A 72,089-nucleotide genomic window follows, 5' to 3' on the forward strand; every position below is an offset into this window, starting at 1 on the left:
AAAATCAGTTTTCAACACCATGACTACTACTTGAGAGTATTTATTACTGACAGGATTTATATTTCATTCTAAATAGATACATTGACAAAAACAACATAGTGATATCGATATCATGATCACATCATTCTTGGACAAAGGTAGTTTTGATGAAAATATTTCAAATAAAAACTAACATAAATCTTTTTTTTTTAAATTGTACCCAAATCATGGATTGTCAAGTCAATATTGATCATGTATGCATGCAAACTCGTTTTTGGGAAGACAATTTGGATTGTGTTAGGTAAAACTTTTGTTTTTTAATTTTTTAAACATAAAAATAGAAATATTATTTTTATTTTTGTTTCTTTATTTTTAAGAAATAAAAATATGTTTGGTAATTATTTTTGTTTTTTGTTTCTAAAAACAAAAAATAATAAATTTGTTTGATAACTTTTATTTTTATTTTTTGTTTAACAATATAAAATGATGTGTTGATTTGAAGAAGAGAAGAAATAAAAAGTCAAAAACAATTTTAAAAAAATTTGAAAGTGAAAAAATTTTATTTTCAAAATTTAATGAATTTTAATTAAAATTTTTAAAAATAATAAATAAAAATAGAGGGCATGTTTGGCATTGTTTTCTGTTTTTTGTTTTCAAAGTTGTATTATGAGAAATGAGAACAGAAAATAGTTTTTGTAGTTTTCAAAAAACAAAAAGTATTTGGTTAATGTTTTTTAAAAACAATTTTTTAGTTTTATTTTTTTAAATCTTAAATAAAAAAATTAACAAATATATTTACAAAGAGAAAATCTTTTAAAAGTTTGTAATAAATAATGAGATAAAATAATTTGAAATAAAAAATGATGAAAAATAAGGAGTGAGAAAGTAAGGAGAGAAATTTTTTCTTTTTTTGGTAAGCAAGCTCAGTATATATTCCTCAAAAACTGTTTTGAACAATGGAACTTACATAAAAGTATCTCAACTCAAATCACATCTATACAATACATCTATACAATACCAAATAATATCTCAAACCAATCTTTGTCTTTCTCCTCTATTTTTTTATATCTATGCTCTGTATTTTAAGAGTAACTATGTATTTGACAGACTTAATGAAATTACTCACTGTTTGAACCTCTAGATCCCAAAATGTCTTATTCCTAGTCCTCCATATTTGGTAAGTATAAGCATTAATGACCAGGATGTAAACTTATTTCCTCAGTTTGCTCCTCTTGCACCTGCGAATCCAGTTCAGCAATCCTTTGAATCGATATTGGTTTGTACCAATTCCAATCCACTGCAAAATCTACTGTAAACAAAGCTTACTGTATATACATCTAAAAAATAAATGTTCATGTGTTTCAGATTCATTTCCACAGATATAACAAAGGTTATTAATTTGTATTCCTTACCACTGGAGTCTGTCTACTATTCTTAGCCTATTCCAAGCTGCAAGCCATGCTACCATTCTATGCTTAGGGATGCTATACCTCCCCCAAATGGTGCGTGCATACCAGTTTTGTCTTCTAGGCTCTTTGAAAAGGCAATCACAGACATTCTGAATAGAGTACTGCATGTCTTCTAGTTAGCTTTTGGTGAAGCTTGTCTTCAATTGATCTCTTACTTGCATTATCTTTGCCCAATACCAGCTAGCATCTTGGTGAGACTGGTACTCCCACCAACTTTGCTCTTTGAGATACACTTCATGGATCCATTTGACCCATAGATTGTCTTTTTTTTTTCTAGCCAATGACCATACATGTTTCCCAATTGCTGCTATGTTCCAGTCCTCCAATCTTCTAAAACCAAGCCCACCTTGGCTCTTTGGTTTGCAAACCTCATTCCAAGCTACTAAACCAGGTGATTTAAACCCTGCCAATCCATTCCATAAGTAATTTCTGCAAACTTTCTCTATGTTCTTCAGCACTGTTTTAGGACGTATCATAACTTGAGCCCAATATGTGTGAATAGCCACCAATACAGAGTTGACTAGAGTAGATCTCCCTGCATAAGATAAGCTCCTAGAACTCCAGACTCGAATTCTAGCAACCATTTTTTCAATAAGAGCATCACACTCAACGCTGGAATTTTTTTTTTTTTTTTAGCATATTGATACCCCTAAGTATTTAAATGGCAGCTTGTTTTTTGTTAAACCAGATGCATCTAAAACCTGTTGAATATCTTGCTCTTCCATATTGGTACAATAAACCGCCGTCTTGCTTGCATTAGCTTGTAAGCCGGATGTCATAGAGAATCGTTTAAAAATTTGAAGCAATAAGAATATTGATTTGACATCTCCATTGCTAAATAACAACAGGTCATCAGCAAAACATAAGTGAGTCAATTTCAACCCCCCACACTTGTGATGAAACTTGAAATCACTCTGAGTGGCTACTTTGCTCAATATCCTAGATAGGTATTCCATTCCTAGAACAAATAGGAGAGGAGACATGGGATCCCCTTGTCTCAAACCCCTTTTAGCTTAAAATAATCCATGAAGTGAACTATTAAAGAAGATTGAAAATTTGGGGGTTCTAACACATACCATAACAAGATTGACAAATGGCTCTGGAAACTGTAAAGCCTTCATCTTCTCTTCCAGAAAGTTCCAATCCACCGTAGTGTATGCCTTCTTCAAGTCCATTTTGATCATACACGAGGGCTTGCAATTGCTTCTACCATATTGCTGAACTAAGTCCTGACAAACCATTATATTATATGCAATAAACCGACCGTGTACAAAGCCACCTTGGTTTTGAGATATTAGTTGAGGCAGCAAATGTCAAAATCTTAAACATATCATTTTTGTGGAAATCTTGTAGAGGACATTACAACACGCAATAGGTCGAAAATCAGCCACAGATTTAGGGCATTTGAGCTTTGGAACCAAAGTCAAGGTTGTGGCATTAATTTCTCTCAATATTTCCCTAGAATGCAAAAAGGAGAGAATAGCTTCTGCAACTTCCTTTCCAACTATATTGCATGACTTCTTGAAGAAAAAGCTATTAAAATCGTCATGCCCTGGAGCTTTTGTATTCGGTGTTGAGAATAGGGCTTGTTTCACCTCTTCTTCAATATATGGTTTCATCAAAAACTGCTTTTGAACTTCAGTAACAACCTGACCTACTAGTACAACTTTCATATTAACTTCTATTCTTGCTGTCATTCTAGAGCCTAGTAACTTCGAATAGAAATTAATAAAAGCTTGTGTAACAGAATTATCTTCATCGACCCACTCCCCATCAGCTTTTTTAATTGCATACACCATGTTTTGATTTCTTTTCATCTTCAAACTTCTATGAAAAATAGTGGTATTATCATCCCCCTCTATTATCCAATCTATTTTTGCCTTTTGCGCAAGCATAGAGCAATAATTCCTGGAAGTTTGGCGATGCCTCAGCCTTGCTTCTTTTTCTTTTTCCATCAGAAGAAAATTAAAGGGATCTTTCTGCAGATCTTCTTGGCATTGTTGCAGCTCCTGTAAGGCCCCAAATTGAGCAGCAAAGATATCTCCAATAAACAGCTTGTTAAAATCCTTCAACATGGTTTTCACCATCTTGAGTTTCTGTACAACACAGTACATTGGAGTTCCTTTTTGAGGTTCAGACCATATGGCAGCCACTTTTATATAGAACTCATTATAATTACACCAAAGGTTAAAGAACCTAAATGATATCCTTCCCCCTTGAGTAATCGGGTACACTATAAGAACACATGGACTGTGGTCGAAGTCTCCTTTAGGAAAAAAAGTCACCTCTGCACTTTCATTCTTATCTAACCAAGCTTGATTTGCTACAGCTCTATCAAGCTTAGCCTAAATTCTATCATTCCCATCTTGCTTGTTATTCCAAGTATAAAAGTTCCCGTTGTAGTGCACATCTTCAACTTGACAATCCTCCAAACATTGCTTTAGAACTTTGTAATCTTTTGATGGCCCTTTAAACCTCATTCTTTCATCCGGATTACTAATTGCTTTAAAATCCCCCATTACTATCCAAGGTCCCAAATTAGTGGCTGTTATACCTCTTAAATCATTCCCGAGCTCCTCTCTTCTTGAAGCTTCATTAAAAGCATATATAAATGTTGCACAAAATACCTCCCCTCGAATTGGAGATACACGACAATGTATCATTTGACTGGTACCTTTCACTATGTCAATAGTGGAACTCGTATCTTTCCATGCTAACACGATTCTACCATTTGAGTAATAAAACAAATTTGTTGTAAAACACCAACCCGAAAACATTTGAAGGTATAAATCTCCCAAATGAGGAAATTTAACCTTTGTTTCAAGGAGACCAACCAACCCCGCATTTTTAGATTGTAAAAACCTCTGGACTTCTTGTTGTTTCAAGTGGTTGTTGATCCCCCTGACATTCCAGCATACTATTCTATCCATTGGGGGTGGAGGTCCTCCCCCTCCATCCATATTAACCCCTAAATCACAAGGTAATTGTCTCACTTGAATCTCTCCATCTGTCATTCCTTCCAAGGCCTGAAAAGTATTCTTTGTTGGTGTTGGATAAACTTTTGGAGACATTTTGAGCTTAATGTTTGCTATTGAAGTTACATTAGCATCCTTTTTGTTGATTTCCTTCTGCACTGGAAGCATCATGTTCTTTTGTTGAGCTTTTGGCACCCACCTTTTCACCACTTCATTCTTCTTCTTGCAGACTTCCTTTGAATGCCCACATCCATCACAATTGGTGCATCTAATCAGCTTCCACTCATACAGCAAAGTAACATACGTAATCTCATCATTTTCATTTAAGAACTCTACTGTGTCAGTAAACTCTTGACCTATGGTCACCTCAATCAAAACTCTAGCATATTACAATTTATCTTGGTTCCTTGTGGCTGCATCCTGCTGTAAGTTCTCCCCACCAGGGCTCAGAATTTTTGCCAGAGCTCTATTACCCAGTATTTTAAGAACAAATCATTCACTTGCACCCAAATTGGAATTTTATAGAGTTCTTCCTTGGTGAAACTCCCATCAGCAGACCAAGCCTTCATAACAACATACAACATGCTTCCTATCAAAAAACATATATCCCCCATTCAAGACCATATCCCTCTGCTCATCAATTGTAAATCTGGCCAAAAAAACTCCATGATCAAGTAACCCAATCTTATCTAATCCTTTATTCCTCCACATACGCCTAAAGAAACCCTCAATAACAGGCACATGGGGATTAGCCCCAAGCACATAACAAACCAAAGATGAGGACCAAAATTTAATCTCCTCTTCCACATCTTCTTTCTCAATTTTCACATTCACCTTCTTAAACCCCTTGGTTCCCCTGTTCCCTCACAACACTGTTATTAACACGTAAAATATGTAAGGGTGATTTAACCGTACCTGAGCTTTCCACAACAGCTTTCCCTTTTGTATAATTTCCATCCATTCCGAAAAATCACTCTGGATCTGCTCCTGGTTGTGCTCAAAACCTTTGTCTCCATCCTTCAATTGCATGTCTCCAGTCCCAATCACCTCCGCATCCATGTCGGCAATTGCATCCTCCTTCTTTGAATCAGAGAATTCCACAGGGTCATAACTGAGAATCTCTGCCACCGCTCTTGTCTTCTTCACTAGATCCGAAGATCTCGGCCCCTTCGATTTTTTCATCTGCTTAGTCACACTCTTCCGAGGTCGCCCGCGTCCGGCCATGGCTCCAGCTACCGCTGAGACTCGCCGACCTCTTTCTTTTAAGAAGGAGAGAAAATTTGAAGAAATAGAAATTGAGAAGAGAGAAATCTTTTTGTAACTTTGTTTTTAAAAATTGTTTTTTGAAAACAATGCCAACACTCCAACTTGTTTTCAAAAAACAGTTTTTAACTTTTAAAAATAAAAAACAGTTTTTTAGTTAAGGAGTCAAACACCCTCAGAGTTATCAAACACTGTTTTATGTTTAATTGTCAAATTTTTAATTAATTAAATAAAAAAATTTAAGTGTTACCAAACAGCATCATAATTTCTTATTTAATTCCATAATAAGTTTTAGATATAGTTACATGGAATATGCATTTGAATAATCTAAAGACAAATAAAATAATCAAACGAATTGATTTGAAATACACAATTGATTGGTACATTATTATTATATAAATAGTTTAACAAAAAAAATATAAAAAAAATTATCAAAAATTAAATTTTTTGTTTTGTTATGAAAACTATTTTTTGTATCTTATACTTATTATAGATTTTTAGGTTTATACCATTTTGGGTCTCAGTGTTTTGCGTTAATACTGCGATAGACTCTATTTTAAAAAATTTATTTTTGGATCTTGTGTTCTGTAAAATAGTTAAAAATTGTCACATAAATCCAAATTTTGTCATAATATTTTTGCCCTCAGGTTTTATTTACAGGGTCATCGACTTAGAAAATTTGAGGATCTGTATCAGACATAAATATTTATGAGATTATATTTGAAAATAATTTGAATTCAGGAGGCCATTTTTAACAATCCAAAAATGTATATCTTTTTTAAAATTGAGGGTTCATCGCGGTATTAACGTAAAACATAAGGATCCAAAATGATATAAATCCTAAATTTTTTAAAACATTGTTTATTTTATTAATTTTGTATTTTTTAACACTTTGATTATAAAGTTGATCAAATATTACAATATTGATTTTTTCAACTCACAACACTTTTAAATTATAATTTACCAAACAAATAAAGAGTTGTTTTATTTTTTTCCCTCTCATTTTGTAAATAAATTTCCTATAAAATTCTAAAATTTATTTTCACATCTTTTAAATTCCCACCAAGGGAAAAATTATTCATTAAGAAAAACTTTAAGATTTTATTTCTTTACTTTGATAGGCTTGTCCTTCATTATAAATTTATTTATTATCTAATCACTCATAAAATCACAATTTTCCACTTTTATATTTTGTTTACCTAAGCTTACATTTTGTATTATTTTAATTTTTTTAAACTAATAACTTAAATTTATGCAAGTCTTAGACTAAATGTCATGAATATGGCTTACAAAATAGAATTCTATTGTTTAAAATTGTAGGATGATATTTATGTTGTTTTACTCATTACTATATTTTAAAAGTAAAATATTTAATGTGGTCATATAAATAAAACCGCACAAAAAATATTTAAACAAAATACAAAATTTATTAACTATTTACATTTTTTTAATGAATGAATAATGAATATGAGGCTGCACTAAAAAAACAATATTATGATTTAATAAAAGCAACAAAACTGTAGTAACCCGATAACATTAAAGTTATTCCTTTATTTATTAAATTTTATCAAATACAATGAGAAAACGTGCATATACACATTTTAAGATTCAAAATCCTTCCATACAATGAGAATGCTAACAATATTGTAGCATAAAATAAGATGTTAATAAGAAAAAGACCGCCAAAATTGACCGATCCAAACCAAATCATTAAGTTATCTTATATTTTCATGTCGACCAAATTAGATTCTGCATATATAAAAATTGGGAACACTCTACATATTTAGTTTAGCTTTAAAAAATTGGGTGTTAGACCATAAAAATAATCACAAATAACCCTTTCCCCTAATAAAAAAAAGCCCTTCCCCACCCCTAAAGAAAATCATGCATTCATTTAATTATTGAAATAGAGATTGTGCTTATTTTAACATAATATTTTTATATTTAACAATAGATTTTAAATATGACTTAAACTTAAATAAAATTAAATGAATAAATAATTAAACAAATTAAAATAAGATATTTTTGAGATATTTTATAATGATAATTATTTAAAAATAATAAGACCATGCATTTTATAACTTAAATAAAATTTAATTAAAATTAATATTATATTAAACATATAATATATGGTAAATATCATTGTAGACTCTGTGTTTTGCAAAAGTTAACGATCAGACATTTTGTATTGTTAAATGATAATTTGAACCTTGTGTTTTACAAAATGGAACAAAAAGAATACTATCGACCAGATTTTTGTCAAACGTATTTTAAATATGACCAAAATGCCCTCATATTTTATTAATTAATGAATTAAATAAATAATAAAAATTATATTTTAAAATAAAAAATTAAATTAAATTATTTTTAAATAAAATCTAATTAAAAAACTATTTTAAATAATAATAATTAAAATATATTTTTATTTTAAAATAAATTTTTATTATTTATTTAATTCATTAATTAATAAAATATGAGGACATTCTGGTCATATTTAAAAAAATTGACTAAAATCTTGTCCAGAGTACTCTTTTATTCCATTTTGCAAAACGCAGAGTCCAAATTGTCATTTAACAAAACACAGGATCCGATCGGTAGCTTTTGGAAAACACATGGTCCAAAATAGTATTTACTCTATAATATATAATCTTTTTTGTCACTGCACAATTCAAAAACTAGAACAAACATAAACTTAAAAAAAAAAAAATTAATTAATTAAAATATGATATTTTATAATAATTTAAATAATTAAATCATATTTATTTATTTAAAAATAATAAAGACATACATATCATTTTTTATCTTATAAATTTGTGTGTTTGTGTTGTGATTGGAACTCTTTTTATTTATCAAATTCACCAAAGGATATTGCGAGATATATATTAAAAACTAAACATAATTGATATATAAATACTACTGTCTACACTATGAGTTTTTCTATTCTTATTTTATTTCAATTATTAATTTCATTTTAAATATTATTGTATTTTTTATATATGTTATGTACCCAAGTAAATATATATTTATGTCAATATTGTGTTTAGATGTCATATATGTAGAAATTGTTAATATAAATATTTATATATATTATAAAACTATAATCTATTCTATTATATATATATATTAAAAATAATAAATTATTTTTTATTAAAATTATAAACAATGTTTATAACTTTAAAACTAAGTAAACGTGCATTTATACATTGATTCTACTTAGTATATATATATATATATAACTTTATGGTTTATTAATTCATTTATGCATATTTTGGATCATACCTTATAACTTTGATTTTTAGGTTTTGAAGATAAGTTGATTGAAATTGCTCATTGGTCTTAACATTAAAGTTTGGTCGAGCTTATTTATTAAAAGTTTCGGGGTTTTTTTAGTTATGTCAAAATGTATATGTTATGTATGAGACAATGAATTATAATTTAAATGAAATCAAATAATTTTAACTTGGTAATTCTCAAAGCCTACCAAACGAAAATGATCAAATTTTTGGTTATATGCTTTTTATGTCGATCAAATAAGACTCTACATATATAATTTGGTTTATATATTTAGATAGGTTATTGACGTTTTAGCCAAAAAAAAATAATAATAATGATATGTTTTATCACATAATATAAAATATATCTCTTCTATATAATAAGTGTGCAGATAACGGAAGTTTTTTATTTTAATAGTTGTTTATTTTTTTTAAGGTCAATTTTAACGGAGTATTCTTATATTTAACAGAATATTATTATATTTAACAGTAGTTTTTAAATACTTAAACTTAAATAAAATAAAATAAATAATAAAAAAAAAGATATTTTTGAGATATTTTGTAATGATAATTATTTTAAAATAATTAATAATTAAACAAATTAAAAATAAGATATTTTCCAGATATTTTACAATGATAATTATTTTTAAATAATAAATAATTAAACAAATTAAAATATGATATTTTTGAGATGTTTTACAATGATAATTATTTAAAAATAATAAAATCATATGTTTTATAACTTAAATAAATATTTAATTAAACTTAAACTCACTTATTAGAATAATATCATATTAAACATATAATATAATCTACTATAAATTAGCAACAAATTGTCTTTTTTTTTAAAAAAACTAGAAAGAAACTTAAATTTAAAATCCACGTATAATATTTAATATTACATTAAACATATAATATATAATCTCTTGTTGTCACTCCCAAATTCATAAACTAGAACAAACATAAATTTAAACAAAATAAATAAATTATTTAATTAAAATAGAATATTTATTTCAAAATTTATTTAACATTAATATAAATTTAATAAAAATAATTAATAAATTGTATAAATAAAACTAAATAAATGTACATATTGCAAATTGCTTGTATATGTGTGTGTGTGTGTGTGTGTGTGTGTGTGTGTTGGGGGGGTAAAAAGTGATGATACGAAACCAACCCAAATATACGAAGACCCAAAACACACATTAACGATATATCTCAAAATGTTTTACGGCTGATGGTATTTTTGAGATCTTTTAACATGTAATCGAAACCATGTATTTTTTTGTGGTTTCGATTTTTGTTTTTAAAATTATATTTTTATGGTATCAAACTACTTTTGCTTTCTAATTTCAAACAGAATTTTCGTTACCTATTATTTAAATATCTACACAACTTTCTCAAATAAAGGGAAAATGTTGTAAATGTACCAGGCAATGACGCTTTGTGCTTCCTTCGGCCCAACTTGGCCGATTGGCCCATGACCCATGTTCAAAATGGTCATTCCCTCTATTGGAGTATGATCCAATAGTTGATACCTCCTTTTGTCGGCCTCTGCTTTTGTTGCCCTTTTATAATTTTAGAATCTAAAGTTTTAGCTCAAAAGTTAACTCTTCAATCCTTGGTTCCCTTTGATAAAAGATTACAAAGTAAAGGAATTGGCAATTGGCCCCATTGTCCCTCCAAACCAGTGCCAACATTTTAGCAGGCCCAATAGCCGACCCACTTGACAACAAATAATTTGTACTAACACAATCTACAATTTTTGTTTTTTTTTTGAGATTTTTACATGGAGTACCTAAATTAGCCTAATATTTGATTTAATACGATTTAGCGGTACTTTTTTCTTTCTTAGTGTGTTGCTTTCTTCTTTTGTACAACTTACATTATTTTCAGTTTTCTTTTATACCACTATTCCCTCGACAAGCTACCATATACACTTTATAATTATCTAGTACAATTTCTATACTTTTTCATCATTTGTTCCCATTTATTATTTTGCATAGTCCCCTACGTTAGCAGCTTATTCTACATTTTCCACTCTATTTTGTCTTTTCAATTCATAAATTTATTAATTTTTTTTTCTTACATTATCACTCTACTCATTTTCCTATATACTTTACTTTCACTTCACTCATTTTTTTTTTACACTCTACTGTCACTCAATTTATTTTCTTTGTAGTTTCTACATGTTTCTCCATATTTTATTATTGGTAAGAGACAAAAAAAAAGTTTATTTTCATTTTATTATTGGTAAGTGACGAAAAAAGTTATTTTTTATTGTCTTTCTCATCCTTGCTCACTACGTGTCTATGGAGTCATTGACATAACATACATATAACATGGACACTAGTCCTTGTGCATACTCCCTTATTGATTCTCTGGTCTAATCTTCAAATTCGTACTTTTTTATAAGCCATCAATCATCTCATTCTTTCTCAAATCATATTTTTTGCAATTGAAAACTGTGGCCTTCAAGCTCTCTTTACTTGCACTATTACTCTTGTTTGTCGTAGTGTTAAGCTCAAGTGTCGACGCTTCTGTAAAGAAATACCCGGAGTTGAAGCAGTGTAGGCATTAGTGTGCACATTAGATAGGCTTTGACGAAGCACAAGAGTTAATGCGAGCAAAAGTAATTTCTTATTTGTTGTTTGGACTATTGTTTTTATGTTGTTGTTTTGTTTATGTATGATTGTCGTGTAATTTTTTTTTTTTTTATATGTTGTTGGATTGTTGCAGTCGAGTTGCTCTAAAGTTAATGTTTGTAAGCTACTCCTGACATTCAAAAGAAGAATGGAAAGTTTGGAAAAACTTTAAAGTCTTTGTTTTATGTCTGAGTTTGGATATTTCGGTTTTCCTAATGATGATCAAAATCTTGCTTTGTTTAAATTTATTTAGGAAGCACAGATGTTTCAAGAATGCAAATATCATTAAGACTACTCTTAAACTTGGGCTAGGCCATGCATGTGAGTGACAAGATGTAGTTTTTAAAAGCATTGTATCTGTGGTGAATTCCTTTTTGACTCAGGAGTTTTTCTCTAGGGTTTTAATGGCTATGTTGAGTTGTACTTGTTTATAAGTTATTTTCTACCTCCTTTCATATTTTATTTTATTTTGTTGTTGTTGTTGTTGAGTAGTTGATTTAATGTTGTTGTTTTGTTGCAGAAATGTTGTTTTAATTTTATTTATCTATTATTTGTGACAGCAACGTAAACATAACACAGCGTAAACACAACACAACGAAAACACAACATTAACATTTTGATAAATAAAAATTTCAAAATGGCCTCCCTGTTCTCATTATATTTCCTAGAATTTCAAGTCAATGTTTTCCATCAATATTTACAAAACAATTAGATAGCGACCAAAGTATCTACAAAATAAAGCTGAAATATTAGAAGGTATTTGGAATGCTTTGATAATTCAATTTTTTGAAATTCAAAGCTTGGTTCTCGTTATTTGCCTATTTCATTTGTAGTATTTTCATGAAATTGTTTTCCAATTTTTCAACCAGATCTTGTTGTGAGTTGAATTGTTGTTGCATTCTGAAGCTTCATCGCCGGCGTTCATGGAGTTTTTCAGTTGATCTTAGTTGGCTGTCATGGGTGATTAGTGTAATGCCCCAACTCCAGGGACCGTTACGGTGTGCCTTGTAAACAGTGCTAAACTCGCTAATCGAGTCATTTGGCCAAAATCGTGTAACTAAGTATGATTAGCGGTTTAGGGATTAAAATTTTTGGTTAAGATGTAACGTTTCACTAGAACGTTTAACATATACATTGGGATCCCAAAAATATAATTTCAGAGTCTATTACAGAAAAATATTTACAACAGGCCGTTCTATGCGGCAAAATAGGGTTTAACCCTAGTTCCACTTTAAACCTCGGCCGTGGCGGACGAGCAGCTGCATATGTACACGTCATCACCTAAGCTCTCAAACTCAAGGATGGTACAACTTCCTTTTGCCTTTACCTGCACCACATAGCACCCGTGAGCCGAAGCCCAGCAAGAAAACACAATATAACATGATATAATATCAACAGTAATTGTAATGATTATTCAGGACCAACAGTCTAAACAAATAGGTGACTAACACAAGAGTCACAAATGTGGGGACAACACCCTTTAGCCATGTGACGATAGGGTCACCTGGGCTTAATTGGTAGGTTGTCCTTTCATAAGTTTGATCAGGACAGGTGCATGGTGATTGGTCACCAACATAACCTTCCCCCCGACTCTAGAGTCGTAACTATGGACAGCGTCCCCTAGCCATGTGACAAACAGTCACCGGGGCCATATGCCCTGGCTATGAACATCTGGTCTTAGACCAAGCAAGCACTTATAAGTTCTTCGACCCTAGGGTCGGTCCAGCGTTAATGTCATAGAGCCATTCAATGCTGATATCGATTAGATCTAATCTTCATTTGGCTCGGCGTTCATGACGCTATGCCATCTCTGACTCTTAGGTCAGTAAAACACGACCAGTGTTCAACTCATTGTGAACTTGACTAATAAATCACAGCTTCACAGATGGATCTAACACCATTGCCGAATCTGACTAATAAGTCAGTGCCATACACAAGTAAGCCATGCCACCAAACATATATTACATGTCCAATATCCATATACAAGGTATTCAGCATGCTTACTCAACAAGTACTAGTACAATTAGGACCATGCACAAACACAGAGGCACAAGCTCTGAACAATATCATAATCAGTACTCAAAGCATGTCCTAGTCACATGTTTCTCATGCATCATATGCATTATATTCAACAATCCAACATGCACCAATAATAGCCATGCATGTCACGCTCAATAGTCAATCAACATGCATCAAGAATAGCCATGCATGTCATACTCAATAATCAACCAACATGCATCAATAATAGCCATGCGTGTCACATATACACAGGGTGCAGTTTTCTTACCTCAGAGTCGAGCTAGGATGATTAAAAGAACGACCCTTGAGAACGATCAACTTTCAGTCCTTTAGCGGTCACCTAGTCATAACCAAATATAGGATACCATCAATAAAAATGATCAACATAAGTTCCCAAACCAAAACCTAGCCTTCGAGACATCAAACACTACTCAACCGGGTAATAGGTTCGACCCCGAGGCCTAAGGCTTGAATCCCCAAGCTAAAAACACATTTCTGGCCAAAAAGCCACTAAGGGCCGCGACCCTTCCCAGCTGCGCCGCGGCGCGCCCCTCAAACAGAGGCAGCCCTCTCTGCCAGACACCATGAGCCGCAGCGCACCACAGCCATGCCGCGGCTCAATACCCAGATTTGCCAAAAAGACAGCACGCACCAGCAAACTTTCCTCTGCGTTTTCCCTTGGAACCAAGCCTTCAAACCAGCTCCAAACCTCCTCCAAACACTCAATTCAACCGCTATGCATCACCTATAATTCACCCTCATCAATACCCAAGCTAAATTTCAATCAAAACCTCCACAAATCCAAACTATCATCAAGAAATCATAGGCTGAAAAAACAAAAGGAAAACAGAGTACATACTAGAATCTTATGGCTGAACTCACCTCAAATCCGAGTTTGAACCTCCTTCAATGGCTGAACCAAGTCCACAAACCCAGCCCCTTGATTTCCTAGCTTGGAACCCCACTTTGAGCTCAAAAACTCCAAGGGAAAGATGGAGGAGAATGATGTACGGGATAGAGAAAGATAAACCCTGTTTTGCTCTGTCTTGTTCTACAGCCATCTAAAGTCATATAAATCCAAACCCAAATGACTAAAATACCCCTAAGTCACCTAAGGCTTCTAAAATCATTTCAAGGGTAAAATTGGTACTTTCCACTTATCTCGTTAATCATAATTAACGCTTTCCAATTCCCGCTATTCTCAATATTCTCAAATACCACTAAATCATATCCCATTACCCTTTTATTCCCGGTAATGTTCTAGTCATCAAAATGACCCCGAGACTCACCCCGAGCCCCGAACTTAAACCCGTTATGACTAGACCGAACACTTACATCACATGATCGTCTCATGCCGAATAGCTCGAACCAATCCACCTTATAATGTGGCTACATTAACTAATCACAACCATGCACCCAAAAGACACAATTACGCCCACAGCGGCCAAATTACCAAAATACTGTTATAATCATAAATACGCCCATATGCATACATTTACCACCATATTATAATATAATTCACATAAACATGCATATGATCATTAAATACCATAATAAATTAATTATGGCCCTCCCGGCCTCCTAATCAAGGTCCTAATCCTTATTAGGAAATTCGGGGCATTACAACTATCCCCTCCTTACAGAAATTTCGTCCTCAAAATTTACTCAACAGATCGAAACCAGAATTCCACTCACTTGACATCAATTTTCAATTCTCCGGGTCGCTTCCTCGACCTCACCATCTCTATAGCCTTACCTTAACCCAAGGTACATTCTGTTCGATAGAACCTCATCACTTATGTTACAATCTGAACTGGTTATTCCTTACCGGAATACTTAACCCTTAACCTTCAGATTCTCATAACTCAACTTATGAATTCCTTTAACCCATGTCCACTGCATGGAAGTACATAACTCACTGTATACAACTGCCAGTGCCAAAAGTAAAACCGATTCAGAGTCACCCTAATCAGACCCAATCAGGATCCAACTGCTGAAACAAACTAGGGCTTAACTTGTCTTAATTCCTCATCCCTTTTCCCATGGTGATACTTTAGAAAAGATACATTCTCCTACCTGGAATTCCACATTCCTACTTTCCAGTTCAATAACACTTTTCCATTTATTCTGAGAAGTGAGCATCCATGCTCCACTCCCTGGTAATCTCATTAATCCCCTGAACCACCTCAGGATCCAGATATATATATATATTACCTCACTCATCTTATAAGATGTTCCTCCAATAATAATTGGATAACCCTCTCTCTCTGATTTGCCACCCGTCTGAGAGTAATAATCTGTACTGAGTTCCATCTATTTAAATCATCATCTTCTAACCCTTCCAAAACTTGGAAGTCACAATAAAGTCTTCATCTAATAAGATAGACCTTGAGTTCACGAAGGCACTCTATCCTTCTCATAAAGAGACTCGAATACTGATCAGCTGCACTATTCACTTATCCTTAGTGATAACATGAACTCACTCGGACCACCGGTCCACAATGACTTAATGCCAATTCATACCGATCCATCAACCTTGGAATCCCACCGTGAAACTTATCGCGATGCCCTCTTATTCCCACTATGAAATACCCAAAGGCTGTAATGGCCTTGCTGTTTCCTGATATTCTGTCTTGACCTGTTAACAGGTTAAGAACTTTATACGCATCCCATTACGTCCCTCTTCACCTCAGGCCATCACTATAAAGCTTTCACATCCTGTTACCTTTCCACGATGCCTGAATGAAGTGAATAAAAGAATAGCATGAGATTCATCCAGAATCTCTCAGTTAATCTCAATGTCCATCGGATCCCAAGTCCGATCTCTATACCATAACAAATTCATATCTTTCGCTGTACAACTCTTAGCTAATCCAACTAAAGTTTTACATACAATCTTTCCTATCTGTGGCTCACCTAACCATCTTTCCTTTTTATCTTTCTTGAGATAATAATCTCAAACAATAAACTGGCCACCTGGCCCGCCAGAAACTCTACTCCAGTCCTGGTCAGATTCTTTAATCAACATGTTGCATAGGCAATCACTTTTCTCTACCACTAGGATGTCATAACAATCCACTAACTGATCCTGGTCTATAAAAGACCCAGCACATTTTCCTCAAGGCACCTGAAATATCTTTACCATCCATGAACACTCCTGTCACCAAGGCACTCTTCATCCTTGGCAATTCTCCGCAGAGAAAACACCACTATACCATCGTCCAAGACGATCATAAATCTCATTCAAATAAACCTTTGAATGCATCATTCATCTGATTCACAAACACTTAGCATCAACTAATTCTCAAAATATATCCAGCACTCACAGTGCTCCAACCGATGCTAACACAATCCTTTATATAACTTTCTTCTTTCTGATCTCTAACTGATCCTAACCAGATCCAAGATCCACCTTAAAGAATTCCATCTTACTCAGCAACTAAACCTTTAATTCTTATAACTCCGCTGAGCCACTCAAAGCAGTGTTTACAACTGTTTCTATTTCTGGCACTAATCCAATCACCATTCTAGTCTTTTTTTTATAACAAGAAGCCCTGACAGACCACCTGGTAACACATTCAGAACCCACAGACTAATCCAGTCTGTCCTGATCTCACTGGCATGATTCAAGTGATATCCATCACACTAGCTAAGAGTTCCATGCATCTCCCTAAAAAAATAAGAAAATCTAACTTGTCAAACTTATCAGAACTTATATTTTCACTTCTCTCTTAACACTCCTTTTATAGACTCATTTAGGTCATTTCTTTAATTAAAAAAATCAATAAAATAATAGTCAATAATCAGCCCTAGGTCGAAATTATCATGGACTTTAGGCCTGTGAAATTTCTCATTTGATTATAGGCCCATTGGACTTAAAATCAAGGTCTGTATTATTTTCTATTGATTTAATTAATTGAATAATTATTTAAATCCTTTATCAAATTAATTATTTATATTTTGAACCTTGATTTAAATTTATTTATTAATTTATATACCAATTTATCTTAATTAATAAATCTGCCATAATTTCTATTTTCTTCTCAAAATTACATAACTCTGTGAAACTATCCAAAATTGACCTGATCAACTTTGATAATTCTAATTGATAATTAAATCAATTAATTAAGACTATCTAGATGATTTTATCCAAGGTACAATGGGGACCATGGGCCTATGAAATCAAGCTCCAATAAGTTATCATAAATTTAACAAATAAATTTACTAACTTATTAATTCCTCGTGACTCCACTAAAGACTCAGAATTGTACTCTTGAATTCATAGAACACTCTATAACAAATATAGATACGCTATTAATTATCCATTGTTACAACCATAATTGTCACTCAATCCTCTATAGACGGTCTACAATGAGATAGGACTAAAATACTGTTTTACCCCTCATTGTATTTTATCCTTAAAACACTTAGTTCCTTGTAAATGATATTTCAGTAAACTAATTTAATTACTAAAATAAGATCTCTATCATTTAACACCTTGAACCAAAATAAAAGGAAACCATCGTTTCACTTCTTCATCAGAAGCTATAGATGTTCATATCTATGATTAACACTCCCACTCAATTATACTACCGAGTTCCCAAGATGTAAGTATGGGCTAGTCCGTAGGGTAAGCTGGTAACGAACAAGTCAAAGAACTCAAATAATACAATCAGTTAGAATACTAATCACTCAGAATTGAAATTGAATTGACCTATGGTCAACTATATGATAGGAATAGAATAGATAATAACGGTATGTTTACTTATCTTATCAACTGTCAATATCGGTTCTGTCCGATGTAACAAATACATCCGATCTTATCTACTTTGCTAATGCTCTGGAAAGAACATAACACTACAATGTGTAAGTAGATCATATCGTAGATTGGCAAATTAGGGTAAATCCTATGCACTGACTAATCTTAGGACTAACTTATTTTGAACATATAATCATATTTATATTCCTCTGTGATTACGTCACTATAAATATGATTAGCTATATGCTCAGGATTTAATATAAGTTTATATTAAACAAATAATCATGAAAATAAAACATGTGAGCAAAGTGATTGACCAAGTCAAAAAATGATTTCTATTCTTTTATTAATAATAAAATGAGATTACAAAGAAATTGAGTTTTAATTTTGGCATAAAACCCCAACAAACTCCCACTTGCACTAATTAAAACTAATGCATTAATTATACTAATCTCATTTCCTTGATGTGCTTATCAAATGTAGCTTCTGGTAGTGTCTTTGTAAACGGATCTGCAAGATTGTCTTCAGTTGAAATCTTCACAACCTTCACATCTCCCCTGGCCACATATTCTCGAATAATGTGATACTTCCTTTATATATGTTTATTCCTCTTGAGACTTCGAGGTTCTTTCAAGTTGGTTATCGCTCATGTATTTACACAAAACAACACAAGCGATTTATCCATTTCTGGAATAACACCAAGATCCGAATAGAACTTCTTTAGCCAGACTATTTCCTTAGCTGCTTCTGACGCGGCTATGTACTTAGCCTCCACGGTGGAATCTGAGATTGCAGAATGCTTTATGCTTCTCCATATCACAGCTCCACCTCCAAGAGTAAACACCATTCCAGAAGTAGACTTCCCGTCATCGACATCAGTCTGAAAATCTGAATCAGTGTAGCCTACAGGGTTCAGAACACCACCCTTGTAGACTAACATATAATTCCTAGTCTGCCTTAAATACTTCAAGATATGCTTAACTACTATCCAATGTTCTGGTCCTAGGTTTGACTGATACCTGCTCACTACTCCCACTGCATAGCAGATATCTGGTCTAGTACACAACATGGCATACATCAGACTTCCAACTGCAGATGCGTAAGGAACTTTTCTCATTGCATCTTCCTCTTCAGGAGTCTGAGAAGACTGCTTCTTTGAAAGATGAATTCCATGGCGGGACGGTAGACACCCTTTCTTGGAATTTGTCATTGAGAAACGTTCAAGCACTTTATCTATGTAAGCTGCTTGAGATAAAGCTAAGATTTTGTTCTTTCTATCCCTGATGATCTGGATACCTAGAACATAACTTGCTTCACCCAAATATTTCATTTGGAATTGAGTGCTTAGCCAATTCTTTGCTGGGAAACTTATATAGGATCTTTATTTATTTTCATGTATATCTAATATTAAATAAATTAATACGAGATAGCCTAAAACATGTTTCTAAAATTAAATTCAAAGAGAAACAATGAATAGAATACTTACAGTATACGCATCAGAATTAAAGAGTCATTTCTTCAGTTTCTCTAACTCTTGCATCCTCTCTATCGCAGAGTATTATCGAGAAACTGAACCGTTCTTCTATTTTCTTCACAGCCTTCCAATGTATCCTTAGAATCACCTAAACTAGTGTGGGCAATTCTCAACACATGAGATAGATATAGAGAAGAAGAAGAGAAAATAACAAAGAGGCTTAGAAAAAGAATTTGTGTTTAGAGAGAATCTAAGACTATCAGAAAACCTGTGATTAAACTTCTGTTTTGACTTCTCTCTAAGCACTCATTTTATAGACTCAATTAGGCCATTTTATTTAATTAAATAATCAATAAAATAATAGTCATTTTAAAGCCCTAGGTCGAAATTATCATGGGCTTTAGCCCCGTGAAATTTCCCATTTGATTATAAGCCCATTGGACTTAAAATCAAGGCCTGTATTATTTTCTATAGATTTAATTAATTAAATAATTATTAAATCATTTATCAAATTAATTATTTATAATTTGAACCTTGATTTAAACTTATTTATTAATTTAGATACCAATTTATCTTAATTAATAAATCTGTCATAATTTCTCTATTCTTCTCAAAATTACATAACTCTGTGAAACTATCCAAAATTGACCTAGTCAACTTTGATAATTCTAATTGATAATTAAATCAATTAATTGAGACTATCTAGATGATTTTATCCAAGGTAAAATGGGGACCATGGGCCTAAGAAATCAAGCTCCAATAAGTTATCATAAATCTAACAAATAAATTTACTAACTTATTAATTCCTCGTGACTCAACTATAGACTCGGAATTGCACTCTTGAATTCATAGAACGCTCTATAACAAATATAGATACACTATTAATTATCCATTGTTACAACCATAATTGTTACTCAATCCTCTATAGACGGTCTACAATGAGATAGGACTAAAATAATGTTTTACCCCTCATTGTATTTTATCCTTAAAACACTTAGTTCCTTGTAAATGATATTTCAGTAAACTAATTTAATTACTAAAATAAGATCTCTATCATTTAACACCTTGAACCAAAATAAAAGGAAACCATCGTTTCACTTCTTCATCAGAAGCTATAGATGTTCATATCTATGATTAACACTCCCACTCAATTATACTACCGAGTTCCCAAGATGTAAGTATGGGCTAGTCCGTAGGGTAAGCTGGTAACGAACAAGTCAAAGAACTCAAATAATACAATCAGTTAGAATACTAACCACTCAGAATTGAAATTGAATTGACCTATGGTCAACTATATGATAGGAATAGAATAGATAATAACGGTATGTTTACTTATCTTATCAACTGTCAATATCGGTCCTGTAATGCCCTACTACCTTAGAACCGTTACTAAGTGAGTTTAAAATGTGCAAATAACTCGCTAAATGAGGATTTTAGAACAAAAGTGTGATTAAGCAAAAAGTTAAGGCTGTAATCTTTGAAAATACCCTATTTCATTGAAAATTTCAAGTGTCTAACATTTGGGATCCCAAAATAAGGTTTATAAAATATTTACAACTCAAAATAACTTTATAGATAACTAACTATCAAAATCACAGTTTAATACAACCATTTCTCAAAATGCCCCCAACCAAAGCAGTCGGGCAGGCCAAACATGTACGCGCCGCTTCATGCTCTCCGTACTCATGGCTGGTTGACTTTTTCTTTGCCCTTACCTACAACACAGAGCACCCGTGAGCCGAAACCCAGCAAGAAAACTCAAACAACACATAACATATGCATATTATATAATCAACATATCAGATAATCCACAGATAAATAGATAGTCCATCAGACTAAACAAATACGGCCATGCCGTCACCAAAGCCTGGGGTCTCGATTCTCACCGCAAGGATATCCCATGTATCCATTGGGGTCTCACCCTAACAATAAGCACTCCATGTGCTAAGTGTTATTCCTGGCCCCACTGCCGATCTCGGCCCTTCGCCGTTCTTGGCTCCCTGCTGTTCCCGGCTCCTTTGCCGTTCATTCTACTATAATCACATGTAGCATAACTCAAACAACATTCAAGCATATAATAATTCAATTAAGGCTACACCCTAACATGTAATATAATCTAGGGTCGTGCCCTGCAACAACATTATGGGCCCATGCCCTGCTCTACGGGTACTACAGTTTTCTTACCTGTATCTTGAGCTCCTTAATGCACCAAAGTCACGAGCACGGTCCTTTAACTCGAGCCTCTCCGAAAACCTAGTCACAGCACATATAAAACACTCTTTAATACTAACCAATCCAAAACCACTTCCCAGGACAAATCCCGTACTCTCGGGACCTCCAATTTCCCTAAACAATGCAACGGAAACATCCCCCAAGCCCCTGGGGCTGTGACAGTCAAAATCCCGTGATCCGTAAGGGGAAAGACCGGGTAAGCTGTGCAATCCCACACCGCCTGGGGAAGGTCAAGTGTAATGATTCTAAGACTGTGTAGGTATGGGACTACACAGTTGAAGAGGGCTTAAATGGATTGATGGGTACTACCTATATCAGGAAGGTGCATCTTCTTTTCGGTAGCCCATCACTTGAGAACTCCATGGTTAAGCGTGCTTGGCCTGGAGTAATCTAGGGATGGGTGACCTCCTGAGAGGTTTTCCCAGGAAGTTTGCGAGTGAGCACAAAGCACGCTGGAAAGACTTGTCTTGGTTTGTAGGGCCAGTCGTCATTCCAGAAAGCAGCCATAGTGATGTGGGGCGTCACAGGGGAAAATGCCCAAAATTGCAAAATCTCCCTACCCAGAAATGGCCTAGCGTCGCAGCGCCCAACAAGGAGGGCCGCGGCGCCCAGAAACTTCTCTGCTGCCTGACGCAGCCTTGCGCCGCGGCGCCCCTTCGCGAACCCAGATTTCTGGGTTTTCCCCTACATTTTCCCCGAGCCAAAACACTTCCAATTCAACCCAAACATATACCTAAACCCCAAAACCAATTTAAAACCACAAATGAACCATTTAACAACCTATAAACACCAGCAACAAGCTTAATCACACAATCACACCCAAAATCCACACTTTTGTTTCAAATTCCAGAAACTTAAACCACAGCTTTTAAAACTTAAACCAAGACTTGAAAAATGTAAATCATGCTTCCATATTCTTAAACCACACCAAATACGAAAATTCAAAGATATTTAAAACTCTTACATCAATCAAGAATTCAACTTGGAGCTACTTTCCCAATCAAATTCCAAGCTCAATCACAAACTCAAGCTGAACCTAACCTCAATTCATCCCAAGAATTCACCAAACAAAACACACAACTCAATTCTCAATTCCATGATATTCTTAACTGAGTTCTACAACATATACATAGAATTTCCTTACCTCAATATGCTGAATAATCCTCTAAGTTTCCTAGCTTTAATCCCTTTCTTGATCCCAAGAGACTTGCCCTTCCTCCCTTCCTTCTTGCCCTTAGTTTTCCCTTTTCTCCTCTAGGTTTTCTTCCAATTTCAGCAAAATCAGAATATGACTAAGTATAAAACGTGAATCATCTTTTCCCTCGGCTGAAGGTTCCTATATTCTGCCAAAAGACCACTTTACCCCTCCATGTAATTCTTTTCCTAACTAAACCTCAAGGCATTTTTGACATTTCACCTTTCTTACAAATCTACCATTTTCTCATCTAAAATTGTTACTCTCAATAGTTACCAATGGTCACTCAAGTTACTCAATTACCATTAACCATTAACTCACAAACTCAAATCATAAAATTCCCAAAATACCACTAGGCTCCTCCCAAGCCGGGTATTTAATCCCTAGGACCGTCTCGGCACGTGCATCACAAAAATATCACCACTCACACGTGGTATTAATCATATAACATAATTATTACATTTATGCCATCAACGGGCTAAAATAACCATTTTACCCCTAACATACAAAGGGGCCCACACGCATATTTATTCCACCTAAACATGCTAATCACATATTCATTTAAACTCATATATTAACATGTTAATTCATTTGTTGCCCTCATGCACGCTAATCAAGGTCCTAAACCTTATTAGCAAATTGGGGTGTTACAATTATCCCCTCCTTACAGAAATTTCGTCCTCGAAATTACCTGAATAACTCGGGATGCCGCTCCCGCATATTAGACTCAAGTTCCCATGTCGCCTCTTCAACCTTGATGTTCCTCCACAGCATTTTAACCAAGGCGATGGTCTTGCTCCGCAAGACTTTCTCCTTTCTATCAAGGATCTGAACAGGCTTCTCCTCGTATGATAAATTCTGATCCAGCTCCAAATTCTCATAGCTCGACACATGAGTAGTATCTGATACATAATTTTTATACGAATTAATTTGTAAATGTTGTTTACGAATTTGTAAAAGTTGTTTACTTATTGTAATAGTTTTGTTACTACTTATCACAATTTTGTAACTGACTTTTTTACATTTTAATGATTTTTAGTTACTGTAGGTAACAATTTTGTTTTTGATTGTAATAGTTTTGTTACACCTGTTACAATCTTGTAACTTATATTTTTACTTTGTAACTATAGAATTTGTTAAAAATTTAGTTGTTCTAACATCTAGCATTTTTTGTAAATTTTAGTTACAAAAATTGAATAATTTAGCTATAAAATTAATTATGTAAATCATTGTTACAAACATGCTAACAAAAGAAAAGAGTGTGTTGCCATGTGGGCTTAAGTGTTGTATTTAACAATAGATCATTTATTGGTTGGTATTATAATTGGGTGCCGTATATTTGTAATTAGTTTCACTTGTCGTATATTTAGGCTTTTTTTGTTAACTTACAGTATATATATGCAAATTTCTCATATTTTATTTGGCAAAATTCATATATCTAACAAACATATGAGCCACTATATACATCTAAGCCCAAATGCAAAAATACCATATATAGTGCAAACAGACATGTTATAATTGGATGAGCCTAATCATGTTACTATATGAGCAATTCTATGAATTTATGCAAAAATACCATAATTTATTTTATTTGCAAAAATACCACAATTAATTATCTAGAATTTATCAAAAAATTCAAATTAATTAAATTTTTACAAAAAATAAGTCAATTTAAATGAAATTTATCAACAATTAACAATAGTTAATTTAAATTTAATTTATCAACAATCAACTTGGTTTTAGGTTAATTTGAAAAAAAATATTAATTTAATTTAAATAGGATTTATCAACAATTAACCAAAGTTAATTTAAATCTCATTTATTAAAAAAATATATTTTATTAATTTGTTGAAAAAAATGATATTTTTCAAAATTTAACCAATTTTAAAATTTAAAATCAATATCTTAACTGTTTTTCAAAAATATCTTATGTTGTTACAACTATAAGAAAATATTTTTAAAAAATAAAATATTAATAGTTATAACAATCCTAAAATATCTTAAAAACAGTTAAACAAATTCAAATATCCATGAAAATATCTAACTAACAAATTTCAAATTTAAAATAATTTAAATATTAAAAACTATAGAATAAACAGATATTTATATTTTCAAATAAAGATTTAATAAAAAAATCAAGTATTTAAAAGAAAATTTCTTAAATATTTGATATCTTAATTCTAAAATTTTAATATTTTAGAAGGTTTACAATTAAGTTGTTAGTCTATTTTTAAATTTGAATTTAAATCTTTGTAGAAAATATCTAATTATTTAAATCTCAACTAACAAAAATATCTTATTTTAAAGGGTAGGTAACTATTTGGTATCTGTGTTCTTGCAAAGTATCATTTTGGTACCCTGCATTTTAAAACTGTACATATTTAGTACCCTGTATTATAAAATCGTACATATTTGATACCCTAAACTTAAATTTAATTAATAAACTTTTACAAATTTAATCAAAATGCTCTCAATTATATGAGTTTCAAATTTATATTTAATTATTTAATTACATATAACTGATGACAGTTTTGTCATATTGACAAACTTATATCTATCAAATCCAAGTCTAGAGTACCAAATATGTATGATTTTAAAATACATGGTACCATATGAGCATTATTGAAAACAGAGGGTACCAAAACGATACTTTGCAAAAACACAGGGTACCAAAAAAGTAAATTCCCTATTTAAAAAAAAAATTTAAATACAAAAACAAATGTGATATTTTTGGCTTTGATTATAAATAATTAATTTTCATATTTTTAATTTTCTTTAATAAAAAATTTTAAAAAATCGGATGAACAGTACCCGGTACTGTTCATCGCGCGCGGGATGGCTGGTGCGCGCGGTGTGGGCACGCATGGGCAGCCAGGCCAATTTTTTTCAGAAATTTTTTTTTTTGTGCAATTTTTCAAACCAAAACCATTTTCTAATTAATTTTTAACATGTTTTACACAAAGTAAAGCATATATAAAAATTAATGGCATAGAAAACACAACAAAATAACCTAAAAATTGCTAATAATCACATAAAATCAGTATGTTTCATAAAAACATGAAAACCATCCAATTATTCAAGCACATCAAATAATCCAATTTTTAACATGTTCATGTATAAAAATAAAGATTACCAAAGGCACTAAGGCCAGTTGTTGGGAAAACTTTTACAGGATTTTTATTTATTTTCATGTAGATCTAATATTAAACAAATTAATATGAGATTACCTAGAACATGTTTCTAAAATTGAATTCAATGAGAAACAATTATAAGAATACTTACAATATACGCAACGAAATGAATGAGTCATTTCTTTAGTTTTTCTAACCCTTATATCCTTTCTGTTGCAGAGTATTATCAAGAAACTGAATCGATCTTCAATTTTCTTCACAGTCTTCCAAAGTATCATTGGAATCACCTAGACTAGAGTAGGCAATTCTCAACACATGAGATAGATACAGAGAGAAGAAGAGAAAATAACAAAGAGGCTTAGAAAATGACTTGTGTTTAGAAAGAATCTAAAAACAATCAGAAAATCTGACTTGTGACTTGTCAAACTTATCAGAACTTATGTTTTCACTTCTCTCTTAACACTCTTTTTATAGACTCATTTATGTCATTTATTTAATTAAAAAATCAATAAATTAATATCCAATAATCAGCCCTAGGTCGAAATTATCATGGGTTTTAGACCCGTGAAATTTCCCATTTGATTATAATCCCATTGGACTAAAAATCAAAGCCTGTATTATTTTCTATTGATTTAATTAATTGAATAATTATTTAAATCCTTTATCAAATTAATTATTTATATTTTGAACCTTGATTTAAGCTTATTTATTAATTTATATACTATTTTATCTTAATTAATAAATCTGTCATAATTTATCTTTTCTTATCAAAATTGCATAACTCTGTGAAACTATCCAAAATTGACATGGTAAACTTTGATAATTAAATCAATTAATTGAGACTATCTAGATGATTTTATCCAATGTACAATGGGGACCATGGGCCTAAGAAATCAAGCTCCAATAAGTTATCATAAATCTATCAAATAAATTTACTAACTTATTAATTCCTCGTGACTCCACTAAAGACTCAGAATTGCACTATTGAATTCATAGAACGCTTTATAACAAATATAGATACGCTACTAATTATCCATTGTTACAACCATAATTGTCACTCAATCCTCTATAGACGGTCTACAATGAAAAATGACTAAAATACTGTTTTACCCCTCATTGTATTTTATCCTTAAAACACTTAGTTTCTTGTAAATGATATTTCAATAAACTAATTTAATTACTGAAATGAGATCTATATTATTTAACACCTTGAACCAAACTAAAAGGAAACTATTGTTTCACTTCTTCATCAGAAGCTATAGATGTTCATATTTATGATTAACACTCCCACTCAATTATACTATCGAGTTCCCAATATGTAAGTATGGGCTAGTCCGTAGGGTAAGCTGGTAACGAACAAGTCAAAGAACTCAAATAATACAATAAGTTAAAATACTAACCACTCAGAATTGAGATTGAATTGACATATGGTCAACTATATGATATGACTAGAATAGATAATAACGGTATGTTTACTTATCTTATCAACTGTCAATATCGGTCTTGTCCGATGTAATAAATACATCCGATCTTATCTACTTTGCTAATGTTCTGGATAGAACATAGCACTACAATATGTAAGTAGATCATATCGTAGATTGACAAGTCTGAGTAAATCCTATGCAATGACTAATTTTAAGACTAACTTATTTTGAACATATAATCATATTTATATTCCACTGTAATTACATCACTATAATATGATTAGCTATATGCTAAGAATTTAATACAAGTTTATATTAAACAAATAATCATAAAAATAAAACATGTGAGCAAAGTGATTGACCAAGTCAAAAAATAATTTATATTTTTTTATTGATAATAAAATGGGATCACAAAGAAATTAAGTTTTAATTAGATGATAAAACCCCAACAATTATTGCTGTGTTTAAGTGTATATAAGAAAAAATCTCATTTTTTTATAAATATACATTTTTTTAAAAATAATTTATAAAAATATGAATTTACTATATTATTATTTTAAATTAAAATTTTAAAAAAGCATTATATGACATTTTAAATAATTAAATTTTACAACTTGTAAAAAATTATAGTTTATTTGCTAACTTAGACATTTAGAGCACTGACAACAACTTTTATTCTCTATTCTTTAAAATACATCACCAAAACCTTAATTTATTTTTACATCAACTTTTTACAAAACAGCATATAAGAGTTTTTTTTTTTAATTTCTCATTATCATTTAAATATTATATCTTTTAATATATTTTATATTTTAACTATTTTCTCTAACTATCAATAATATCATCGTATCTCTAACTATCAATAAAATAATATTTAATGCATCTACAATAATCAATAAATGAGGATCACCCACTGTAGCTTTTTGTAAAATATATAAGAGCACTAATAGTAGATTATTTAAAATAGCTAATTAGATAAAATACATTAAAATAAGGTTGAAATGGTACTCCATCAGATGCTTCATTTTACCTAATTTTTACCTATGACTACTGTGGCTTAGCTACATATAGCTAAACACTAATTGTTAGCTAAACATTATTTAATTATTAAATATTACATGTGGCTATTTTAAATGAAAGAAAAATATTTAAAATGAGTAAAATATATTAAAATATAATAGTTAAATGATATAGAGAAAAAAATAAAGAGGCTGATAAATGATGTAATGTAAAATGTTGAGGTAAAATAGAAAAAATGAAGTTTTAGTTAGGTATTTTGAGTAATAGAACAGAGAATCTGATGTGAGTGCTTTAAAAGATAAATGATGTGTTGGAACAAACTTTTATCACATATTCTCTATATTTTAGAGTTTTGAGTATTTTATCGCTGTTGTTGTGAGTGCTCTTATATAGGATTCTAAAAAGTCATACATGAGGCTCGGCTCCCAAAACATACGTAAGCTACCTCGCACAACTCTTCCTAAGAACTTGAAGCCCCCTCTCTATATCTAAATCGAAATTTCAAAATGCATTTACAAGATTTTTTTTCTCAAAAAGTCTTCTTTAAAAAATCATACAAACATTACCAAATTAAAATTTTCATATAAATAATTAAATAATAAAAAAACATAAAAAGTGTAATTTCTACTTACTCAGATTTTTTGTCTATACAAACAAAATAACCTGTAACGTCCTACTGCCTTAGAGTTATTACCGTGTGATTTATAAACGTGTCATTAGCTCGTTAATCGAGGTTTTAGGTTGAAAAGTGTGATTAAATTGAAATAAAGACTCATTGGATAACATTAATTATAAAGTTTTGGACATTCATTCAAAATCATAAAAGTTATACATTTGGGATCCCAAAATATTGTATGAAAATATTTTACAACTCAAAATGTGAATATAGTCGACCTAAGCGACAAAACCAATCATTACAACATATTCCTCAAAATAACCCTGGTCGTGGCAGCCAGGTAGGCCGAACATGTATACGTCGCTCCATGCTCTCCAACTCATAGTTGGTCGACCTTTCCCTTGCCCTTACCTGCACCAAAGAGAGCCCGTGAGCCGAAGCCCAACAAGAAAATTCAACGCATAACATATCACAATCAATCCAATAATGTTCAATTTAAACAGACAGGAGATTAAACACATAGCGACCTATGCCAACCCAGGTGCTTTACCAGGGCTTGGGTTCGCGGTCTTCACCGAGCGGGTGGATACAACACCCTTAGAGGGTCTCTCCCTAGCAGCCTGCACTCAGCGTGCTTTCGCCGTTCCCGACCTTTGCCATTTTCGGCCTTCGCTGTTCATTCATAATCATACACAACATAGCATAGTGTATACAAGTATTCACACATATATTAAACACTAATATTAGGGCCACGCCTTGAAACACAAATAATAGGGTCATGCCCTGCACTACGGGCACAAACAGTTTTCTTACCTGTGTCCCGAGATGATAGGTTAACACGATCCCCTAAACCCGAGCTTTGACGTAAAACCTAGTCATAATGCCATAATAAATAGGTATCCGTCAATCTCTAACCAATTAAGAACTTCAGATTAAAATACTAGTCTTCGGGACCTTGAATTCTACTAAACCGAGTAGTAGAATCATTCTTGAGCCTTAAGATTTGAGTTCATGAGCTTAAAACCCAACATAGGACATTTCCCCTAATTTGAGCCGCGACTGGCTGCAAGTCAGAGAGCAAGACTTTCTCATTTGGGGAACACGGGCCGCGGCGCGCCCTGCTTGTGCCGCGGCACTTGGGCAAAGTCAGAGGCTTCCCAGGCCTCTTCGCACACACGGGTCGCAATGCCTGAAGAACGGAGCTGCGATGCGAGCCCCAAAACCCACAAATCCATGCATTTTTCCTTGAGCCTAACCCACTAAATCACACCCCAAACAACATCTAAACCTAGAATTGAGTCTAGCATTCTCATCCACACACCCTAAGCATCACAACAACCCTAGAAATCATTTCATATCCTCACCAACACTCAAAACTAGTCTAAAGTCCAACCCTCAAGCAAGCATTTAGTTCGCAACATAATTAACATATAAAGATCAAGTTTGAAACTCTTACCTCACTGAGAATTCAACTTAGCTTATCTCCAAGCACTTCAAACCTCCAATTCTTCAATTCCTTAGCTAAATCCTCAAAATTCACCAAGCTTCCAAGCTCAGAGAGGGAGAGAGAAAGTGCCAAGAGAGAGAGAGAGAGTAACAAGGTTGAGGGAGTTCTGTTTTTTTTCCTCTTGGTTTCTCTTTAGTTCTAGAATTGTGTTTTGGGCTTGAGTCTATCCTCAGCTGCCTAAGTCAAAAAAATGCCTAAAATGCCCTTAAGTCTATCCTTAATCCTTTAATGCCACCAAGGGCAATCCATCATTTGTCACACCTCGCTAATTCATCGAGTGTTGTTATAATTCCCCATTTAATCCTGACATACCCAAATGATTGCTAAATCGATACCTGTTACTCGGTAAATCCCGAACACGTACTACGTTCCCCAAATACCCCTAGGCTCACCTCAAGCCGGGTATTCAACCCCGTTGTGACTATTTCGCTATCTAGGACCGTTTTCGATCACACATCACAAATATATCACCACACTCTTGTGGTATCAAGCATAACATACATATAATTTGCATTTATGCCCTCAACGGGCAAAATTACAATTATGCCCTATTAACCGAAATGGGCTCACATACATATTTGATTCACCTAAACATGCATTTCTAATCACATAATCATTTAATCCACGTAGTAACATAATTAAATCAGTTATTGCCCTCCCGACACATTAATCAAGGCACTAAGCCTTATTAGCAAATTTGAGACGTTACATAACAAGTTTGCACATAACGCAACTGTTCTTTACATGGACTTTAAATTTGGTGTAATACGCTAGTGTTTCTATTGTTCAAACACTTCCCTCCCAAAAGGCTAAAAGAAAAGGGAAATTTCAAGGTATATACCCTATAATATAGTGGAATTTTTAAAATGCCAATATAAGTTACTATCCCAAATATATGACAGTTTTAATTTTTTTGACAAAAATACCCTTGGCATTCAAATACTCCATTTCTCTCTGTCTAAATTCTCTCTCTCTCTAACGTCTCTCATTCTCTCACACTCTCTCTCATTCTAATCATGTAGATCTCGAAAAAATACCAACATTTAAAAAAAATCATGTGAAACGGATATTTGAGTGATAAGATATGAACCTCCAAAGTTTTCGTCAAAATTCTGTGCAGAACATCGAAATTGCATCGAAAAAGTATCGTTTTTGCCAAAAATCAAGTTTTTATGATTGTATCGCAAAAGCATCAAAACACCATCGATTTTGCATCGAAAAAACATCGTTTTGTCCAAAAAATAGTTTTCAGGATTGCATTACAAAAGCATCGAAACATCATCGATTATGCATTGAAACACCATCGATTTTGCATCGAAAAAAGATCGTTTTGGCCAAAAATCAAGTTTCATGATTGCATCGCAGGAGCATCGAAACACCATCGATTTTGCATCGAAAAAAATATCGTTTTGGCCAAAAAAATCAAGTTTTCATGATTGCATCGCAAGAGCATCGAAACACCATCGATGCAAAATCGATGGTGTTTCGATACTTTTGCGATGCAATCATGAAAACTTGATTTTTTTGGCCAAAACGATACTTTTTCGATGCAAAATCGATGGTGTTTCGATGCAATTTCGATGTTCTGCAATGAAATTTGACAAAAATTTGGAGGTTCATATCTTTTGACTCAAATGTTCGTTTCTGGTGATTTTTTTTTTAATTTTGGTATTTTTTTGAGATCTACAATATTAGATCATGTAAAATATTAAAATTTGTATGTAGAACATACAATTATGATAATTGCATTTTAAATCATTAAAACGTAAAAAAAAATGAAGGGAAAGATTCGATAGGATGCTTCAATGGTAATGGAAGGTGGCTGTGCCAATAGAGATGACGATGGTAATGTCGGCAACAACGTGGGGAAGTGGTGCTTTGCCGTTGCGCGGAGGTTGTATGGCCGTGAGTGATGGAGAAGGGAGAGATAAAAAAGTTTGTGTGATGTTGAATCTCATATTTTTAGGCCTATTTTTAAATGAAATGAGTATTTTTTTTTCTAAAATATGGTAGGAGACATTAATTATTTCACATATTAAAAAATTTAACAATGTTACTACGCATACAACATGAAATTTCCCAAAGAAAAGCCCATATATGTAAAAATCAAACACACACCCAGATTCTCGACTAAGGACACTTTCATAAAAGGGAGAGCCAAAGAAGATGAAAAGAGAAGTGATAGGTTTGGGTTGAAAGGTTGGATGAAGAAGCAAGGGACCCATAGATTGAGGTCTCAAAAAAAAAAAAAAAAGGGGGAATAAGAGTACTTGCAGTGCACCCTAGTTAGCCCCCTAAGCTTGCTAAATAGCCTCCTTAGATCTGGCCGTACGCTGTCTTTCACTGCCAACCCAATCAATACCCTAACCCTATAGAAAAGCGTGATTTTCTACTTGTCTTTAAATCACCACCGTCCAAATCATGGGGTCCATCCATATTGGCTCTTCTATCATCCACTTGGGCTCACTCACTCATTTAATCATCCAGTACTTCACTTCGACCACCTTCTTCTGCTCTCTCACCCCTCCTCCTCACCCCTTTAACAGTAATTTTTTAAAGTTTATGGGTTGGAACTGAACCCGCAAAAGCAATTAATAAAGATCTATCTAAATCAATTTGCCAGGGCAGGATTCTCTGACTCAGCTTTCAAAATTTTAAATTATCTACATTTTGCAAGTGTATACATATACAGAAGAACCAGTCTGGCACTTAAAAATTTTATTTCCAAAATTGGCTAAGTTGGTCTTCAGTGGGTAAACGAGCAGAACTACTCTTGTACTTAAATAAGGCAAAGGAATTGTGCTGCAATGTGAAACTGTGTAAGAAAAGGCTCTTACTCATTGTCTGGTTTAGGAAGCCAAAATAATAATAATAACAATAATAAATAAATAAAGTAGTGATTTTTAAAGAAGTTATGGCGGGGTTTATAACTTTACAGTTCACAAAAAAGAAAGCAAGCTTTATAGCTTTACAGGACAAAGAGGCAAAGAATTGGTACATATTTAAACTATTTTCTTTTCCCCTAATTTGCTTATCTTTTACAGCTTTTAACCAATCCCAATTCTATAAATTTGCAATGTTAGGCACAATGAATTTGGAAATTTTACATTGAAGATCTTTTGATTAATCACAATAATTACATTTACAATGCTTAATAAGCAAAAGAAGAGTATATAAGTAGGAAGTAAGAAATAAAAAAAAAAGTTTCGGTTTGAAAGTTAACAAACCTCATTTTCCATCTTCACTTGGGTACAAAAATTCTCTAAACATTGCTATATACACAAGGACAACAAAAATGAATCATCTTCTCTAATACATGAATTATTAAAAACATTAACACAATTAACATTTATGAACTATCAAAGAAAAAAAAACAAAAAAAAGAGGGCCATTTGTAGCCAAATTCAATTTGCCGTGTAAAAAAAAAACACATAAAAATAAATAAATTAAAAAAATCTAATTACGAACCAAAATAATAAATTATCTCATACCCTTAGAGATAGTGCTATACAGAAGAGAGCAAGGCTCAAGCTATGGAACGGGAAGCCGTTAACCGCCGCTTCCGATGTTTCTTGGCGAGAACCCGGCGGGGATGAGATATGTGACGGAGGGCCATCTAATCCAGGCGTAAACTCCGGTGAGAGAGCGATATCAGGAGGCTGAGCCCTGCCCCCGAAGGGGGTTGCTGGTTTAGTCGTTGTTATTGGGTTCTTCCCAAAAATCTCTTTGGGCAATAAAACCCCCGATACCCCAAAGATGGCGACTGGGTTTTGATCGAAAACCGTCTGGGTCACCGACACCTGAACGATCCCCGTGTTGATCGCCACCGATCCATTGACCCTCGAAATGTTGAGCGTGAAGCTACCGGCGCCCATGTCTTCCGTAGCCAATGTGGGCTGAACCGGGTTCACAATTGATTCCAGAGACCCCAAAGGGTAATAAGAATGGAGAACATGAAATTTCAATACCACTGCTTTCTTATCGGCCGGTAGTGATTGAAGCTGGACATTCGACGGAAGTTCGGCGAAAGCAGTGTCCACGGGTACAAAGAGGGTTATTCCAGCACCGCCTTCGTCGGCCTCGAACTCCTCTACGACGCCCGAAGCTGAGAGCATCGACGCCGCGACGTTGAAGTTGTGGCCGTCAATTAACGCCTTGGTGATATTCAAACCCAGCGGAGGTCGAGTCTCCGACGCCATGAGATCGAAGCCGTACGGAACCAGGAGTGAGTTCACGGCGAAGACGCTCACATTGTAAGGGAGGGTCTTGATAAGGTTGAGGATGGTGGCGTTCGAGGGCGAGTAAGGCGCCGGAGATCGTACCGAGACGACTCCCGTCGCCGGATCGCGTGTGATGTTCACAGAACCGAAGTTGCTGGTGGCGCGTCCAGTGGTCTGGAGGAGCGTGGTGACGAGTTTCCCTGAGGCAGGGATCCGGCGCAGGTCGGACGCGGAGAAGTATTCGAGGAGTATGTGGTAGCGGATGACATCAGCGCGTGAGGAAGAGGATAGGCGGCGCGTGAGATCGGATGAGGCAGAGAGGTTAGTGTTTGGGACGGCGAGGAGGGTGATGGAGGAGCGGCGGGAGAGATCGGCGGCGAGGGAAGACGATGAGGCGGAGAGGAGGGAGGCGAAGTCGGAGAAGTCGGGGAAGGAGGAGAGGAGGTCGGTGATGTTGAGGGCCACAGTGGGAGTGGTGGCAATGGAGGAAAAGAGGAGGAGAAAGCAGAGGAGTGTGGATGTGGTAGGGGCAAAATGGGAAATGAGTAAGTCTTCGTTCGCCATTTCTGATTTGAATTTGGATTTGGGGGTGTTTCTCTCTCTAACACTCTTTCTCTCTCTTCTGCAAGAGAGTGAGTGTGAGCGTTTGGGAGGTGTGTTTTTTCTGTAGAAAGGATTAGAATGGAAGAGAGGCGAGTGAGTAGGTGAGTTAGTGAGTTGGCGAGTGAACGAGTGTGATGATGGAGAATAATGATGAGGATGATGTAAATTAGAGATGTGTGGGTGGAGTGGAACAGAGATTTTTTACATTAAAAAATCCTTTTGTGGAATTTGTTGGGACCCACTCTGAGGTGGACGATTCTACTGAGTTAACCCACGAGACAAACAAAACAACGATAGTGAATTTTCTTTTTGGACAAAAAAACTAATTTCATATATAGAATGTAGTTTCGTAAAAGCTTAACATAATAGGTGTCTAATATATTTAAAAATAATATGTATTGTTAAGAATAAGTGACATCAATTATGCCTCATATTAATCGATGCTGCAATATATATTATCATAATTGACTGTATCACTATTTGTAAAACAAGATAGATTAAAAGATGAATAGAAGACATGCTTGTTCAATTATGTGCCATAACATTAAATTGCGACCAACATAAAATTAATGTATGGTTCTATATATTTTAATTTAAACTAAAATAATATATATACTATCAATAATAAATTATACTAATCACAGGCATAAAGTGATGTTTGATATTATGTAATACCCCATAACAATTATCCTATTTTTATGCTTTACAAACTCAAAAGTTGGAAGGGTGAGACTAACCCATTGGTGGTGTACTATCAAAGCCTTAAAAAAGAAAAATAAACTTAAATTAGTGACCAAAATGAATGCTAACTTTATTTTTTTAAACAAAACTAAAATAAATGAATGTTCTAATTAAAATTCCACTTTATTCTTCTTTATTAGTTATGACTTTGCCAACTAAAAGAGAAAACAAGCCAATTGCATTTTCTTCACTTTATTTATAGTTTATGGCAAATGTCAATGAACCTTTGATATTTGTCTAGATTTTAAAAAATTTAACATGTGGCAATCACATGAATTTTGTCAGTGAAGATAGAGATCAAAACACTATATAATTTGTGGAAATGCCCTTGCTGCTAAATATCAAATAAGTACTACCAAAAAATATGCGAAAGTGTTGTCAATTTTAATTTGAAAAATTATTGTTGCGAGAATTGGATGACATTGCAAATGATTTGTTAATATTATAAGGCAACGAGTACTTATTTGTTTTTTTAGCAATAGGGGATGTGCAAAATTTGACTATAATTCCATTTCATTGGTGGGTCACGGGTTTTTGGGCATTGTTAATAAAACAGAAAATGGCCCTGTGCGTACTGAGAAAGCCCAATTAAATAATAAAGTTAGTGGGCCTAGGGTGTTGATCCACTTTGTACTAGAGAGTATTTAAAAATAAAATTAGAAACTATTCCCCAAACAAACAAAAACATTCGCCGTTGCCGGGGATCGAACCCGGGTCACCCGCGTGACAGGCGGGAATACTTACCACTATACTACAACGACCTCGTTGTTATGACCAGAGCAGATATAAAATTAAACCAAATAATGAATTAATAATATTGGAAAATAAAAGTTAACCATAACACTTTAGCAGTACTTTTTTGGGGAACTACCACAAATATTCATATAGGCTCGATTTATGGACGCATTATATTCCTCCATTGGTAGCTACTACTAGTTAAGTGTATACGTATCAAAGAGGTAAAACACATAATATGGCTGTACTGTACGTATTGTCTACTTTAATTAAGTAAATAAATTATGTAATTACTACGTTTACCTTTTCACTCGTGAAAATAGGGTCTTTTGTAGAGAAGAAAACAAAAACATACAAGAGAGGAAATGTGACCTAAAATACATGGAGTAGGATTGAATTAGGCTTCTAGAGTAGTCGCTCGACAATCGGTACGACAAATTCCACCGTCGACAATAAAGTGTTTGGTTTTACATAATTAGTAAATTTGATCACGTGTGTGTGAGTTGTGACCAAATCCAAGTGTACGTAATAGGTACGTGGTATACTATAACTATATTATGTTTCTCAAGATTTGTTTGCATGCAAAATCTACGGTATCAATTTCGTACTTTATTTTTATATGTATATCTTTTTAAATTGGTTTTTTTGAGCTCTAGACTATATATTTTAGACTTTATAATACTAACTTCAGTCACAAGAGATGATTTTGTTTTATGTTTTTCAAATAGTATCATTTAGGCGCTTTAATGCTATTTTTTTTTATTTTTAAAATACATAAAACAAAATACAAAATAAATAGTGAATCTTTACAAATATGATACAAGATAAAAAAAATATTTAATATTTTTATAAATTAAATTAATGTTTCATTAAAAAAATATTCTTACGTACATTATTGTTTTATAATTAATATTAATAACTATATTATGTTTTTTATTTTGATATTATCATTTTTTTATTATGTTTATGTTTGTTTATTTTATACATTTTTTGTTAAACAATGCAACTTAATAGTGTATATAAAGTTATTTTTGTGCATATCTATCATATATAAAAATTGTGTAAATAATGAAAATTCTTGGTTTTAACGGTTTTTTATTTTTTTAATGTTAACTTTGACGGAATATTCTTATATCTAACAGAATATTTTTATATTTAACGGTAGTTTGTAAACATCTCTTAAACTTAAATAAAATAAAATAAATAATTAAAAAAATTAAGATAAGATATTTTTTAGATATTTTACAATGATAATTATTTAAAAATAATAAATAATTAAACAAATTAAAATATGATATTTTTTAGATATTTTACAATGATAACTATTTAAAAATAATAAATGATTAAACAAATTAAAATATAATATTTTTTAGATATTATACAACGATAATTATTTAAAAATAATAAAATTATACATTTTATAACTTAAATAAAATTTAATTAAACTTAAACTCACTTATTAGAATAATATCATATTAAATATATAATATAATCTAATGTGAATTAGTAACAAATTACTTTTTTTTTAAAAAACTAGCCAGAAACTTAAATTTAAAATACACGTATAATATTTAATATTACATTAAACATATAATATATAATCTCTTGTTGTCACTCCCAAATTTAAAAAATAGAACAAACATAAACTTAAACAAAAATAAATAAATTATTTAATTAAAATAAAATATTTATTTCAAAATTTATATGACATTAATATAAATTTAATAAAAATAATTAATAAATTTTATAAATAAAACTAAACAAACGTGCATATTGCATGTTGCTTGTATCTAGTATATATACTACACACAAGCAACGTGCAATGTACATTTATTTGGTTTTATTTATATAGAATTTATTAATTATATTTATTAAATTTATATCATTTACATATAAATTATTAATATTATATATAAAAGAATGACATAAACATATTTGAAATTCCGTTTTTTATGATTACCAATTTAATTATTCAAATTAAATAATTAATTGTTGAATTGTTACATAAACAGATACAAAGATTGTTTGAACAGAAACCAGATATGTTTAAACAGTTTGTGACCAGAAGATAAAAACGAACATAAAGTAAAGAACACACGAATTTTTACGTGGTATCAGCAATCTTTGCAGATTGCTACTAGTCCACGAGGCTACGCCCAGATAATGAAATTTATTAGAAGAATATCTAAACGATTACAAAACCAAATTGACTTATACAAATAAAGACTCCCTCTTGAATTTGTCGCAACTGTTGTAATCTAAACTCCTAATCAAATTTCTGAAGTACTAAGATCTTGAACTCCCTTCAAATCATAACACTTGCACTTTTCCTCCCGAAAAGTGACTCACGAACAAGACTTCTCCCGAAGCTTGATGACCAATGTCCAAGTGTGTTCAACCTGCACAATTAACACAAAGAAAACAATACAGAAGTACACTGTAATAAACCACTAAGAACTTGCTGGACTCAAGTTCTTCACATAATAAAAAGTCTCTCTAAAACTTGAAAATATTTGGAAAATAATACACCAAGAGAGATGATCAAAAACCAACGACCTAAGAATAATTATATACTTTTTAGAACCCCTTTAAGTCGTGGAAAATAAATCAGAAACCAATCAGCCAATAAATGGAAAATCTTCCAAAATAGGAAAGTCAGAATCTGTTCAAACAGACTGACAATCCGTTCAAACAGATTCATTGAACCTGGACAGTTTTTTAACCCAGTTTCCTTAAATAAATAAGGAAACAATATATACATAATCACTGCAAGCTGTACACGATTTCTGGACAAATAAATAAGATCAAAGGATAAAAATAAATACCAATAATTTCTATTTCAAGAAAGGATATTCTTTTATAGGAAATTATATATTTATTTTATTATCATAAATATAATAATCTGATTATAAAAAGACACATTTCAACAAAACAGGAAACTACCCATTTTCGAAAATTACCCCTCAATTATTACAAAACAGGAAACTACCTATTTCGAAAATACCCATTTAATTAATTTTGTCAATATTGTCAATTATTTCATTAAATGATTTTACAATATTAAATGAAAAATTAAAATAAATACACTATTTATAATTTTTTTTAATTTAATATATAATATGATGACCTTTTTAAACATAAATAATAAATTTTTTAATAAAAATTTTGATTATGTATTATATATTATTATTATAAAGATATTTTATAATATTTAAATTTATATTGATATAAGTATTGAATATTATTATAATAATATTTTATAATATTTGAAATCATATTAATATAATTAGTAAAAAATTATGATTATATATTATTATCATAATAATAATTTATAAATTTTAAATTTATATTAATATAATTATTAAATATCTAGTCTTGTATTATATATTATTATAATAATGATATTTTATAACATTTGATTTTGAATTTATATTAATATAATTATTATATATGTAATCTTATATTAAATATTATTATAATAATGATATTTTATAATATTTGAATTTATATTAATATAATTGATAAATATCTATTTTTAAGTTAGTTTTAAAGGTACATTCCGTTAAATATTTAGAATATTCTGTTAAAGTTAACAAAACAAAGAATTTCCGTTATCTACACACTTTTTATATAGAAGAGATATGAATAGTTATAAGTTACATTATAGAAAAAATTTACAAAATAAAAATAAATATTGATATTTATATGATAGTTTAGTTATTAATATTAAAAAAAATATTAGTAAGAATTTTTTTTAATGAAAAATTAATTTAATTTATAAAACTATTAAATATTTTTTTAAATGTCATAATTTTTTTTTCAAATGTCATGTTTGGTATTGTCTTAAATTAAATGGTCCAATTTTTTATATTTTCTTATGTATTTTGAAAGAAAAAATAAATAAAAATAGTATTTAAGAATCTAAACGATACGATTTTAAAATGTTGAGAACCTAATTGATACAAAATTAATTTTTGGGACATAAGTGTTACAAAGTATAAAGAATAAAAAATGCAGCTGAAAATAATTTTTTAAATTATCAATATTAATTAAAAGTTTATTTGAGATATTACGAGCTAATTACATACTAATTTCATTTAGTTTATGTTATTATAGATGCCGCATGTGTTGTCTTTAAACATAATAATAACCTAATAAAAGAATAAAAATAATTATTTTTTAATTCCATTTCTTAAGCAAACATAATCTTTGTAAATGAGTAGCTTTAAACGTATGCACGATGTCTATGCAAATCACCCAATTAAGAAAGGACAAATATAGTCCTCCCTTCCTTGTATATATCTCAATCAATTATTTATGGGCCTATTCTTTTTGAGCTGGAAATGATAAGGGCACAGCATGTGTTTTTGGTAAATATATGTTTTCTTAAACATTTCTTTTTATCATTTGTACCTTTTTTATTTTTCAAAAAAAAAAAAAAACTTCTTTCAAAGAATATGGTCTTTCTAAATTTCGATCTCCTTTTCAGTTTACTAAGAAAGAGTAGATGTTTCACAAAAATAGTTGGTGTGTCAATATTTTTAAAAACAATTGATCGATGAAGAAGAAGAGTTAGATTTAGTTATTATTTAGGTTTTGTTTTATTTTATTTACATTAATTAAGGTTTTATAAATAAATAAATTAAATTCTGTTTAATATATCTATGTTTTTATATTAAAAAGTAATTAAATTTGTTTTATATTTTTTAGAGTTTTATAAAATATAATTATTTTAAATATATTTTTATTAATTTTTTAAAAATGTTTAATAAATTAAAAATAATTTTGACCAATTAGGTGCGGTCACATGATCTTCACACATGTTCATGGTAAGCAGGCTCGACCCTGGGCATAGGCGGACCAAGCTTGTGCCTAGGGCCACCACATAATGAAGCCTAAATTTTTTGAAAAATATCATTTTTGTATATGTACAAATGCCCTCAAAAATTTGAAAAATATCATTTTATATGTAAATTTTTTTAAAATAACAAATTTTGTATAGGGCTTCCTACCGCTCAGGTCCAGTCCTGAATCCTGATGGTAAGAGTTACTGGTCAAAGACCAATACCCGCACCAAATCTTTAACGACGAAAAATTTCACTACCAATTTTTTTTCCATAAGTAGTTAACTACTACAAATGGAATTACATGAGGGGTTTTTAGCCGGCTTTTTTTCTACTTTTTTTTTGAAAAAATTACGGAATACACCATATAAACAAAAAATAATTGAAATATATGGTGCTTTACATTTATACACTTTCCTATTCAATTTTACCCTAAATTACCATTATTTTTTAATACAATTTAAAACCAAATAAAAATTAAATGTAAAAGAAACTTCTAGTGTCTCTTCTCTTTTTACGAGACCCATTAAGTTCTCTCTCTTACTTTACTCTCCCAACCTCTTCATCTTTCCCTTTTCTTATTTTGATTTTTTCCACTCATCTCTTCTAATCATCCATGGCAGTGAGGTTGATTATTGATTATCAACAAGTTTCTTCTTTCATTTTCATTTTCCTTTGTTATCCCTAAAATGGCAGTCACCCGTTCAAGTTCTGCATGTCATGCGATGAAGGAAGGGGGGGATTGGTGACTCATACGAGTCTAAGGAGGCCGACATTGGTGGTTCCAGCGAATCGAAGGAGAAACACATGCATGGGTCTATCAAATTGACTGATCAAGTGTTGAGTACTTGATAAGCTATTCAGTTACTACATATATATTTATTGTTGGGTCTATCAAATTGTATAGTCTTTTATGATTTTTGTTTGCTTTCAAATGTGATTTGATATGGCTTGTTTTGATATTATATAGGATGGGTTTGTAACAACATGTTTCAAATTTGTTAACACATATCATGGTTTGATATAAATCTGTTACAATATTGTTAATGTTTGTTATTACATTTGCTCTATATTATTTATTGCATATAATTTTGATTTTTCCATTGCATCATTTAAATATGATGGGAAGCTTTACTGTGTGTTTGCATTATTGTAATCTAGGGATGCTCATGCTGTATATTTTGTGATTTTGGATTCTTTGTGCAAGTGTTATGGCTATTTAGAGAATATGTGTTAAAACCTGTTTCAATCTTGTTAAAACATGTTATGGTTATATAGAATCTAGGCACTATTTGTTTCAAGTTTAACACACTTTAAGGCTCTGTTAAAATGTGTTACAAGTTTGTTAATGTACTGACTCAAGCTACTAGATCATGGTTCTATAGATACTAGGTACTATTAATTTCAATCTTGTTAACACATATGTTATAATTATGTAAAGATATGTAGGAAGGGGCACGGTTAGCCAATCACCTGACATTACAAGCTTGTTAACACATTTTCTAGTTCTGTAAAGATACGTTACAAGTTTGTTAATATGTTTTGTACAGTTTTGTAGTTACAGTATATTAAGTATTACTAAATCTCTTTATAATTGTTTCAATATTGTTCTGTAACAATCTGTTTCAAGTTTGTTAACACTTATTTTTAATGTGTAATGATCAATTAAATGATCAATTACAAGTTTGTTATTGTAATTGTAATTGTGTTTGTAGTTTTTATTTTTATTTTTTGAGAGATAATGTGTTTGTAGTTGCACTATTTGCAGTAGTTACATATTTGTTTAATATAAAATTTAGTTACATTTTAACAATAGCAAAGTTCTATTTTTTAAAAATTATATAATTAACAAAGTGAAAGCTATCTCAAATATTTATGAGTATAAACATTTTTTGTAAGCTTTTATAGTTTAATATCTGTACAATTAAACTGAAGCAAGACCATTACATAAATCTTGATCAAACCCAGTATACAAAACCAATTATGTAAATGATGGTTACAATATCATAATAGTTTGTTTCAAGTGAAGAACTTTGATGTAGCTTCATCAATATACAATTGTAAGTATGCCTTTTCAAACTGGTATTAGTTACTATAAATTCAGAGATTTTATTTTTTCAACTATATAATGAAAGGGATGATTCCACCGTAAAAATGTAATTAGTTGTTGATTACCGTATATTTAGATTTTTTTCTTTAATTTACTGTATATTTGAAAATTTTCTTTTTTTTTTGTTGATGAACTTGTTTTGTGGTTAGTTGAATTTCCTAACTTGATGATTTCAAAACATAATATTAGCCTTGATGATTTATCTCACCATCTTATTTTATTTTTTTATCTCTCTTCAATATCTCTTATCATTTTCCAACATTTGTATCTCCAATTTTCTATTTTTTTCAATATATTATTTTTTATTCAATCAAAAATAAATTTTAATTTTTTTTAAAACTCATAACCAAACACCATAAAAAAATTGATTGGCATAACTTTAGAAAAAGAAAAGAAAATAATAAAATAAATATTTATGGAAAATGTAGGGAATGTACTTGATTGGTACCCTATATTTTTTCCGATTACACAGTTGGTACCTTATATTACGTATAATACTCGGTAGGTACCTTGTAAAATGTAATTTGGTAAAAAAAATTCCGTTTGATTTTGGTCAACAATATTTTTTAAATAACCAGTTTGCCCTCATTTAATCTGAATTAATTTCATTTATTATTTGTAAATGAATTAAAATTATATCATAAAACAAAATAAAACACTAGAAGTAAATAAAATTGATTTGAAAAATAAAATAAAGAAAAAAATTATTTTCTCTCTCTTCATCCTTCCCATTCTCGGCTATTGACAGTCTCAAGCCATTCTCGGCTATTGACAGTCTCAAACCCAGAAATCAACATCAACAACAACAATTAAAGAAAAAAATAAATGACCAAAAGACCATCATCAATCTCACTTTCTACCTCTGAACTAGAAAAATCAAAACTCATCATCATCAATCACTGCAAAATATCAAAATAATTAGAAAAATCAAAATAATTATCAATGGCATAAACCCAGATTCATAGCAAAGTGACACAAACCCAAATCTATACCAAAGTCTGAACAAAACCCAGATTTAAAATCAAAATGTTGAATATAAAATTATAATCAAACCCTAACTCCAAATCTCACATCACAAATATACTCTGATTAATTCTTACAATCAAATCCAAATTTTGAATCTCACATAACAAATCTTTCAAAACTCAATCACCCTTGCTCATATAATTTCAAAACCCAAATTGTATCGTTGCCTACTTGTTTCTCCGATGGATCAAGCGAGAATTCAGTATTCTCAAGTTCACCAACAACTTCTTGAATCTAAAACAAAATTATATGAATGGTGTCAATGAGATAATGCAAAACATTATACCACATCTATACCATAAACAAAATTACAAAATCACTCCAAAACAAAGGAAATTCTTCACATAAAATCTTTGGTAGCTCTCACCATCCCCATCATCAAAATCAGAAAAAGAAATCAAATAATCACCTCTTGCGAATCATCCTCTACATTGTTGTCGTCAAACAGCTCATGCCTTTTGTCCTTTCTACAAACCATCCTCCACCCCAAGCCCTGACCAGCAAGCTCGACAAACCCGTAAGCGATAAGCCCTCAACTTTCAATTCATCTCCATGAACCTAGCATGACCCATGACCTTTAGACGTGTTAAAGAGTCAGTTAATAGTTAGTTGGTTCTATTAATTGTGTTTTTTTAATTTCTGTTAGAGGTTGTTTCTCAACAACCTCTCTTGTATTAATGGCTAACTCTCGTTAGCCTTAACATACATATAATACCCTGTATTTCTTTATGAGATTAATGAGAATTACAATTCATTTTCTTTCAAAGTATTTTCCTTAATATGGTATCAGAGACAAGTTTACCTATCCACCATATTGGTCATTCTTTTTTTTTTAACTCCCCCATTGATTCCAAACAGCTTGTTTTAAACAATCTTCTTCATGTTCCTAATATCATCAAGAATCTCCTTAGTGTGTCTAAATTTGCTCTGGATAATAATCTTTTCTTTGAATTTCACCCTTTTCAATGTTTTGTCAAAGATCAGGAAACTTTGAGGACTTTACTTGTTGGGAATCTTGATCATGGCCTATACAAGTTCGATCCATTACAGCTTGGGTCTCTCTCCTCTCCTCAACACAATCAAGCCTCTATGCCCTCCTACAGTGTCAATGTTCAGTCTATGTCTCAATGTAATAATCTTGTTTTGTCTAAACAGTCAAAAGATTTCATTCTATGGCACAACAGGCTTGGTCACCCTGCTGCCAAAATTGTAAAGACTACATTGCAATCCTGTAACATTGACATTCCTATTAATAAAAATACTACAATTTTTCCTGATCTATGTTCTGCTTGTTGCTTGGGTAAAGTTCATAAGCTTCCTTTTCCTAAATCCACGACTAAATATACTGAACCACTTCAACTCTTGCACTCTGATTTGTGGGGTCCTGCCCCTCATACCTCCTCTACTGGTTATAGATATTATATCAGTTTCATAGATGCCTTCTCTAGGCACACCTGGATTTACATGCTTAGAACTAAATATGAAGCTCTTTCCACCTTCACCAGTTTTAAGGCACAAGTAGAATTGCAACTTGGCTTCAAAATTAAAGCCATTTAGTCTGATTGGGGTGGGGAATATCGTTCATTCACTAATCTTTTGAGCCAATGTGGGATAATTCATAAAATAAGCTGTCCTCACACCCATGAACAAAATGGTGTGGCTGAGCGTAAGCACAGACACATCATTGAGAGTGCCCTTACACTTTTAGCTCAAGCCTCTCTTCCCCTCAAGTATTGGGATGAAGCTTGTAGAACAGCTGTCTTCCTCATAAACAGAATGCCTACTCCTCAACTCAATTACATTTCCCCACTTGAGGTGTTATTCAACACTAAACCTGACTATAAATCTCTTAGGGTCTTTGGTTGCTTGTGTTATCCAAACTTAAGGCCTTATAACAGATTCAAACTACAATACGGATCTCAACCATGTGTTTTCCTTGGTTATAGTCTCTCTCACAAAGGCTATAAATGCCTTGCCAAGGATGGAAGGCTTTATATTTCCCGAGATGTGTTATTTGATGAACATATTTTCCCATATTCAGAGGCTGCACTTCAAGCAAAATCTCGTATTTCTCCTCCTGTTTCTCTTCCTTCCGCTGTTCCTCCTGTACTCCAAGCAGTCTCACCTTCCTTTGCTCCATCAGCTCCTCCACTAGATCTTGTTCCTTCCTCTCGATTGGTGTCCATTCAGTCTATTCTGTCATGTTCTCAACAGGTCCCTCCCATCGTCTCTCATCCATCCTCTTCTCCATAAATTTCATCTCTTCCCTCCATCCCTCCTGAACATTCTGACTTAATTCATATGGCAACTAATCCTGTACCCTCTTCTCTCAACCAAGATTCTGATATACAAGCTCCACCAGTTTCTGACTTTTGTGATTTACAGAATACTGCTACTACTTCTGTTGATGTGTTACAGGTACCAACTTTGTCTCCTGCTGCTCCCATCAATAATCATGCTATGCAAACTAGAGCCAAGTCTAGCATTCGCAAGCCTAAAGTTCTCACTGCCTCTCTTGAACCTTTCTCTCTTAAGGAAGCTCTCAAGATCTCCCATTGGTTTCAAGCTATGCAATCTGAGAATCATGCTCTGAAGAAAAATAAGACATGGATATTGGTTGATCTCCCTGAAAACCGTACTCCTATTGGCTGTAAATGGGTGTTTCGGGTCAAAGAAAATCCTGATGGTTTTATTTCAAGGTACAAAGCAAGATTGGTAGCTAAGGGATATCACCAACAGGTAGGTTTTGATTTTAATGAGACTTTCAGTCCAGTGGTTAAACCTCTCACTATAAGAGTTATTCTCACACTTGCTCTTACAAAAGGGTGGAAAATAAGGCAGCTAGATGTAGATAATGCATTCTTAAATGGGGATCTACATGAGGAAATTTATATGGTTCAACCACCTGGATTCATTAATAGTGAGTTTCCCAACAAGGTATGCAAGCTCAATAAAGCTTTATATGGGCTCAAACAAGCCCCAAGGGCCTGGTTTGAAAAATTGTTTACTACTCTCTCTAGTTTTGGTTTTGTCTTAGCCAAAACAGATCAGTCTCTCTTTGTTCGAGCTTAACCAGACAGTTGCATCTATGTGCTTGTTTTTGTTGATGACATTTTGGTCATAGGTAGCAATGACAATGATGTTTAAGCTCTCATCACTTAGTTAAGCACCACCTTTGCCTTAAAAGATCTCGGCACTGTCACATACTTCCTTGGAATTCAAGTTCTCAGTACACCAGATGGAGTTCTGTTTTCTCAGAAGAAATATTTGCAAGATCTTATCTACAAAGCTCAACTTCAGGGGGCCAAAACTCAAAGCACACCAATGAATAGTGGGCTCAGATTGTCCAATTTTGGAAGTGATCCTGTTGAAGATGTCACTCTGTACAGGTCATTTGTGGGAGCCTTGCAATATGCAACTATAACAAGAACTGACATCACCTTTAGTGTAAATAAGGTTTGTCAATTTATGCACAATCCATTACAGTCTCACTGGGTGGCTGTTAAACGAATCATCAGATATCTTGTTGGAACATTAGACTATGGACTTCATCTTAAACCAGTCTTTAACTTCAATCTTACAGCCTTTTGTGATGCTGACTGGGCCTCGGACCCTGATGATAGGAGGTCTACAACTGGTTTTTGCATCTTTTTAGGTGAAATTCTCATAGCTTGGAAATCCAAAAATCAAAGCACCATCTCTAGGTCCTCAACAGAAGCTGAATTTCGAAGCCTTGTTGATGTAGTTTCTGAAGTTACTTGGGTTCAATCCTTGTTGCATGAGCTGCATTTCAAGTCAACTATTGTCTCTTGCATCTGGTGTGATAATCTCAGTTCAGTTATGCTTGCAGCAAATTCAATTCTTCATGCTTGTACGAAACACATTGAGATAGATCTTTATTTTGTTCGAGACAAGGTGCTTTCCAAACAGATTCAGGTTCAGCATGTACCTGCTTCAGGCCAATTAGCAGATTGCCTCACCAAACCAATTTCTAACTCCAGATTTGCCATTATTCGAGACAAACTGTCTGTGGTTTCTCACCCCACTCAGTTTAAGGGGGCCTGTTAAAGAGTCAGTTAATAGTTAGTTGGTTCTGTTAATTGTGTTTGTTATTTCTGTTAGAGGTTGTTTCTCAACAACCTTTCTTGTATTAATGGCTAACTCTCGTTAGCCTTAACATACATATACTACCCTGTATTTCTTTATGAGATTAATGAGAATTACAATTCATTTTCTTTCAAAGTCTTTTCCTTAATAAGACGAATAACATGAAGTGGAGAAGAAGAAGAAGAAGAAGATCGATCAGTCAAACTTTGCCTTCCTCATCTACCCGAAGCCTTTGGATTCCTGTACAATGATCTGAAGCTACAAAACCCTTCTAAGAACCCAGAGTCGTCGATCGAAGATCTAAAACTACCCATCAAATTCTGATCCAACAGAAACATCAACCAAGAAATTAGACCCAAGACCCTAAAATTGATCTAGCATTCCCCTAAAAACACATAATACCATCATGACCACACAAAGCTCTCAAGCAAACCAAATCACCATGAGTCATAGTCGTTCCCATCATCAAACGCCCAAAACCAAGACATAGTTATTGAAGAGAAGAGGGAAGGCTAGCTAGAGGTGAAGAACAAAATGAGAAAAATGGGTATTCAGAGAGAGAGAGAGAAAGAGAAAATATTTATATTAATTTGTTTTAATTATTTTTATTAAAACATTTTAAATTAATTTTAATTAGCTAATTATTTATAAATGGGGTGATTTTGCCATTTTGAAAATTTTATTGACTAAATTTTAGGTTAGGGTATGATTTTATTGATAATATAAAAGTACAAAATTAGTACTTTGCAAAAATACAAATAACCAAATAAGTACCTACCAAAAAATGTATAATAATATTAATAAGTTAAGATCTCACGATTGGGTTGTTTAATAATATAGTTAAAAATCTAAGCCTACTACCACAATGGCAGATCTCTAGTTGAAAAACTTTAATTAATTTTCAATAAAACGACGAAAAAAACTAAGCTTGTAATTCGTGACCACTATTATATTTTTATCATTGACATATATATAGTTTAATACAATCAAACATTTTGCATACAATATTAACATTTGGTCTGTATTAAATTATTGATTAATGGTATAGTACAGGTACAACTTACCTTAATATATATATATATCTAGTACTAAAACAATAGTTTCATTTACTAACATTTGATATTAAAAATAATTAAGAGGAATAAAAAAAGTTTAGGCAGACACAATTGAAATAAAGGTCTACTTCTTGGTTGAAAATATTTTGAGCTTGCTTTAATTTCATTGATTCTATAGCAACTTTGATCCAATCCAAAAAAATAAGATATTATTTTTAATATAAATATAAATTTCCAATTTGCACTGCTATTAAATAAATATAATATGTAGAATATGAATTTAAGTACAAGTAGTCATGGACTAGGGTCAACATCAAGAATTGCCCTTGATTTTTCAGTTCCAATAGCATAGATTCACCTTAGACTGTTCAACAACTGGTCAACTTTTGCATAACGTTCACAATGTGAAAGTAATGAACTAATATTCAATAATTAGGCCGTGGTGATCCAAAATTCCAACTTACTTTTTATGAAATTTTATCTTATCAACTGATACCCAGTTTTGTTTATATATAATTTTTTTTTCTTATTCGGGATGATATTTTAAGTAAACTTTCTAGAAAGTTGAAGTGAACATTCTTTGCCTCTCAAATAATTAAGAGAATGTACATTATGTGTCCCTTTCTGTAATTCCGCAGGCTTGACCTAAGATACAAGTGCAGTTTGGGAGTCAAATGAAGGTATTTGTGCACACGGTTTTTCCTTATTATATTTGAATGTTTCAAAGTTTAATGTAAGAAGATAAACAACAATAATACTAATCATAATTATTGTATGACATGATTAATCATTATCAATGATCAAAGTAATGAGTTTAAAATTGATTGCCCTAGCTGGATGCAACATATAGAGGAATATGAATTCGAGTTTATCTACTTTTTATAAATGCAAATATGGTAATTAAATCAATATTAATAATTCTTGGTACAAGATTTCGTTTCTTTATCATGGAACATTACCACCCCTACTATAAAATAAGGCTTTCTGCATTCTTTACAGTTTTTTTTTTCTTAATACACTGTCATTTTTAGAAGTGATGGGAACCGCATAGAAAAGTTCACGAAAAAACCACAGATAAACTTTTTTTAAATATATAATTATTTTTGCTTTCTTTTCATATATAATTTAATTTTGAATTAATTTTTTTAATACCAATCGAATTATAAGAAAAATACTATATTCAATACCAAATTATATTTAATTTTTTTAATATAAAATATCATATTTTATATAACTAAATTTTACGTTTTTTTATCTAAATAAACATAATGTATAAATTAAAATTAAGAAAAACATTTACATATCATTACTAATTAAAATATGACATTTATATATATATATATAAACACACATAAGTATTTTAGTATACATATATAAGAAAAATTTATAAGAACATACGAATTAAGTTAGTAAGTTACATATAAGAAAAATTAGACTTTATAAATAAATGACATAAATTTTACTAACCAATCAATTTGTAGTAGGAGTAGGTCATCCTTGACATTGAATACATTTTTGTCAAACCACTACAAAATTGACAAGTAAATATAGATTAGATGATTAAGTACTATATGTAATTTTTCTTAAACAAAAACACGTATAAAATATAACTTACGTTCTTTTTGATAACTTTTGCCAACTTAATACATAAAAACCACATTCATGACTTTCAGGTTGTTGTGGACAATAACCTTTGGTCAGTTTTATAAATTCTTCAATGTATTCATTTCCCCGAACATTGTGAGTATGCTCTACAAAAATTAAAATTATTATCTATATATTATAATCTCAACTCTAAAAAATTAGTATTGAATACATTAAAACTGAAAAACTTACTTTTCCATAACCTCATTTATTATTAGTGGAGATTGATGATTTTTCAATGGGTCCAAAATTATGGTCGTCCCCCGCATCATTACGAGTACCAACATCCAATGTCGACTAAAACAATAATAAATGATCATTATTATATGATTAAAAGCCAATGATAGTAGTGATAATGTTTTAGGTAGTTCATTCGTACTTAATAATCCAAGGAATGAAATATTTTTGGCCTCGTTTATCCATAGTCATTATCCATTTGGCTATAAGATCCACTGTATTTTTTTTACTATAATCATTGCCAATAGAAAGATGTTCGATGTCAAAAACTTTGCATTCCCAAATGCATCTGTAGAATCAATCACGCATATTACATATTCAAAAAAAATTTCAATTAATAATATAACATATCAAAAAAAAAAATTGGGCAAAGTTTTCGTTGTTTCTATAACATATCCCAAATTATTAGTACTTATATATTCAATTCAAATAAAACACAACAATCATCATGCACAATTTCTTCCATAAACCATTGCAACACGCATAATTCACAGAACTTACTTCACTAAGACACACATGTTCTCAACATTCTGTTATTTCCGCAACACAAAATTTCATCTCAGAACACACTCCATTATGGATGAATATCTAATATATTCAAACTCTAATAGTTTGTTATCACAGAACAAATTGAGTTCAAGTTTAATTGATACATACCTCAAACCAAACAACATAGCTGAGGATCCACTATCCACAGAGACTGCTTGATAAACGTTTTCCGATGTGAGGAAGGTGGCCTCACAATCTTCTATAAACTCTGGGTTAACGAGAAATTGTACAACCCATAGAACTCCTTCACTATAAATTTTAGACTAACGTCAATTTTGTTCCATTTGTCATCTATTAACCATTTTGAAGGTTTTGATTGAGCTCCTTAAGCAGAAACAACTACGTGAGATCCAGCTGATGATAAATGTGGGCTTGGTGATACACTATAAGAAATTCGACCTTTATCTACCAATATTATTTGTGGGTAAAAATAGCGTATTGGTAGGTAAATCTATTTACCTACATATTTTGACCAATATTGTATTTGTAGGTAATAGTTAGTCGAGAAATGTATTATTGCCTACGATATTGGTAGGTAAAACTCGCATGGACCCCACATAAATGAGTCAGCATCCTTGACCTAGTGTTTGACGTGACATCATGCGTGGCCAATTATGTGTCAGTGAATGGATGATGTGGCAGATGGCATGTAACCTGATGTGGCATTTGACGTGGCATATGATGTGGCACATGACGTGGCTTGGTGAGTGTTTTTACACATGGCAATTGCCTATTGGTCCACATGGCATTCATTTAGGCTCCCACATTTACCTACACTTATATATGTGTATTCAATGGTACAATTTATTAGTAGCCATTGTTGAATAATTATTTTGAGAAATATTTAAATTTAATTAATTAAAAATGATAAATAAAATTAATTAATTAAAAACAGATAATTTTTATAAAATATGAAATAAACATATATTATAAAATGTTTATAAAGGAAAACATACAAGATAAAATGTCCATAATAAGTTAACTTTAAAGTTTTGGACTAATATATAAAGTAAAACATAAAAAGACTACGAATCATCTTGTTCCTCTAGCATTGAAAGGACGAGAGAATTTCTAACATTTGCATAAGAATATTGATCTGACGGAGGCGGTGGCATCAAATTGTTTTTCCTTAGTATTTTCACGACAATACTTAGTTGGTCATTTGTAGAATCAAGTCGATTGTTTGCTTCATCAAGGCATTGTGCTAGCACCTCATATGTTGACTTATTTTGTATTGCATTGGGAAGTAGTAGTTGTACTTGAAAAAGATCGACCCCAACTTTTCAAGTGTGCAGAAGAACGTCCAAGAATACACTCCATAATATATTTGTCAGACATTTCTTCTGGAGTGTGTTAAGCCCTTAACGCCATCATTTTTTTCTTATATACACATTTTTTGTTTCTAATTAGTAATGATAATTATAATAAGTTATAAAATTAAATTACTTACATATATTTATGGTAAATCTGGTCCAGTCCATAATCCATTTTTCTCATCATAACGTTTCAGACACAAAGTCTCAATTTGGCCAGTGGGAGATGTTAACACCATTCCCCGTCGAATATGATGTCGTGGTGTTGAAACTGATCCATTTCTAGACTCCCACTTTCTCTTTGAGCGATTGGCAGTATTCTTCAATGACCTTTCCTAAAAAAGAGAATAAGAAAATTTTACAATAACACTAATAGAATTGTAATTTAAAGAAAATAAATAATTACCTTAAATTCGTTGGAAAACCAACGATCACACAACATCTTCCAATCTTGTTGGCGATCATCCTTCAAATCGGGATGTCGTTTCATCTTTGCCGTCTGAACTTCTTCTCCTCCTCCAATTTCTTTGAAATATCCATGTAACTTGTACTTGAAATTCTTCCAAGCTTTTCTCACTTGATCATCAATGCATTTTATACTGGTCTCATCATGCAAGTTAATTTCAAATGAATCCTACAATTATATAAAAAAAATTAATAAGAAGTTTATAATAGTTTATTTTATTACTTAATTTTTTTTTAAATTTATCAGCATTTCCACAAATAGACTGACGACACTCAGCTTCAAATACACAGGTAACTTTCCACTTTGAGTTTTCTTAGCATCACTAGCAGTTTTGTATCCACGAGTAGGCCCACGTGTTTTGCTACTACTTGGACCACTTGATTATATATATATATAAATTGTAAGTTTAAATTAATCCACATTTTAAAACAATAAAATGTAAAATGTATGGAACATACCAGATGGTGCATGATATATATTATCTTTAGTAGCAGATTCGGCAGCGGAGATAACTTGTTGACTCTGAATAATAGGAGGAGTTGCGAAATTTTAAGCTATGCAAGTGCACACAGTCGCAATTTGTAATAATATGGTAAAAACCAAGTCTCGTCCTCAAGGACTGATTTATCAATTACCAATCAATCAATTTTTTTTTAATTCTATTTGATTAAATAATTTCAGAGATTTCAAACAAAGAAGAATACTAACGAAGCACAATGAAAATTTTAACAAAACAACAAAGAGAAAGAAATTAGGACAATTATGATCCTCTGTTTTCCACCCTTTTATTTCCTAATGCAGGAATTATATCCCCTTCTCCCTATTCAAGAACAAGTTGCAAAAACAATTCATAATCTGGTTAAGATTTACAAAATTCAATCTAAATGACAACTTCCTATATTTCTATGGTAAGTTGAATCATGAAGAAGGCATTAAACACGCAACTCAGAAAAATAGGCAAACAATTTAGATACTTTCGTTCTAAATTGAATTTGCATCCAAACAATCAAAGCATATCAAATTTCACTTTTCAGATATCAATTTGATTCATGAAATAACAATTAGAGGTGATCAATCAATAATTGCACAAGTGACACAGATTGTAAGGAATTGAAAGAGATGAAGAAGAACATGAATTCTGCATTAATCCATAAAAAGGGTTTCCAAAAGATTCACATAATAGCCCTAAAGGAGAAATTAGCCCATAATATTCATTCTAGCAATCATAGAATTCAATTACAAACATGAAGAAATTAAAGATAGATGATGAAAACTCAAGAATGGATCCTCCAATGGTGTTCTCCACTCTCAGCCGTCGTCTCCCTCTGTCCAGAACTTCCAAAGTTGCCTCCATCCTTCTCCTTAATCGTCATTTAACCTAATTAGTGTTTCGTTAAGCTTGAAATGAATAAAAAGTCCTTAATTAAAAAAACTGCGTTTTTCTCATTTCTAGACACATCCTGCGGTTGTAGGATGTCATTCCTGCGGTCGCAGGAATGCTCTAGAAATGCAAAAACTTCTCTGGAGCTGCGGCCGCAAGACACACTTCCTGCGGTCGCAGGAAGTGCTCCAAAACACATTTTCCACCAATTTTTTTCCATTTTGTCTATGTTTCCACCATGTTTCTACACCTAAGTCACCTAAGTCCTTTGACACCTAAAAACATACAAAAACAAATGTAAAATAGAACAAAACAAAACAAACACCTAATACTTTACCTGAAAAAAACACATAGATAAATGAGTCTAAAACTCGTTTATCAGGAGGAAGGCTAACTTCAAGTGAATGACCATGAGTAGTAGAGTGGGTTGTGCGGGCAGTTCATTGAGGTGGTAAAGCATGAATAGTAGATCGAGTGATACGGACCGCTGGTTGACCAGTGATAGTAGAGTCGGTGGTAAGTCCAGCTTGCTGAGTATGAATGGTGGAACGAGTAGTGCGACCAGGTTGTTGACTGTAATGACCCATTAATTCTAGACTATTTGGACCATTAACGAAACTATACATAAAACTTACATTTTTACGAAAATACCATAATTTTATTGAGTAACTTGTAAAATAAGAGTTACTTACAAATAAATAGAATACTAAGAAGGATATGGGATCCCATTGTCTTTAAAAACAAAACATGATTTAAAATAAAAGACATTACATAAATGGTGCGGAAAATACATGTAAAAAGACATAAAACAGAAACTACATCGTCGAATCGAATAACGCTCGGCCCCTTGACTCCATTCACCATCGATACACATCCTCTAAGCGTCACGAATCTTACCGCCTCTAAAGCTTATTTTCCTGCACATAAAACAAAAAGGAATGAGCCTAATGCCCAGCAAGGAAAATCTAACACATAGTCATAAACATAACTTTATAAGAAACAAAAAGACTTAACATAATACATATAACATACACTTATTATAATGGCCATTATTACTTGGGGTCCCAGAGACTAAACAAGCATATTCCCATGGGATTAGTGGGGTCCTACTAGCTAAGTAGGTCATATGCCCATAACCCATTTGGGGTCTTGTTAGTCATATGGGTCATATGCCCAAGCCTACAAACATACATGCATACATATCATAACACATTTAACAACATAAAACATAGATAACATAAGCATATAACATATTGATTCTAGCCTATTTTCCTTACCAAAGTTACCGAGATGTGTGGACTGAGTTGAGACTTTTTGGAACACTCCTAAAACCATAAGAAAGAGTGAGTCTAAAGAAGAAAGAAGATGAAATGAAAGGGATGGAAAGACTAAACCATTTGAGAAACATGCTTACCGAAACTTATGTGCTCAAGAACTTAGATTCCCTAACCAAAATGAAGATTAAGGTTAGAGATTGAGTAGAAGACTATGAGAAAGAAAATAACATAATACAGAAATGAACTAGAGTTTTGGTTACCTCAAAGACTTGAAAGACCAATCTACTCCTCAACCGAAATACTATAGAACCTCACATCCCAAAGTGTTTGATAAGCTTATGATGTTTAAGCTTATGATTTTCCCAAACCAGGTGTTTACACTCTCACACTCACTTAACACTAGCAGCTTCTGAACTTAGAGCAAAAGGTGAATAACGGCTGGGTACTAGGTCCTATTTATAGAGTTTGGGAATGAAAGTATCTTGATTTTACTTGAATAAAAATAATGGCTTTTTAGGTGAAAATTCATGCTGGAGGAGGCGATATATCGCCCCTTGTAGGCGATATATCGCTTGGGCCAGTATGCCCGAGGCGACCGTGCATCGTCTCGTGTTTTCCGTATCTACGTGCTGCGATATATCGGCATACGCTGAATATTTAAACACGAAATTACACATTTTTAGCTAAGTTTGAATGGAGTAAACAGCCTTGACTAAGCCTTCAACGTATTCAAAGCTGCTGACTGACCCTATAACATTCAAACTTTACTCCTTATTAAATTTAATCCTAAAAAATATTTAATCCTTAATCACATTCATAACATGTGCTTAAAATCCTATTGGTTGATGTCTAAACCTTATAATATAATAAATATAATCCTTAATATCAGTCACATTAATCAAACCTTAGGTTATACTAAATATTCTTAAACTATAGGTTAAACTTAGAAAATCTAAAAGTACTACTATGAGTGTCCAAATAATTCCCGGTCTGAACCAAAAATCCACAGTAACAAAGATAATACTAAACATACTATAATACTACTGAACAATTAGCTAAGTAAAGTTCTTGGACTCTACATTGACCTACACTATTGAACTCAGCAACTGGTCTAGCTTGATGAGCATGAACAATGGAACGAGTTGTACGACGTCCAGGTGCCATGATAAATAATCCTATAAAACAAAATAAAAAAATGATTAGAATGACAAACTATATGTATTTAAAAGATGATTAAAATAATAAGTTAAATTAAATATATGTATTTTAAAAACTAACAATTTTTTTAAGATTCCGTGTTATCATCAAACTATTCTTCTAAATCATTTTCTGTCTCACTATCACTAGAACATATCACTTCTCCATCAAAGAAGATATCTCCATCATCATAATCTTCATTAAGTTCAATGAATTCATCTACATCTACTTCCCCACCAATATTCAATTGAACAAGTTCGCTAGGAAGACTTAATGGTGCAACATCTCTACGCACTAAAGAGGAGCTTTCAATCAAATCCTCAGTCGGTTGAAAAGGTGGCAATTGAAATGAATGATCTTCTTGGAAAACATAATTATTCAATAAGTCATCATTGACATGGGATATTTCAAGAATGTAATAAATAGATCGACGATTTACTTTTTGAACAATTCTCCAATTTAAACCACGCTTCACGTCAAGCAAATAAAAAAAAATTGGGCTTGAGTTGCCAAAATGAATGGTTCGTCGGGATACAAATTTGTGGACGTGTTAATGAATGTCAAGTTATGATCCACCAAAATAGAGTTGCCTTTAGGATTGGAATTATACCACTTGCAACGAAATAAAAATATTTTTCGATAAAAAAGGAATGACAATTGTAAAATCTCAAGCAAAACCCCATAATACATAATAGTATCACTATCATGGTCCCCTTCAGTGAAAACTCCAAAACAATGTGTATGAAGATTATCATCGCGATCCTTGTACTGAAATCAAACATCATTTACAATACAACTATGATAACTGATGTATCGTTCTAATGGACCTTGAGATAAAGAATATAAATCATCATTGGCAAGAGAAGATTGTTGGACTCGCAGTTCAGATATCTACATGAAGAAAGAAACATATTACTTAGAAATTTCTTAAATAGGGAGCCAATTCTAATGATAATCCCTTACCTTTGTCTTAAACCAAGAAGGGAATTCTTCCCTTTGGGCAGTAAGAAATTTTTCATTTGAAAGGCCTCTTTCTTCCAACAATTTTGTATGCTCACTACAGAAATCAAATTGATATGAATTAATAAGTGAAATATTAATGTATATTGTTGGAGTAGTAATGTAACGACCCAAAATTACTAATAAGGCTTAAGGGCCTTGATTAGTGTGCCGGGAGGGCATAATTGGAGTTTAAGAGAATTAGTGGTAAGAAAGCATGAATATGGGTATTGGATAAGTATGTGGGCCCTGTTTGGCTGGTAAGGGCATAATTGTAATTTTGGCCCGTTAGGGCATAAATGTGATTGTGTGTGATAAGTTATTGAGACCACATTATTATGTGGATAGATAGGTAAATATATATGCGTGTACATGTGTGTGCATTTGTAACTTTCGGCACGAGGCGATCCTAGGGAGCAGGTAGCGGGAAAAGTCACAACGGGACCTGATACTTGACTTTGGATAAGTTAGGGGGATTTTAGGTATCGAGTAGTTATTTAGACTACCGGGTTATGGAAATAAATATACGGAGAAATATTTGAGGTTAGGAAGTTTAGGTGGGAATACTGGTGGATTTTACCATTTTTGCCCTCGGGGACTTTTTTGGTACCCTGAGCCTTGAGGTAACCTTAAAAGCTTAAGTTAATAATACAAAACAAAGGAATTATTTGGAAACTTAGAGAAACTGACTTAGCCTCAGCCTTCCCCCTTGTCTTCTTCCTTTTCTCTTTCTCTCAAGAATAACTACAGAAAATTAAAGGGAATTTGATTGAAATTCAGAGAATTTGAAGCTATGATTTAGGAGCTTAACTCAGGGATTAGTTGAGGATTCTAGCAAGAGTAAAGGTAAGCTATAAGTTTGTTCATGATGGTTAAATTCTGTGATTATGCTGGGTTTTGAAGAGATTGTGGATATTGACATTTAAGGGTTAAATTGAGGCTTGGAGCTTGGGAGTCAGCTCAGTTTTGCTTGGGGGGTTGATTCTGCTGCAAAGGTGAGTTTGAAATTAAGGTTTTAATGTATGAATTTCTGAGATTTTCTAATTGGTTTTGAAGTTCTTAGGTGTGGGAGTTTCATAAATTAAGATGATGTGTTGAGGGGTTTTTAGCCTGGATTTCTGCTGGGTTTTTATTGTTGAAAGCATGCTAGAGTGTTGGGATAATTGAGTTGTGTTATTGGGATTATTTAAAATGGGTTTGGATGAGGTTTTGGATGTTAGAAATGGGGGAATTCTGGGTTCGAAGGGAAGGGCCGAGACTCTGTTCTAGAGCGCTGCGACCCTAGGTTGAAGATGAGCCAGGGAGGCTTGGCCAGAGGCAAGTGCCGCGGGGCCTAGGCAAGGGCCACGTCGTGTGCCTTCTTTCAGGGAGGGCCTTAGTTCTGTTTTGAGGGCAGGGCTGCAGCTAAGCTTTAAGGGCCGCAGCCCTTAGATGCATACTTGAACATTCAAGGTTTTAAAGTACGGGGATCGAGCCTAGGGTGCTCGGGATCAATCTCACCACCGTGCTTGGTGGGATTCGACTTCCCAGAAGCTAGTTTTGTACACGAAAACCTATATTTGAATATTAATGGAATCCATTATCTTGGTTGTGACTAGGTGATAAGCTAGGGCTCGGGAAATGGATCGTGCTCGGGGATCGTCCTTTCTAATTAAAGCACTTGGAATTAAGGTAAGAAAACTGCACCTGTGTAGGTGGATAGGATGGGACTATGTGTTCCCTATATTTGAATGTATTGTTATGTGATTGTAATAAACCATGTGAATATGTTGGGACTAAGAGTTCCCTATAATTGTATAAATGTCATAAGGTGGTATTATGCCACGGGGACAAGAGATAAGCAGCCTAAGGGTGCCGAAATCAATACTTGCGCACATGGCGCGGCTCGGACACTGGTATCCGAGGACAGCTTATTAATCACTGAGCTCGGTTAAGCTGGCCGGAGTCAGTGGGTATGTCACTCGGCTTGGCCTAAGTAAGCCAAAGGCAGTGAATTAAATAAAGGGTGCGACCTGCGGGCATTAACCCTAGTTATTGCTTGATATATGTCTATTGTGGATTATTGTCTATGATTTGATGGGTATTTGGAGCTGAATTATTGGTTATTGACCAGTGTGCTGCCTTGAGTGTATTTTATGGCCTGATGGAACTGATTAATGCTTTGTGATTATTGGATTATGCTCTGCGAACTGTTTAGCTGCTAATACTGTTATGTTATGATATTATGTTTTCTTGCTGGGTCTCGGCTCACGGGTGCTACATGGTGCAGGTAAGGCAAGTTGACCATGGGTTGGAGAGCTCTGAGGGCGAGGTGTACATTGTCAGCTGCTTGGCCACCACGGTCGAGGATTTGTACAGGGACGGGGACCCAAAAACGTATATTTTGCCATTAGAGTGGCTTGGTTATTTATTTGTAATTAAGAACTTTGTATTTACGTTATTAGACCCTGATTTGGGATCCCATGTAACAAACATCAGTTTTAATAAAATTTAATCGCTTATAATCAAAATTCTTTTTAACCTAATCTGCTTGTGTCATTAGATACACATTTTGAATTAAATGAATTGATTAGCAAGTCTTGCACTATTTCAAACACACAGTGTAACAGTCTTGGTTATCCAGGGCGTTACAAGTAAAGAAGAATTTTACTCGCTCTAGATAATCTTGAATAACATCAACACAATTATTCAATATATACATTTGAATGATTTTACTGAAAGGTTCCAACAACTTGACAGATGATGCACCTAATGGATGAACATTGGAAATGAAAAGATCAAATCGATGAATTGAAGAAGGTAAATCCAAATTACGCTCAGATGTTATGTATCTTGTCTCTATGTTAGAAACATATATTGACAAGAAAGTTACAACTTCATCTATAACAAAAGCTTATGCAATTGAACCATCAGGTCATGACATGTTTCCGACATACTTTTTGTACAACCTCATATGGCATTCTGTCCCAAACATCCACCGTGAAGCAACTGGGCCACCTAACAACACTTGATCTGGTAGGTGCACACAAAGATGAACTAATACAGTAAAAAATAATGGAGGGAATATCTTCTCCAATTTACACAAGATAATAACATTTCCATCCTTCAATTCATTATATCAGAAACTTGAATAGTTTTTGCACAAATCTTTTGGAAGAATTGGCATAGCTCAATCAAAGTTGTTCGGATTTGCTTCGTTAGAAAAGGTAATATGGCAACTGGTATTATTTTGTGAAGTAATACATGACAATCATGGCTTTTCATGCCTCCTAGTTTGTCATTTTTAGTTACACATCGACTTAAATTCGAAGCATATCCATTTGATAATGTAACACTTTGAATGAATTTACAAAATTCCTTACATTCTTCTATAGTTAAAGTATAGCTCGCATGAGGTTTTTCAAACTTATTACTAGATGACTTCTTCAACCAAAGATTTTGGAAAATTTTCAAATTTTCAAAATCTTTACGAGCCTTTAGTGTGTCCTTCGATTTACCCTCAATATCTAAAAGTGTTCCAATAATGTTATCACAAACATTTTTCTCTATATGCGTCATATCAAGATGGTGACGCAACAAGAGCTGTGACCAATATGACAAGTCAAACTGAACACTTTTTTTACACCACTTCAGCTCATTCTCTCCATGCTTACTTGAAGAATTGCTTAGCATTTTACCGGTTGTACGAGTTGGAACTTGTTAAAGTTGTTTTAAAATGTTAGCAATTCTAGGAGGGGGACGTAACTCAATAGACCCATCATACTTGTAATGCCCTGGTTACTCCAGAACTATTACAGTGAACGATGAGCCGGAAAGTTGACCCGTTACCCGAGTCCTTTGGTTAAAACGTGTTCTAGGTGTCATTAATAGGTTAAGGTGAAAACTAACAAAAAGGAAAGGATATGCTTTATTATACACATAAAACTGTTCATGGGCCCATAAGAACATTCACAAGTTATTTACAACTCAAAAAGGTTATTAATGTTTCAAAATTACAAACCCCGCCGACCTAAGCGACAAAAATAGGGTAAACCCCCTAGTTCCTCTGAGAACTCCTTGGCCGTGGTGGTCAAGCGGCCGCATATGTACACATCACCACCTAAGCTCTCCACTCAAGGCTGGGTGAGCTTTTCTTTCCCTTTACCTGCACCACATAGCACCCATGAGCCAAAGCCCAGCAAGAAAACATAGTATTGTATATAAACATTATCAAATGATTATCATTATAATCACACAGAACTTATAGCTCTTAAACAGATGAGTGAATATCACTTGAGGTTCTAAAAACCATACTGAGTGACTGACAAGCAAGTCACTAATTAAACGGAAGAGTGGCTACTAGGTAAGCCACTAGCCTTCAACAGATGAGAGACCAATAGGTAAGTCTCTAACTTAACAGTTGAGTGACTGATGGGTAAGCCACACAAGCGCTTATAGTATTCATCGAACTTGAGGTCGGTCCGACATTAATGCTCTTTGAGTCATCCAATGCAGATATCGATTAGATCCAATGTTTGTTGGCTTGCGTTGAACATGCTAAAGCTGTCCTGACTAATGAGTCAGGTCTATGTGACCAGTGCCCAGTACCACTGCCAAACCTGACTAATGAGTCACAGCTTCACAGTTGATACTGACACCTTTGCCAATTCTGACTAATGAGTCAGTGCCATACACAAGTGAGCAAGATTTGCTAGGTATTCGATAATCAATCCAAGTTCACATTTACACAATCAACATGCTTCAAGAATAATCATGCATGTCACATTCGGGGTGCAGTTTTCTTACCTCTGGTTCGAGCTAGAAATAATAATAAGAACGACTCCTGAGAATGATCAACCTTTGCTTCCTTAGCGGTTACCTAATCACAACCAGTTATAACCACCATTAATGAGAATCTACAATGATAGGGTCTTAACCTAAGCACCACTCTCGGGACCTCGAAACATACCCACACGGTGAGTAGATTCAATCCCGGGCCTTAAGGATTGAAACCCCAAGTCAAAAACCCTTAAAAACATTCAAAACGGGACTTTGAAGGAACAGAGTAGCGCTACAGTGCTGATCCCTAGCACCCTAGCGCTATACTCAGAACCTCCAACATGCCCATTTTCCCCCTGAGTAGCGCTGTAGCGCCCTAAGGTGGGCGCTATAGCGCTACCTCCAACACAGAAATCCCATGAAATACCCTTCTTCATCTCCTTCGATTCCCACCTGATTCCAGAGCTTCCAAATCCTATTTTTGATGCCAAATGAACCCAAAAAACCATCTCAACATACCCCAAACATCCCAACCATAAGAACCCTAGCCAAAACTCCCATCAAAACCAAGATCTCAACCTAGAAATCACAGCTGTAATACATAACCAAAATAGGGCAAACCAGAGAATTCTATGGCTAGAAACTTACCCAAAGCTCAGCTTATGATGCTCTTCAATGGAGGAACACACTCCCAAACTTCCAAGGCTTGCTTCCCAAGCTTGAATCCTCAAGAATGGTTCAGAAATCACAAGGAAGGATGAAGAAAAGAAGGTACGGGAGAAGCTTAGAAACTTGCTCGGTTTTTCTACCACTTCCTCAGCCATAATTCACATCCCGTTACCCTTTAATACCCGATAACGCTCTAATCATGAAAACTACCCCGAGACTCAACCCGAGCCCCGAACTTAAACCTGTTGTGACTAGGCTGCTAATCAATACTCCAAGATCGTCTCATGTTGAATGGCTCGAACAAACCCACATTATAATGTGGTCTCAACATATATCACCGACATGCATACAAATATACAATTTTACCCTCAACGGGCCAAATTACTATCACACCCCTGTAATTGAAAATGTGGACTCACATGCATACATTTAACACCATATTATAATATAATTCACATATACGTGCATAATATCATTTAATGGCATAATTAAGCAAGTATGGCCCTCCCAGCCTACTAATCCCACCATTAAACCACATCGGATAATTCAGGGCATTACAATACTCTTTACTCTTTCGCCAAGAGTGGTTGCTATCCAAATAACATCGATGCCCCATGAAACATTGTTTGTCAGTTATTCTTTTATGTATTGTATCTTCCAAACAAACATGACATGCTAATTTTCTAGTAGTGTTCCACCTTGATAAATAAGCATAAGCAGGAAAATCACTAATTGTCCATAAGAGAGCGACTCAAAGTTTAAACATACACCCTTCATATGAATCATATGCCTCAATGCCATCCCATAACTCCTTAAGTTCTTCAATTAGCGGCTTCAAGAACACATCATAGTCCTTTCCATGAGATTTGGGTCCTGGTATTAACAAAGACATAAGATAATATGTTCCGTTTGGAGAAGCCCAAGGTGGCATGTTATATGGAATTAATATCACAGGCCATAAGCTATACATTGGTGTCATGTTTGAGAAAGGTGTAGTGTCCCATAATTTTTACTTAGCTAGATAATAGTAGTAGTTAGTAGTAGTTTGTAGTATGTTAGTTTCCGTGGATTTTGGTTCAAGCCAGACTTAGTTGGAAACTCCTAGCAATAGTTATGGATTTTATAAGTTTAACCTATAGTTTAGAGATATTAATTATAACATAAGGTTTGATTAATATTGTTGGTCCTAGAAATATTAATACAATCTAAGGTTTAGATAGAATTATTAAGAATGTGACACTTGTCATAATCATGTTTATTAAGGATTTAAGTATTTTTGATGAATAGTTTAATTAAAAGAAAGATATAGAAGCTCTAGAACCTTCTAGCAGTTGTTAGGATCACATTTTGACTCAGTGAAAACTGTTTAATCAATTCAAAATATGTTGAAAAAGTGAAAATACGTGTTTGATATATCAACGTATGCTGATATATCGCTGCCTATGGGAGATACAGAAAACATGTCGACTTCGCACGAACGAACGAACGGGGCTCGGGATATAGGTTTAGGTGATATATCGCCCAGGGTAGGCGATATATCGTCCCTGGCATATATTTTTGAAACTTGAGGATTTAATTTTAAAAACAATATTAACCACTTGGACCTGTCTTTGAACGATTTTGACCGAGTTCTAGGTATCTGTTGAACGAAAATTCAAATATTTTTCATTTTATATTCATTTATTTATTCAAATTAAAAGGGGTTAGTTTCACTCCTTGAACTCTATAAATAGGACCTAGTACTCAGCCATTTCATTCATCATTCAAGCATTGTTCAGAGCCTCCAAGCTGCTAAGATTACTATAGAGAGAAACACTTGGGTTTTGGGATAAAAGTTTTTCCAATCTAAGCTTTTCTAAACACTTGGGAAGTGAGATATAGTGTTATTTAGAGGTGCAGATCAAAGTCATAGTTATCCGAGGTATTCTTATCCTTAAGTTAAGTTCTTCATGGTTCTTTAGTTTTCTTTTGTTTTCATTCAGATCCTAACTCTTGTTTATGATTCTTGGTTAGGTGTTTAAGTTTCTTGAAACTTAAGGTTCTTTTCTGTAAGTTTATTCTTTGATGGTTTAGTTCTCTTTTTCATCTTTTTTTTTCTTTAGAAACTCATGGTTTACTGTTGATTTTAGAAGTATTCCAAATCCCGTTCTTGTCTCTATATTCCGGTTTTTGGTAAGGAAAATAGGTTAGATTATATGTGTTTATATGTTTATGTTATGATATGTATATGTATAAATATGTTTTGTAGTCGCTTGGGCATATGACTTGCTTAGATAGCAAGCCCCAAGAATTTATGTTGTAGTCGCTTGGGCATATGACTTGCTTAGATAGCAAATCCCAAGAATTTTTATCATTTTCATGGTTTAGAGTTATGATTTACCCTACCTCGATTAGTAGACAGAGGACCTAGATGGGTTATCATATACTATAGTTGCGATCTAACCTACTTCGATTAGTAGACAGAGGACCTAGATGGTTTTATCACATACCATGTTAATGAGTTAATGACCATTAATATTGTATTCCTATATGATATACGTTTTTATAGTCATATGTTTTATAGTATATGTTTATGATATAGTCTTATGTTTATAATTTATGATGTATGTTGTTAGTAGATTTTTCCTTGCTGGGCATTAGGCTCATTCCTTTCTTTTTAGAATGATGCAGGAAAATGAACGTGGAAGGCGGGAAGGATTTGTGGCAGCTTGACATGTGTGTTTAGGATGAATGCATTGAATGGACTGCTAGAAGATCGAGGATGACGTTGTTTAAAGTTTTTAAATTTATGTTTTAATGTATTTCTGCACTTAGTATTTTTAAACAATTGATTTAATGTTTATCTTATGTTTTATAACAATGGAATCCCATACCATATTTTGTATTTCGTACAATATTTTGGGTTTTAAATAAAGTTATGTTATTTCATATGAATGTATTTCAAAATAGTAGTTATGTCATAATAGTTTTTAATGGTCTGAGGTCTTAGAAATAGTTGGGGCATTACAAAAGAGTTTAACCCATTTGATGCCAATCCCATTCGTACACTCCTCAAATGCACTGCAAATTCAAGGTATGTGATGTCAAAATGCTTCCAAGCATCTCCATCAGCATGGTGACGTAATATCCCAGGTTCATCTTTGCGCACCTGTTTATGCCATCACATATCCTTAGGAGTATGTTTAGAACTAAACAATCGATTTAGTCGAGCCTTGATTGGAAACCATCTAAGTCGTTCATGTGGAATTTTATTCCGTACATAACGACTAGATTTGCATACAGGGCACAATGTAGCTTTTGCATTCTCACCGCAGATGAATGCACAATCATATTGACACACGTCAATTTGCTCGTACCCCAAGCCAACTTTAGAGTGAAGCTTTCACATTTGATAATAACTTATCGGGCAATGATTACCATCAGGTAACATCTATTTAAGACACTTCAAAAGGTCATCAAATGCTTTATCTCTCTGTAACGCCCTAAACTTTAGGGACCGTTATGGTGCGCATTTCAAACAGTGCTAAACTCACTAACCGAGTCATTTAGCCATAATTGTGTAACTAAGTATGATTAGTAGTTTAGAGATTAAATTTTTTGGTTAAGATATAACGTTTCACTAGAATGTTTACTGTATACATTAAGATCCCAAAAATATAATTTAAAGGTTTATTACACCAAAATATTTACAACCAGCCGATCTAAGCGGCAAAACAAGGTTTAACCCTAGTTCCTCTCCTTCAAACCTTGGCCGTAGCGGTCGAGCAGATGCATATGTACACATCGTCACCTAAGCTCTCTAACTCAAGGATGGTCCAGCTTTCTTTTGCCTTTACCTACACCACATAGCACCCGTGAGCCGAAGCCAAGCAAGAAAACTCAATATGCTCAAGAACAATCATATCATGATATCAAATCATATCTGGCATGCCTAGCAAAAATAGCTCTATTCAATCCTGCAAATAAATTCAGATAATGCTGGGGAATCTAGGATAAGAAATCTTGCCCTCCTGATTGGATGACTATCAAGTCAATCCTAATTAGATGAGTGCTTTAACACTAGAGGTTATGGTAAACCATACTGACTGACTGACAAGTAAGTCACCACCGGGCTCAGCACCCAAAGCCATGAAAATGATGATCAGAATGATCATACTGAGCTTATAGCTCTGAATAGATGAGTGAATATCACTTTGAGGTTCTGTTAAACCATAATGAATGACTGACGAGCAAGTCATTATGGGGCTCAGCACCCACAGTCGTGTGACAAAACTGTTACCTGGGCTTTCCTGCAATGGCTCTAATCAGATGAGTGACTGATGGGTAAGCACTAGCTTATACAGATGAGTGACTGCTGGGTAAGTCACTAGCTTAAACAGATGAGTGACTGATGAGTAAGTCGCTAGCTTAAATAGGTGAGTGATTGATGGGTAAGTCACTAGCTTAAACAGATGAGTGACTGATGGGTAAGTCACACGAGGCTCAACACCCATAGCCATGTGACTAAACAATCACTAGGTTCGCTGGCCCTGGCTCTAAATGACTAGCCTTTGTCTAGACAAGCGCTTTAGTTTTCATCGAACTTGAGGTCGGTCCGGCATTAATGCTCATGTTGAGTCATCCAATGTAGATGTCGATTATATCTAATCTTTTATCGGCTATGCGTTCATAACGCTTATGCCGTTTCTGGCTCTTAGGTCAATAACATGCGACCAATGCCAAATCTGAACATTCAAGGCCATGCACAAATAAGCAATGCTACCAAACATATATCATATGTCAAATATCCAAATATAGGGCATTAAGCATGCTTAATTAACAATTGCTAGCATAATTAGGATCATGCATAAACACAGAGGCTCAAGCTCTGAACAATCTCATATTCAATATTCATGGCATGCCCTAATCACATGTTTCTCATGCATCACATTTAAACATCCAACATGCATCAAGAATAACCATGCATGTCATATACACAGGGTGCAGTTTTCTTACCTCTGGTCCAAGCACAGGTTACCAATAAATGAGCCACAAGCACGATTCTTATTCCAAGCCTCTAGTGATAACCTAGTCACAACTATAAACGATGATCCAATAAGTTCAAGTTCTAAAACCAATCCCGGAACCAAGACCTAGCCTCCGAGACATCGAATCCCACTAAATAGGGTAGTAGGAATGATCCTGAGGCCTAAGGTTTGAGTTCCCCTAACCAAAACATCAATTTGGCCATAAACAACACTAAGCACCGTGACCCTCTATCCAAGCACTGCGACCCTCAGGCCAAACAGAACCTGGCCATGGCGCCCAAGAACAGGGCCGCGGCCCAACCTCGGACCAGCCATTTTTCCCCGATTTCTCCATTTTAAAACCTTCCAAAAACCTATCCAAACATCTCCAAACTCAAAAATCAAAGTTCCCAAACATCCCCATGATCCAAAACCAACAAAACCCAAGTCTCAAATCTAACAAAAACTCATCAAAACACAACGTCCAATTCAAGCTTAAAAACTTTAAAAACTTAGAATTTAAAACTTGGATTACATCCGATTGAGTTGTTTCGAACTCAATCCTCCAGATAATAAGCTTCTAATCTTCCCTAGGATCGCTCTGCCTTGATCCTCGCTTGAATCCGAGTCCTAGAACTCTAGTTTCCTTCGAAAATGCGATCGGGAGACGAAAATGGAACTTTGAGGGAGAGAGAACTTCCTGAACGTTCTTTTTAGTTCTTAAAAGGTTACTTCAAGCTTAAGTAGCCTCAACCAAATCCTAACGCTCGGGGTCCCGAAAACACCCACCGGGACAAAATAGTCAAAACCTCCAGAATTTCCCCTTGATCTTACTAACTCCCAATTTATCACCAAATATTGATTCCCATGACCCAATAACCTGGTAATGCTCTAAATACCCCTTGACTCACTCCGAGTCAAGAATAAATCTTGTTGTGACTTTCCCACTAGCTTACCTCCTAGGATCGTCTTGTGCTGAGTAACCCTAGCATAACCAAATAATAATAAAGCACCACACACATATCACATATATGCCAAATATACCCGAAGTGGCCAAAATATGAAAATCACCCAATTAATCAGAAATGGGTTCACATGCATATTTAATACACCTAAACATGCATATTATCATTTAATAACATAATAAATCAATTATGGCCCTCCCGGCCTCCTAATCAAGGTCCTAAACCTTATTAGGAAATTTGGGGCATTACACTATCCATTTGTTAATCACCTTCAAATTCATTAACTTTACGATTGCACTTAAGATAGAAAAGTTTGTACAGTTCTCATACAAAAGCTTATTAACCGAGAGTCAAACAAGGCATAATACTTGTTGCACAAATTACGTGGGAATTCATTATCAATGAAATCACTAGTTGGATCGACATCAAAATATGCACCACCAAAAGTATCGTGTAGGCATGTAGCCAAATCATCAACTAGTTCACCATCCTCAACATCGACTAGCACTTCAACTTGTACATCCTCTATTTCCTCACCATGGTGGTACCATCTAGTATAAGTACTAAGAAAACCATGAGTGAGAAAGTGCAACTTGATCACATTCATAGATTGTGATTGCTTATTCATGCATCGCCGACACGGGCATATCGCCATCCCATTAGAGTTTATGGACCGACTTATAACACTTATAAATTTGTTAATACCAACAACGTATTCTAGTGATAACTTATCAAGTATGTTTATCCAACTACGATCCATAATGAATCTACCCTTATTGAAATTTTGGTGACCCTCCTAATAACAAGGACTATTTAAAAGAAAAAGAAAAGAGTTACTAAGTTTGAATTTTATGAAACAAATTCTATAGTTAACACAATTTTATGATTTGAATTTTATGAAATAAATTATCAAATTTTATCATTTATAGTAACAATAAAAAAATATCACTTTAACATTTTAAAAAAATTACCATTTACATTAGCATTTTAAACCCAATTGAGTTGAGCATTGAGAATGCACTTAAAAATTATAAAACATTAGGGCTTTATTTGAATTTTTATAAATGCCACTTTTTTAATAGAAAACAAATATTAAGACATTTATTCTATAAAAACAAAATATATATATTATTATTGGAAAAGTTTATCCACTAGTCAAACTTTTTAATCTTTCCAAATAATTTTTTCCCAAAGTATTTTCTTTTTT

General features: G+C 33.1%; 2 protein-coding genes, 1 long non-coding RNA gene and 1 other non-coding gene across 4 annotated transcripts; all 4 read right to left on the bottom strand.

Annotated features, from left to right (window-relative positions):
* Positions 1-2,761: 2,761 nt before the first annotated feature.
* Positions 2,762-3,562, bottom strand: LOC133791550 (uncharacterized). Its single transcript, XM_062229471.1, has one exon. The coding sequence runs from the start codon at positions 3,560-3,562 to the stop codon at positions 2,762-2,764; it is 801 nt and encodes a 266-aa protein (XP_062085455.1).
* A 30,519-nt stretch (positions 3,563-34,081) lies between these two features.
* Positions 34,082-36,288, bottom strand: LOC133791076 (fasciclin-like arabinogalactan protein 4). The gene is made up of 2 exons (XM_062228964.1): positions 34,472-36,288; positions 34,082-34,252 (listed from the first exon to the last, which is right to left on the bottom strand). Exons 1-2 carry the CDS (start codon positions 35,762-35,764, stop codon positions 34,199-34,201), a joined length of 1,347 nt encoding a protein of 448 aa, XP_062084948.1. The 5' UTR covers positions 35,765-36,288; the 3' UTR covers positions 34,082-34,198.
* A 945-nt stretch (positions 36,289-37,233) lies between these two features.
* Positions 37,234-37,305, bottom strand: TRNAD-GUC (transfer RNA aspartic acid (anticodon GUC)). Its single transcript has one exon. It is a non-coding gene; the product is annotated as a tRNA-Asp (tRNA).
* Positions 37,306-44,892: 7,587 nt separating this feature from the next.
* Positions 44,893-45,837, bottom strand: LOC133789525 (uncharacterized). Its single transcript, XR_009873595.1, has 2 exons — positions 45,669-45,837; positions 44,893-45,132 (listed from the first exon to the last, which is right to left on the bottom strand). It is a non-coding gene; the product is annotated as an uncharacterized LOC133789525 (long non-coding RNA).
* Between the last annotated feature and the right edge of the window lie 26,252 nt (positions 45,838-72,089).

This window comes from Humulus lupulus, chromosome 7 (assembly GCF_963169125.1).
Source record: "Humulus lupulus chromosome 7, drHumLupu1.1, whole genome shotgun sequence".
NCBI classification, from domain to species: domain Eukaryota; kingdom Viridiplantae; phylum Streptophyta; class Magnoliopsida; order Rosales; family Cannabaceae; genus Humulus; species Humulus lupulus.

What these genes read in the sequence shown, in the direction of transcription:
- LOC133791550 (XM_062229471.1), bottom strand. Translation starts at nt 3,562, where the DNA reads ATGTACTGTGTTGTACAGAAACTCAAGATGGTGAAAACCATGTTGAAG.
- LOC133791076 (XM_062228964.1), bottom strand. Translation starts at nt 35,764, where the DNA reads ATGGCGAACGAAGACTTACTCATTTCCCATTTTGCCCCTACCACATCC. An exon ending in GTATAGCACTATCTCTAAGG is followed by an intron (nt 34,253 to 34,471) that starts GTATGAGATAAT and finishes TTGTGTATATAG; the next exon opens with CAATGTTTAGAGAATTTTTG.